Consider the following 72,089-nt stretch of genomic DNA (forward strand, 5'->3'; position numbering starts at 1 on the left):
TGGAACCAACGGCGCGCCGTTCAAACACCAGCTAGTAAATTTTATGACTGGCGAAAGGATGAGTCGTCGCGACAATTGAAGAATTCAAGTCAGGCCGTCGATATATACAGACCCACAAAATCTACCTCTCTAATTTCAAACAAAGCATCGTGCCAACAATTTTGTTAGCTATAAGGGTTCCGAGCGGGTAAAAACACACACTTCTCGTATTATTTATACACTGCTAACGTTGCACTGCAAACAATCGCTGGCACCACATTTCAAAATTCTTCGGGGAACTTAGGTCTGCGTACTTGCTTTGAACGCGATTGTATTAAATACCTCCCCTGGAGATACTTATTTCTAAAGCACGCGCTACGGAGCCATGAGAGGCACGCGCTTCTTTCGTCTTTTATTTTTCACCTTGCACAGTATAGTTCATATTTGAACTACCGGGAAAACGGTGGTGCGTGCGGTGCCGTCGTAGAGAAGTGGGTGAGCAACTTACCAGTTATCGCGAGTCTCTGTGTTCCATTCCCGTCGCAGCCGCATGTCATAGTGGTATTAGGTGAAGGCGCTCGGTATTTTGCTACCACCCGCCACGGACTGTCAACAACGCCGACATTTTTCGACTGATGAGGCATGCAACGTTTCCGCGTGAAACCCACTTTTTGTCCTGTAGTGAAAATATTACTGGAGCATGCTAGTTTCAAACTTCAGGAGCCACGCTTTCGGGTGATTTAAAGTGAGGCTTCCCGTTGGGAAATGTATGTATTTATTCTACAATAGAAAGAAAGGAAGGTCCACCAACAGGCGTAAATTGTCTCGCCTAGGGGTGGACACCAGAACCCCTGCTGGTGTAGGAAAGGTGGGATAGGGAGGAACGAGTACATAGGAATAGGGGGATAGGGTAGAGGGTGTACATAAATATATGACACGTGGGCAAGAATAAGAAAAGACATACTATATACAACGTTAGGTGAAAAAAAACGAAACACCAGACATATAAATAAATATCAAAATACAGGACACGAAGGTGTAGCAAAAAGGACACCTGCACACCTACACACGCACACACACACATATACACACACAGGAAAGCTACACTAGCAGCTACAGTCCACTGCATCCCGGGCAGTTATGTGAAGTTTAGCGTAGTGCGCTGTGGAGCCCCGAGGCACCCAGTTATGCTCCCGCTCCCAGGGCCTCGAGCACTTTGTCCCGCTCCCTGGCACTGCCCGGGAGCCAAGGCAGTTCCTCGAGTGGCCGCACCCCTCGGAGCACGGCCAGAAGCTCTGCCCGCCCTGCCGAAAACTTGGGGCACTCGTACAGTACATGCGGCAGGGACTGACTGCACGGGCGCTCGGCAGTACTGGCCACCCGCCCCAGGCGGTACTGGCCACCCGCACCAGTCGGTGTTTCCGCTCTACCGTCCACGCGGCTTCCACGCGGAGGCACAGGAGGGCCGAGCGCAGTCGACGAGGAAGTCGTGATGCCCGCACAAGCGGCAGACCCCCTCCTACTCGCAGCCGCGGGTCTGGATGCCTGGTGCGGAGGTGTCGTTGGATGAGCAGGCGGGCGTCGTCCGCTGCAGCCACCATGTCCGAGGGAGGCAGCGCGTGTGCCCTGGCGGCCAGCTCGTCCGCCCGCTCATTTCCGTCCAGCCCGATGTGGGCGGGGACCCATTGCAGGCACAGCCGAGTGCGCCGGTTCCCCAGCTGCGCCGCTTTCTCCTGGATGCCCCGCACCAACAGGGAATGCGAGTCGCCGTCTCGTAGACGCGCCAGGGCCACCCGGGAGTTGCACAGTAGGGCACAGCGCTCGGTCAAGGGCTCCACCTCCAGCAGCAGGTCTAGGCCCAGTCCGACACCCACAAGCTCAGCTGTGGCCGAAGATGAGGCATAGGGCACCCGCGCCTGCCGGGTGGCCTCTCCCAGCACGGTGGCCGCTGCGACCGACCCCTGCGGCTGCCGCACCTAGCCGTCCGGGTAAACAAGAGCGTGGCTTTATAGGTCGCACCAGACGACGCCCCGTGTCAGCTGCAGTTGTCCGCAGGCGGTTGTCCGCCGCTTGCTGCGCAGACCTGGGATGTCCAGCCTCACGTCAGCTGTCAGAGCAGGAGCTGGGCAACCAGATCGCGCATCCACGGGGGCTACCACCTCTTCGTAGCATGCGAGCATGCGCCCCATGCGCGAGCGGTGGTGGCCCCTCAGCCGCTGCAGCAGCGGGCTGCCCCCGTGGGCGCGCCGCAGCTGGTCAATTTGACCAAGCACCCGCTGGTCAGCCGTCATCTCGAGGGTCCACGGCCCCGCCCCGGCCAGCGTCCTCTCGCACGGCGAGCTCTGCGGCAGGCCGAGGTAAGCGCAGACCCCCTTGCGGTGATCCCTTTCCAGCTGCCGCCAGGTCGGTTTCCGCACGCTCACCAGCGCCAGCGCATACATGAGGAGACCCACAGCAGAGGAATTGTACAGCCGGAGAGCCGTCCGCTGTGAGCAACCACTGTCCCGGGCCACCATCTTGTGCACTGCCATGGCAGCCAGCTGCGCCCTGGCTCGGATCTCCTTGGCTGCCTCCGGAAGTTCAGTCGGTGGTCCAGGGTGAGCCCCAGGTACCGCACCCTGGCCTTCCACTGGAGCTCCTCACCATCGATGGTCAGGCGCCAGGTCCATCCACGGGCGGCGGCGTCTGGATGCACCAGCCAGGCGTCCGTCTTCGTCGCCGACCGGTGTAGGCCACCGCCCGCCAGCTTGGCCCGGACTCCATCCATGCCCGCCTGCAGTTGCCGCACAATGGGTCGGCCCTGACCCTTGGGCCCCAGCACCCACAGGGCGATGTCGTCGGCGTACACCGAAATGTACACTCGGTGGCCCCCTCCTCTGGGCAAGCAGCTTGGCAGGGCGGCCATCACCAGGTCGAAGAGGAACAGACTGATGACGGAGCCCTGTGGGGTGCCCACGTTCAACGGGTGGGGGGGGGGCGACAGGGCATCCCCCACCTGCACCTGCGCCATGCGGCCCATTGGGAACACCTCGACGAAGCCCCGCAGCTTGCCCGCAATGCCAGCCTCCTCCATGGCCAGGCAGATGGCACGACGCTGCAGGTTGTCGAAGGCGCTCTTCACGTCCAGCAGCACCAGGGCCGCCACCTGCTTGGAGGCCCTGGCGTGTTCAAGGGCCGCCACGACGTTGGCGATGGAGTCAGTGGCTGCCCGGTGCCTCCGGAAGCCCGTTAGCTGCTTGGGGATGGCCTCTTCCTCCGCTGCGATGGCCTCCATCCTCCGCAGTGCCACCCGTTCGAGGAGCTTGCAGCCGCAGGATGTGAGGGCCACAGGCTGGTACGCCGTGACTGCCACAACGCCCTGTCCTGGCTTTGGGATGGGCCGCAAGATGGCTAGCAGCCACTCAGGTGGAAGCCGGCCCATGTCCCATATGACGTTGTAGGCGGCCAGGAGCCGGCCAAACCCCACCTCATTCAGATTGCGCATCATCTGGTTGGTGAGGCCGTGCGCTCCTGGCGCCTACTTACGCTTGTAGCTGCGGAGGGCACTCCAGAGCATAGTCTCCGTGATAGGGGCGTTGTTGAGGGGGTGATGCCCCTCCCCCGTCCCAGTAACAGACGCCGCTGGGCCCGGTTTCGCATGGTGTGGCGGCAGGAAGTGTGCTGCGAAGAGGTTGGCCAAATCCGAAAAGCTTACCTGCTTGCGGATAGCCATGGCAGCTAGGAGGTTGCGATTTCTCTGGGGCTTCAGGATGGCGTTGAAGATGCTGTAGCGAAAGAAGACCAGCGTCCGGCTTCCGATGTGGTGCTAGAGTCGATTAGCAAGGCAGTGCCTCTGATCCTCCTCTTGCTTTCCTCCTACTGTAGCCCCCTGCCTGCCCATCTTTATTTCTTAACATACTCCCGCCGCCGCCAAGTTGGTTAGGAGCTAGCTAGCAGCGGCACGGTCAGTGGCGAAGTTCGGGCCCCACTAAGACCAGTTTTTTGATTTCCATAGCGGCGCATGATTTCACAACAGCGATGCTTCCAGGCTGGCTCGTGGGTCCAGTGGAGCCTTTGGCTGGGCATCTCGGTGCCGTCGATTTCTGTGAACAGCTTTGTCAAGGCGGCCACCGGGATCGAATGGGAACAGCTGATGCGGTTGGTCAAATTGACAAAGATCATGCGGCGAGTGTGAGGACATTGTCGTTGCGTCCACGTCTGATACGCCTTCCGTGACGGAATCGGTGTGCTCCAGCAGCACATCCGGTTTCTCGGCGAACCACGGGACTTCGCTGTCTTCGAACCTATAAACACTATAGAAAGGGGCGTCCAGCATCGACTTGCTCTTGTTGAAGAAGGGGTAGTCACCATCGAAGCTTTTGTTCAGGATGCCTCCCCACCGGGCCTGGACTAGTGCGGCCGAAGCTCGCTTCCGGCGTTGAAACTTGTTCACGGAGCGTCGGAGGAGCCGGCGCTTTGTTATCCCCTGAAGCGAGTTCACCTTCTGCACGAATAGCCTTTTCGTTCCGCGACCCAATGAAAATATCTTCGACTTGAAACCTGGTTTCTGAACTGCTTGCGAAACGAGAGATGCATCGCCGACATAATGGTCGCCACAGGGAACCTCGGATATATCTAAAACAAGAGTTGCATCATCGACGCTAGCGCCGAGGCAGAACGGGTCAGACGTCTCCAGAGCGGTAGTCAAGGCGTCGAAGCGAGGTTTGCGGAAGGGCTGTAGCGACGCCTCTGACGTGAGAGCCGTGTCGGCGACGCCAGCGCTGCGGCAAGGCCGGTCAGACATCTCGTAAACGATAGTCGTGTCAGCGACGGTGAGGTCTCGGCAGGGTCCCTGAGATTTCTCCACCACGGCAATCACGGCAACACCAGGGTTGGGAGGCCGCTGGAGCCGCTCTCCCTGGCTGAGCCCCTCGGGGTCTTGCTTGGTGTCCTGAAAGGCTGCAGCGCCTCCGTTGTCATTGTTCTGTTCTTCTACCACCACACCAGTCATTTCCCGGACGGGCGGCACGTCACCCGGAACCATTGTCCGCCGGGCCTCCTTCGGGATCGAGCAAATGGTCGAGGTTGCGGTGCGAGTAGTAAACAGGGCCGCCTGAGGTTGAAGGACGGGGCTTGCGTTAAAGTCTTGGCTCGCAAAGAAGCGTACGCGCGTTCGAAGGGCGCAGATACGCTCGTCGTAATCGATCGCTTCCAAAACGTCGGCATCAAATTCTTCATCCTTCAGGTTCTCCTGAAGTTGAGCGTCCAGTTTGTGAAGGCTCACCTGGTCATGCAAGATGAGGTCGAGGACATCTTGTCTTTCAAGGGCCGTTGCTGCTTGGCTCCGCAGCAAAGCGTCGAGGACTGTCATGGTCCCGGAGACGGTCGCTCGCAGGACATCTCGGCGAATACGAAGAGCGTCCATGGCACCAGTCGATGAAGCAAGACGCCGGGGTTGCGAATACCAAGGGGACAAGGGCGGGCTTGGGCACGAGCCGAAAGGGGTGGCGGCCGAGGGCAAGGCTTCCAGGATAAAGCAGTACGAAGGTATCCAAGCCTCTCGTGCCTCGGAGCCGCTGCGTCGTCGATCGTAGATTCGCTCGTGCGCCGGTTCCCGGGTTTCGGCACCAGAAAATGTGTAGCGAAAGAAGACCAGCGTCTGGCTTCCGATGTGGTGTTCAAGTCGATTAGCAAGGCAGTGCCTCCGATCCTCCTCTTCCTTTCCTCCTACTGGCGCCCCCTGCCTGCCCATCTTTATTTCTTAACAGATGCCCCAGAGGCGTCGGCAGCGTGGCTGGGCCTCCGAGCTGACGCATAGCTCGGTCCAGCGCTGCCGGCTTAGGCGGTTGGCGTGACAGCAGCAAGCCGCATCCACTCGCCGGTACGCCGTTCAGTCCGCCCGCTACACCGAGCGCTGGGCCTTCCTCTCCGCACGGTCGCGCACCGCCCGCAGCGGCAGCAGCTTCAGGTCCGGCGTGGTTGCCATATCGCTGCGTTTACAGACATGTTCAGTACCACCTGGTCAAAACTTGGAGTCTTGTAGCCGGACGACATTTCTACTGTTGTATGAAGCCATTCCCCGGAAGATGTGGGCGGGAAAGTGTGAGCATGATCGTTTCCTCTTTGCGTCTTTTTCTCTCGTCCGTTATTATGACAAGGTGCCTCAGCCGATCACTCCTGTTTGTCCTGTGGTTAGTCTTCTTAACGTTGTTCTTAATGCCCTGCCACGCACCAACGAAGTCATTCATTTTCCGTCGTGCTGCGGGTGCCGGTTGATGACGTTACGCTTCAAAGCATAACGTTAGGTCTAGAATCAGGCTGGCGCATACCCGCGTCCCCACCTCCGGCTGCACCGCTAGCGTTTCGATTAGCTTCTTAGCAACTGTGATGGCGTTGTTAAGGTGCAGCCCCACAAATAGGCACAGTCGAACAGTACGAAAAGGACCCATTTCTTATTGCTGGCCTTGGGGCGCCACTGCCTCAAGTTCGAGGCCTGAGCGCGAGCCTTTTTCGCATTTTTTTGTTAAAATATTGTTTCTAACGTGTTTTGTATTTGGTATCCCAAAAATGAAGCTTACGCCTGCTTTTAATTAACAAACACTAGTAGTACTAGTTATGTATTTACTTCTGGTCTTAATCTCCAGATTTCGTACTTTGAAAAGTTTTTGCCTCCTTATACTTCTTCAAGAAGAATTTTACCTGTTGGCCGAGTGTCCGAATCGGGGTTCAGACTTCAGACAGACGGACGGACAGACAGACAGACAGACAGACAGGCGGACGGTCTGGCAGGCGGACAGACAGACAGACAGACAGACCTTTTCCCGTTTAAGTAGCCCAAGAAAGACTATTTTCCTAAAATATTACGCACCCCTCCCGTCGCGGGAACCCTAGTGTGATGCGACGCTGAAGGGGGTTACATTGTGCATTTCCGTTGGGTCGATTACTCGAATTGCGTGAGCAATCGTCGGGTAATGCGAGAGAGAGAGAGAGAGAGCAAGCGTAGCGCGGACGACCGTCGTCTGAGAGACCGGCTGGAGCGCGGTACTCCGCTTAATGCGCAGCGCGCCCGAAGGAGCGGAGACCGCGGAGAGAGAGGGCGCTGCACATGCGCACAGCGCGCTTGCGCCGCGCGCAGCGCCGCCCACCGGCGGAGTGAGAGAGCGCACCGCACTGCGCGCGCCACAGATGTTGGGGGAGAGGGCGCGCTATCACGGCGATAGGAGAGGGGTAAGCAGAGGAGAGACGCAGCTGTGTGGACGCGGACGACGACGACGACGGACGCAGGACAGGGCCGCCGGCAAGAGGGGCTTCTCTCAGCGTCGCATCTAAAAAGCGTTGGGGTTTAGGAATAAGACGTCGTCTAGAATCTTTTTTGTGTGCACTGATACAAAGTGGAGTTTCCATCGAATAAATCGTCGAAGCGATGCCGGCAGCTGGGACAAAACCTGCTAATGACGCTAGAGCATCTCTCTGAACGAGGAAGAAGTATGACGTCCCGGAACAATTTAAATTACTCGGGAAGAACGAACCCATTTGAGGCCCGCAATCTCTCCTTTATTGTAGAAGGACCGTTCTGGCAGCACCTGCTCAGCCATTATCAGTGATCCGCAACTCAATTGCATTTAGCCACCCAGATCCGGTCAACTTCGCAATGATGGCCTTTAAGCGAATAAAAAAAATGGCTCCAATCCACACTTTGAAGGGGGTTGGAAAGCCACAATAACTGCCCGTGCGACGTCTCACGAATTCACACATGTGCATGGCTCTACAAAGATTGAAACCAGAGATTCTGCCAGCCGTTACTTGGAATTCGGGGGGGGGGGGGGGGGGGCGTCCCGAACGCCACACCAGCGTCGTCCACGGCCGGGCTAGATCGGTGGTGGACGCCGCCGCCGTAGCCCGGCCGTGTGTCGGCAGAAAGAAAACGGAGAGGAGCGTCTCTCGAAGGGTAAGACAGCGGAACCTAGCTATCCTTTGTGCTAGCTCGGGGCTACACCATCGCGCGACAAAAGCGTACACACCGAAACAATTCTTTATTCTTTATGCAAAAAAACCTTACAGGCCCCAGAACAGGGCATTGGGTAAGGGGGGAAATCGGGAAAGTACAGGACAGATACCATACAGTTTACAGGCAGGGTCAGTGCGCAACAACAAAAAATATAAATGAAATCACATATATCGTGGTACAGGGTGAGGTAAATTTGAAGATACACCATTTGCTGACTTGAACATGGCGAAAGAGGGATACATTTTCAACAAATAAAGGACAAGGAAAATATAAATCGCCGTAATACGCAATGCACTCAGAATTCAGGAACATGGTCACATGGTGAAGAGAGTGAGGAGCTGACGGCGAAATGTATCGGGATTAGATATGGAGGCTACGCAATCAGGGAGGTCATTCCAAAGACGAACGGCCCGAGGCAGTGGTGATGAATTGAATGCATTAGTTGTACCGTATATGCGCATGAAGCTGAACTGATTATACAATCTGCGCGAAAAGGAGTGAGGTGTTTGAAGCTGAAGCCGCGATCGTTTATTAGAGGTAATATATTTCTGGAACAGACAGAGAAGAGCAATATCGCGGCGGTTATCTAATGGCGGCAGTTGAAGGTCTAAATTAATTTGTGTTATGCTTGAGCTGATGTCGTAGTTACGTGATATGAAGCGGGCAGCTCTATTTTGAATCTTTTCTGCCATTATGATTAAGTAGTTTTGATGAGGGGACCAAATTACTGAGGCGAATTCCAGTATTGGCAGAATAAAGGTAAGGAAGGCTAGTTTTCGAATGTTAGTAGAAGAATTTCGCATGTTGCGGCGTAGGTAGCCCAGTGAACGTGATGCTTTGGCACAGGTAGACACGATGTGTGAGGCCCATGAAAGATTCTCTGTGAGAAGAACACCAAGGTATTTGTACGAAGAAGTGTGGGAAATCATAGTGTTGTTCAAGTAATAGGAAAATTCAGAGTTTACGTGTTTACTGCAGAAGGACATTACCTCGCATTTTGTAAAGTTCAATTTCATCAGCCATTTGTCACACCAGTTACAACTATGATTAAGATCTGCTTGAATGGTTAAGTGGTCGGCATGTGAACTTAGTGATTTCCATTTATACAGATTTAAACTAGTGAATTTGGTAAGTTTGAGAATTGCGATAAAGCTAAGGGAACTTTTACAATCACTATTTATCGGAACTAGTTGCGCCTTTCACCTTTTGTAATACCTCTTAAAACACAACCGAAATGGTATTCACCAATTTAGAAAATGGAGTCCCATTCGTGGCAAGCAGTGCGCAAAAGGGAGCGCTTCTCTAGCGGCCAGATGTCTGTATGTCGCCTCAAATTTTGTTTTCCAGTCCTTCAATTCAATCCTCAGCGTATCTTTGCCGTACGACCATTTAATTTCGTCGGGTCCGAGTTACCCAGGAGGTGCTGTCGAACAAGTTTATCAAGCCGTTCGAAGGAAGCGCGCAGTGGACGCGAATATGTACCAAAACAGGCCGAAAACAACCGTCGCTCTCCTTTAGCAGACGACAAAGCCGTACCGCCGACGCACCCGCCGGTTAACAGGCACCTCCGCACGGGGAACGCTGGGTTAGAGTTCCTGTATATGCTCCCTACGGGAGCAGAGTTGCGCATAGGTCCGCCATCTTGACCGCCGAGCATCCAAAGCAGCGTGGGAAAGCCAACCGTCGGGCTTGAAGGAGTCGTGCGCACCGCGCGAGGGGAGCGTGAGCGCGCCCCGACGTCGCTGCTTTTTTTTTTTTTTGTAACGCGCCCTTTGCTTTATTATTAGGGGTGTTTTCCTATAACGCATATCTTAATATCGGGAAGATATGGCTGTGCAAACTGTTCCGAAATGTCCCTACAGGTCTTAACAAACCTATATGTGTTACTATAAATTTAACGAAGACGTGACTCGTTTTGCTCAATAAACCTCCATACTTGTTAGATGCCTGGTATAGAATCAGCACGCGCGTATATACACACTGGGTTATTTGGAACTCAACCTACAGTTTTTACAGTCTATAGTGCATGTCGGCAAACTCTCATGCCTTGACAACGTAAAGTGATGTGACCAGGCATCTAACCAGTATGGAGGTTTATTGAGCAAAACGAGTCACGTCTTCGTTAAATTTATAGTAACACATATATGTTTGTTAAGACCTGGAGGGATATTTCGGAACATTTTGCACAGCCATCCGATATTCGGATATGCGTTATAGGAAAACTGCACTCAAGAGGAGGAGGAGGAGTAAGGGGAGGATGGGAAAACTTTGTTTAACAATTAAATCGATCTGGTTAGCCTGGGGAGGGGCGAACCATGCAGTGTATAAGGGTATTCAAAAATTGCAGGTCTCTCTCTTGCCACACGGCGTGTTTCAACCCTTCTAGGCGCGAAGAACAAATCCTATTCTACTCGGGATGGCGTTCTATGATTTTAAGAAAATTACCTTTACTCTCTTGTCCTGGACTGAGGACCCGGCCCACTAACCAGATCGATTTAATTGTTAAACAAAGTTTTCCCCTCCTCCCCTTACTCCTCCCCCTCCTCTTGAGTGCAGTTTTCCTATAACGCATATCCGAATATCGGGAAGATATGGCTGTGCAAAATAGAGCTAGGCGTCAGCTTCGCATGTAAGCATTCGAACAAAAGGAACAGTCAGCTGCTAATAACCGACAACAGCGAAAATGGAAGACCAAAACAAATTCTAGGCCTTCAGGGCTGTCGGCTTGACCGCGTACTGAAGTTGTGCAAAAAAGATACTCTTCATGTACTAGCGTGTTGCGGCTTGTCGCTCTCGCGCTACGAACTACGAATGCGACATGGCAGCTGCGCTAAATGTACGAAAGTCGCCGACAGCAGAGGGCAGCAGCGACGTTGCAGCCGCATCGCCGGCTTCTCTGCGGTGCGTGGATGCTTTTTGTGCACGTGACGGCGATCAGCGAATAGGGTTGTGAGCGGCGAATGGAAATCAAAGGCGCAACTCTGCTCCCGTAGGGAGCATATACAGGAACTGTACGCTGGGTAAATTCGCCGCGCCATCTACAGTGCACTCCGTGAATGAAACCCTCCGCCCCCCCTTCCCCCGCCGCCACCTCCGACGCGTTGGGAGTTTATTGTCCCTCACGCCGCGAAAGAACCGTTGGTTGGTAGAGGTAGAAAGCTTTGATTTAGAACATTCCCCCACCTACTGCTCAATAAGCCGTGGTAGCACGTATGCCGTGGAAATACATCCCAGAATACGCAGAGTATATATCCTTAAGGAAGCCGCTGCTGAGATGTTTTGCTATAAATAATAGCTGTTCTTGCCCTAATTCATGCGGAAAAAATGTCAAAGCCTCTTACAAAAAGCCCCTTAATATTAAGAAAAAGAGGAAAATGGTTACAACGCGAAACTTTCTCACATTCAGCCAGAGTCAAAGTCAAAGCCGTAAATCCAAACTGCTCCGAGAGTGTCGGACTGGCGTAGTTGAGCAGACGTCGGCTTCATAACGCGAGGAACCCTGGTTCGATTCCGACCACAGGAAGCGTTTTGCTCTTGTGTCATTATTAACATCATCATCATCATCATCATGTGCCCTCCTATTGGGTAAACCTTTCTTTCCTGAAGTGCGTTTCCGCGTTTCGACGCCATCAGGGAGGCAAAACCCGCTTCGCTTTAAACAGCCCCCCCACCCCTTCCGCCCTTCCTGCTGCCGATAACCCCTAGAACAAGTTCACTCCCCATTCCTGAGGATATTTTGTCGCACCTTCTTGAAAATTAAGGCACAAGGTGCCGCGAAAACTGCGATAGACTCCCTCCGTTTTGTAAAGTTCCTAGCCATTGTTGCAACACGATTGGGCACATAACTGAACAAGAAAACAAAAATACGAAATGCTTTGCTGTTTTTTATGTCGGTGAAAGAAAACAGCGAGAAATATCCTTTATTCCCGTTCAGGAACCCCCCGGTTAAGGGTCCTCGGGTGACGCAAGGCAATGTCCATCCACGCAGGTTCCTAGCTTGCCTGTATCAGAGCCAGCATGCAGCTGAAAATATGGGAACAAAGAAGAAGTGAGAAATAAAAAAAGCTCGCCTGCCGGGCATGGCTACTACACAAACAGGATGTCTACCGTAGCACTCCCTTTCGGCCGAGAACTGCAGTGCTGACGCATTAAATTACATTCGCCACCGCTAAGTTTTCACTTCGCACGAAAGTCTCATAGGCGCTCGCGTATTTTGGTTTGTAAGTGGTAAAATCAAATTTCCCGGAATTGTTTTTTTTACCAGAGGCCAGTTCTTCTTGCGTAGTCTTGCAAACGTTTCTGCGAAATCTCTACCATCGTTAGTTTTCTCTTTTTTGTCACCTTTTATATTGTGAGCTCAGAGCTGTGTATATTCAAAAAATTAACTGAAGAAAAAAAGAACAATAAATCTTGTATTAACTCATGATAAACCGACAAGCCATTAACAGTACAAACTTTGGCCTCCACATTCTGAATGGAAGATTAAACAAAATTATAACCTTTGGTGTATCACTGTGTTTTTAACATCTCCGAGCAACCTACTGAGTGGTTCATTTTTCTCAAAAAGAAAGTTGAATTCACGAGTGATGTTGCCTTTAACATTTCTCCCGCGCGAACTTTCGCGGAGTGGCTTTTGACACACGGCAAGAACCCACATGATACAGCTTATGCTCTCTCTAAAGAGTGCGAACTGGATAATACTGGTAACACTGACCAACGATAATATTGAGGATACTTCGATAGAATTAAATCTACCTAAATATGTAAATGGTAAATCTGGGCCATTTAGGAGCCAGCTCTGAAGGTTGCTAGTGCTGTTAAACCTGCCTGCGCTTTCAAAATGATGAAAGGCCTGGACCTAAACTTTGTGAAAAAAAAGACAATGCTAGTAGAACTACGCACTACAACACCAAAGAAGAAGTTAACAAATCAACTGCGGTATTTTGAGGCCGACGCGTAAATTAGGACGAAATATTTACTCGCCGGGAGTAGTTAGCTCTGTTGTTAGGTTTATGTGGTTTTTATGGCGCGCTCCTATATGTAGTTGATTCTTAGCATACGCAATGGCCCGAAAAAGCAGGTACTATATAAGAAGTTAACTTTGTGGGCGTCTTATAATAAGTTTATTTTATTTATTTTTCAGAATGCCCTAAACGCCCTCTCGCAGGAAGGTATTAGGCAGCGGTGCGCTACCTCTAAATAAAAAGTAGAAAAACTGAAGTACCTATAAGCTATTGAATAAGATATAAGCAATTTGCATGAATTTTTCTTATATCAGCTTACAATTTACATCATTTTTAACACTTCCCGCAAGACGTTGCATATAATTCCAGGTTTTATGGACGACTAATCAATCAAGAGTGATAACCTCAATGGGCGCTTATAATAGTAATTAGGCCCAATAAACCGTGCTTGGAGTCTCATACAACTGAACAGAAGCACATTCATCGTCAGGACTCATACACGTGATTGACGTACACTGTCCTGTACACAAGATCATAGAAGGGATGCTAACAAAATTAAGGTGTGGTCAAATATTAAGTAACAAAAGTATTGAATTTGATATCTATTGCGTCACTACAGTTCGTCAGCCACCATAGCCTCGCAATTCTATGTTCTCGTTTGCTCGTACTTATACATACTATACAAGGAGGAAGACAAAGGAAATATATCAGATGGTGCACCTCAGGGAAGCGCGCTGCCTCCTGTAGTTAACATTGTAGTCATGAAAGAACTAAAAATTGTCGGAAGTGTGGACTAGTGGGTCGCCAGTCTTTCCCTTGTGTTACTGTTGTGAGTTACTCGTGTTTCTCTTCTGTTTATTTGTGTTGTGCTTTGGTTTTTCTGTGGTTTCTCTTCTTTTTTGTGTTTTGATTTTTTTTCTGTATTTAGGTTTCCTTTTCGGTGTTTTGCTTTTGTTTATCGGTGTTAACTAACTCGGGCGCAAGCACCCCTCAAATTGCCCAATTTCTTGTTATTCTCCTCCATGGGTATGCGCCACCAAGCGAGGAACAACAGCAATCACCGGAGAAGGCTGCTGGAGACTGGCCTGCGACGCCTACGACTGCCATTGCCTCTTCCAGTGCTTTTTTCGTCTTTCGGGGGCACAAAGAATCTTAGCCACTGCCGTAGGCGTGTGTGTCACGCCGCCCGCTCAATCGTTGCAGAGGCAGCTCGTCTGCCGTGCTATAACTATTCGGATCAGGTTGACTTTTATTTCCTTTTCCCACTGTTCTTTTTTTTTTAATTCTTTCTCTCTCTTTTACGTACTGACTAAATAATTTCTTCTGCTCCCCTATTTTTTTCTCTCCTAATTTGTTTTCACGACTAAGCCAAGTTCTTGGCAAATCCCCCTAACTGAGTATGCGTCATTTGACTTGCGTGGCGCCCAGCGACATTAGACATTCCACATATCAGGCCCCTGAAGTGCTGCGCGCTTTAAAAATTTGGGGCTTTTGCGCAAGTGCGCCGTAGTGGGGGGGCTCCGGATTGATTCAACCTTCTACGCGCAAACGTTCTCTTTCCTCGCCTCCTTCAGAAAAACGGCCGGCATGGCCTGAATCGTATCCGCATCCTCGGATCAATAGCACAACGGCTTAGCCATTGGGCCACCGCGAAGGCTGTCTTCATTGAACTCCAGGGATGCTAAAAACGGCAAGCAGGCCGGTTTACGCAGAAATGTATTGTGAGGGCTTGCGTATATATTTTTTCATTATCAACACAGGCGGATGTAAGTGGCAACCAGAGGTCTGTTACCTCCATCCTAGCATATATATTTGACCTCTGCAATATTACATTTCGTTCGGTTCCTTAGAGTGTGCCAGAATTGACCGGGTGGGCAACATAATGTTAATGCTTTCATACCGGAAGTTTGTCGCGGTCACCAAAAAAAAAAGGGGGGAAAGGAAAACGAAAATAATTAACATTAAGAACGAAAGAACAACAAATTAAAATAGAAAGTCGTGAAACGTAATCAAGTAAACATTAAAAGTAAACTAGGTTATCATGGTCGTACCGTACTTGACCTTCCGACTGTAATGTGTATTTTTCTCTTTCGGAGAAATCGCGGCTGATCTTCGTAATTCGAACCGTACGCTGAAGCCGCATGTCGTTGCAGTTACTTAGCTCCCTGAATTAAAAATGATCGGTAGCCGGCATTTGATGATATACAACGGTTGGTTCCCTCATTCCTTGTCTTTGCCCAAGGTTCAGTAATTGCAAGGGGACGAAGTACGCCAGTGGGCCCACCTTATGAGTCCTAACTTGGGGTGGCGTACCGGACAACGGGAGACGTCTCCGCAATGCAGTGTAAAATAACCGGACCGCCAAACCTCACACTGTGTTAGTCACAAGCCTCCACGTCGCAAGAAAACTACTTGTTCTTTTTATTCGCGCTCTCTAGAGTGTGCGAAAACATTGCTATCAACACCCTATTTTCAATGTATGTCACTAAATCAATTTGTACGGATGCTTTATACAGCCCGTTTCAAATATTGTAAATCCTCGTAATAACGAAATCTCTTTATTCGAGAACTCGGTTTATTCGCATGGCTTCGCGGTCTCCCACAACAGTGTATAGAGAGTGCATCATATCTGCCTTGAACGAAATACTGCTTATAACGCAGGCATTTTCTTGTTCCGAGGACTTCTTTATAACGAGGTATTACTGCATATAGCTTTGAATGACCATCGATGTCAGTCTCTTACAACCTTGCATCAGTCTATGGAATGTGAAGTGCAGCGTCTGTGATGCCTTGTATATTCGGAAATTGAAGCCAGTGCTTGTGTCGTTGTCATTATTTGCTGTACGCTAGATGCCCACTTTTTGACACCTAAGTTGTTAACGGCTATCATAGAAGTTTGGAAACCACAGTGCTATCGATAGAATGATAATGGTGAAGTAGCCTTGTGAATGCGACGGGGAGGTAATTTTTCGTCAGCCATGACGACCGTGTGAAAAATGTTCGAAACAGCTCCAGATGAATCTCTGCTGCAAGAAGATTACTCTTGACAGTAACGGCAGAGGAATGAAGCTTTGTATTCAGGGCTTACCTTAAGGGGAATACGGAGTTTGGGGGGCTCTACTTCCTGACTAGGAAGAATAGTGAGTGAAACACTTTATTTAAGTGAGAGGTCACGAACATTCTGGGGAAATTAAGAATGAAGCGAAGGGCAAGGTGGCAAGTCACTCAATGGCACATTTCCAGTCTTGTCATACTATTTGCTAAGTGCGCACCGTTCAGTTATTCACTGCTACTAAAGGCTGTTTGCAAGAGCATACTGGGTGATCGGTATCACAGCAGCGGGATCGGCATGGACCAGTGTTATATCCTCCGACTCTGTTGGCGATACGGCACTTGGAGTTTAAAGGCGACGGCGGTTGCGGACAAATACAGGACAAAGCCAAACCAAGTGTAGCCGGTTTGTCATGTCGCCACGATCACAGTGCGCGGTCGAATTTGGTGCCTGGGGCCATCCTTTTTGTAGCAAAAGCTCCCCTACGCTACCTCTGGCGCTCTTCCCGGGGTGACCAGTTTTGACCTTGAGAGATAGAGGTCAAACCACATCCCATTCCGCAAGCGCCCAGCACGGAGCAGCTGCCTCATGGCAGGGAGAGATAGGCGAGGATGGAACGGAGACGTGTGCGGAACCCGTGTCGCCACCAGGCGGAGGAAGGCGAGCGGGCCGCAGCCGCAAGGATAAGCGCGTGCCACAAAGGAAGGCCAGGAGGCCACGTGCGGCGCGGAGCCGTGTGCGATGGAAGTAGACGAACATCCAGATGTGGTCGCCCATCCAGGAGGGATGCTTAAACAACGCCGCGAGTGGAAAAATGATGATGAATGGGCAGTGTATTCAATGCAAACATGTCTGTATATTACTGCAAAACCACACCTCGATCCCACCTTGACAATGGGCCTAACCAGGGCAGTGAAGCTTTCGCTATCAACTAGGGTTAACCAAAGCTAAACCACAGCAATTATTTTATATGAGATTTAGGGGAGGCAGTGTCTGTCGCCCCCTTTGCAACTGGCACCGTTGTATTTAGCTGGTCTCACAGCATGGTCAAGGCGGGAGAAAAACACCTTGAGGGCGTGGTTCGTTCTCGCAGGAAATAATAAGCGGAAGTGCAAATATGTCAGAAAAGATAGGCAAGAAAATATACTCACCTTGCATCTCGTACCGCTTGGAGGCCATATTACCTCATCCCCTTCACATAAAAACTCGCAGCGGCGATAAACATAGTTCTGAAATGCGAAACCGCAATATTTACCCTCCTGCAATGTTCCGCCTATACGGAATTAAGGGAATGCAAAATTTTTACCTTTGCTGGCACATCGCCAGAATAAAAACACGGACATCTGCCCGAAAAACGTGATAATAAAGTACAGTATTGCGTTAAAAACATTTGGCAGCAATTTTACATCTTTACGGCCGCCAGAAATGCCAAATCATGTTTCGTATGAATTACGAATGAACGGAGTATACGGAAATTATACGGAAAACATATGGGGTCGTAGTTTGCGATTTGATTAATACAAACACGAAAACTGCGTCGAACGTTTCCATTCTGGAAGTTTCACTGTTTTTTGGGAAAGATTACATACATTAGTTACGCCTGGGAGCGCAATACTCCATCTGAATTCCGCATTTCCATAATTACGTGCACCGTTTCGGTAGGGTACAATCATTAAAAATTGAAACGCTCGCAGCACCAAGACAGGGTGATGCACCCTAAATATAAAAATAGGGTGTGCACATTTTACGGTATGTTTTTATACTTCGGCGGGCTATTTAGGGTGTCGTTGTCCTCGCACAGATTTTGTGCAGGTCCTCAATAAATTACAATTTTTATTTTGCCTTTATTGCTGGTTACACATTAAGGGACAAGAAGGGAGCGGAGTGGGTCAGGGGAAAAACATGTGTTAAAGATATATTAGTAGAAATTAAGGAGGAGGAGAAATCGACGTTGGCACGGCATGTAATGCGAAGGCAAGATAGCCGTTCGTCATTAAGTGTAACAGAGTGGATACCTGGAGAAGGCAAGCGTGGCAGAGGGCGGTAGAAAGTTAGATGGGCAGATGAGATGAAGAAGTTTGCGGCCTTAAATTGGTGGCAGTTAGCACAGGACCAGGATAATGGGAGATTAATGGGAGAGGCCTTTGCCCTGAAGTAGGCGTAGATATGATGATGATGATGGTGGTGGTGGTGGTACATAATCATCCGTGGATTACAATTGTTGCAAGCCTAAATAGCACAAACCCGAATTGGAAACTGAAAGAGAACTGTGCACTGTAAAAGCAGTGAAACAAATAGTGGAAGCACGACTTAGTAGAGATAACAACACTTCACGTCGCGTCGGTGTACAGCGTAGGTACACCAAGGAAGGTATGGGAAGGGAAGGACCAAGAAGGATCCATACTTTTTTTGTATTTTGCTAGAGGTTGCCCTATGGCGTAATAATACCCTTAAGTCTTTTTAAATTCAGCCCCGGGTCCCCAGAATGAGAAGGCAGTTCAAAAAATTAAAACCGTTCCACACAATGAGAATGCGCTCGGAAGCGCAGAGCAGTGATTCGCCATAATGGGCTATACCGCCGTTGTCCGCTTACTGCTACCACCCCATGCAGTTCAAATTTCCCGCCTTCGCAGTGCTAGTGCTCCCCCTGCCTTAAACTACGCCTGCGGGAGTTCTGTTCGTTTCGTGCTTGCTTTTATTTCGTATGCTGGATCTGTTTTGCGTCATTTCGAATGCGCAATTTTTTTTATATTTTTTTTTTGGGGGGGGGGGCGGCTGGAGCCTTTCTGCGTCATTTCGAACGCGCCATTTTTCTTCCACGGCTGGAGCCTTTCCGCGGCATTTCAAACGCGCCATTTTCTTCTTGCGGGTGGTGCCTTTATTGCGTCATTTGAAACGCGCCATTTTTTTCTGGCGCGGCCGCTTTTTTTGCTTCTATCGTAAAAACCGACCCAACTGACTGAACTAAATGAACGCGTTCCCAACTAAATGAACGCGGGCGCTGATGGTTAATTACGTATATTATTTTGCCTCAAACGTACCTACAGTTTTCTTAGCGCTAAACAATGGGAGGATGTAGGACAAGCGCCAGCGGTTCACGAGTTTCCAACGCTTATCACTATATAAACCACTTGGCTTTCGGAGCCTCTGGGGTACACCGCGACGACAGCGCTACAACGGAACGCCCTGGTGCTGTACTTGGATCCAGCGAGAGAGCTACGACGACAGGGCGAGCGCCTAAAGTGCTCTGCACTTCAAAAGTCCCCAGTTCGTAAGGTAGAGTAGTGCACCAGTTTTGTGCCGAAATGCGAGCATAGACCTGTCCAAGAGGCCCCATATCCATGGCTGGAAACCTGATGTCCTCTAGAGCGTTGCTTTCCTTTTTTCGGTTCTCTCAGTCATCAGTGCAACGCAATTAGCGAGGCATCACACCGCATAGGCTTCACGATGCGTTCCGTCTTACCAAGACTGACATGCGTTGAATCCCATGTTACGTGAATTATGATTGGACAACGACAACACGCAAGGTCGCATTCAAAGTAGAGTGGTCGCCACGGCTGAACTACCTGACACCACAGGTTTTCCAACTATCCCATGATAAACTCGTTCATAAAGTTGGGACTGTTTCGGCGATTATCTTTTACGCCCGAGAAGAGAGGTCCTCCTAGCCCCCACGATTCGAAAATAAAGCCTCCCTGACGAACTTCTGACTACCTCCCTGACGACAATTCTCAAAACGGTGTTGATTAACGGATTCAAGACGTTGTTGATACAATGAAAAGACCAGACCTTCAGTATCAGTCATTTCCGACCAGGCCACCGTAGTTGCGTGTATATATAGCACGCTCCTGAGGCGACGAAACGTTCCTTGGCCAACAACGACGGAAAGACATTTTACGCAATAGACCTAATGTTTCGTACAATCGGGAAGCTAGCTATTTTTAAGTGTGCATCGAAAACCATTCGCATATTTCGAAGCTCGCCGCTTAGAAGCCAGTTCTATGCGATGTTGTCCAAGGTGAAGCGGAATGGCACATGGCCTTTGGGTGTCATGTGCAACCACGGTGCTTACTTCTGCTCAATGGGAACTAGGGGACCGTGTTCGCAGCAATATTTTTTAGTTCACCTCACCGCCTGCGTGTTTCACTATGCTGGTTTAAACTCTTTGGGATCCCTTTTTTTTGTTCTGTTCAGACCTGGGCGCCCATGTTCGTAGCGCTGTTTGGTAACCTTCCCGGTTGTTCGCCGCCACATTTGGAAGGAGGCCGTGGTTGATGGTTTTTGGCCCTTGCTTAAAGAGGCAGGTCTGCTGAAATTTACTGCGGGCAAATTCAACGTACTTTGCGAGTTGTATTTTTCCTGGTTTGTCTGCGACGGTGTCTCTTAATATGCAACAATCTTTCCACCGAAGCCTTTCTCGAGCTGCTGTTAAGGCAGCCATAATTTTTTAAGATATATCGGCTTAACATTTTTGGCGCCACGCTTTTGCCTCTCGCCGTAGACGACACAAGGGTGTTCTACGCGAATATTTTATTTTCGTGCCGAGAATATTTTATTTCCTTGCCCAGCGGCGCACACAAGCCATGCGGCTTATGCAGGCTGGATAATGTTCCGTATTTTGAAGTGTGAATAAACATTTTTATCATTATTATTATGAGACACCAGGTTTCGCGTTCCCTTGTTCATGCCGCAAGCTCTTTTGCGTCCCACTGATCGACCCACTGCGTCCCACTGATCCTGGACGTCTGCATGCTTCAACACGCCGCTAAAAGAGTCTGCAGTCGCAGCAGGTGTGCAGTAACATCAGTGAGGATTGCGCATTGAGATCTGTAGTCTCCACTCTACGGTCGAGAAACGGAAGCATCAAATTTACTGGCCGTATTCATGTCTGCCACTCAATCGCTGCCAACTAGCGAGGCACCTAAGAAAAGAAGAGGAGGGAAGGGGGACAAGAAATTCTATCTTTACGCACAGGAGGGTGGTGGGAGTGGATGTCTGGGGGGTGGGAGGGGGGCGACTGGAAAATGTCTAGCGGGCGGCTCACGACACAAATCCCTCAGGTAATCAGAAGGATAGTTCCACTCCATCGGCAGTCGGTATAGATGGCGTGTGCCTGAATATTGTTATAATTGCTCGCGTACTTACAAAAATATTCACCCCATTGCAGTCAGGATCATCAGCAAGACGCGGTGTTATGTATGGCCGACAAAGGCTAACTGCAAACAGAGCTAAAAAGTACAGCGCAATTGTCAAAAAGAATATACTGAATAAAACATTAAATCTGTAATACTTATTATTGGTAAGTAAGTAAAAATTACATTACTCTAACATTATATGTACCTTTGAAGCAAACAAGTTGATGCACCATCCCGACCAGCGAAAGTGGCTGTCCAATCAGTTACAAAACCAATATAGATTCTGATTGGGATATGTAATGCTATATTGTTTTAGAGTAATAGACCTGACAATCACTTCGTAGCCGAGACCAAATACATACCTGATACGTATCACGTAGGTGTGTGATTCAGATCGTTCTGGCATGCGAGTACAAGGTTGTCCAAGGCTAAAGCCATGAACCAGTCGTTCTTGCCGTGTTTCTCAATGTCATCATTAAAGTCGCTAGCAATAAGCACTGGTATCTCTCGTCCATGTCTCAGCCGTACAAAGTGCTTATGTGTGAATGTGGGAATGTTGTTTTGTTTTTTTAAAGCGTGGTGTAGATTTTGAAGGTCTGAGTTTTGTCATTTGTGTTCCTAGGGCATCTGACTCCAGCGTCAGGAAGTGTATATACTGAGTGTTATGTTGGCCACATTGCATCAGTGTTGGGACTCACACGAAACCAGTGTCACGAAGAAAGAATTGGCCGATATGCATCTGTGGGTATGAAAGACGTGAGCACTGGCACTCACCAGAAATGAAAAATTCGTTGATAAACGCCAATCAACACTCCTATGCGGTTACATGGCGATCATTGGATATGCAACACTGTGTGAGAAGTGAAACTTGCATGTAACAAAAAATTCCGTAGATAAGCGCTGGCAGTACATCTCTGCGGGTATGTGTAAGGGAACGTGTCCAGTCCATCGAATATTAGGTACATCGAACGTCGATCCTAACAACAAGCAAAGCAACGACCAACTCGTTGAACGTTAGTCCTTGTATACCTGTTAGCGTCGTTAGATCTAAAGAGCAGTGTTAGGCCTAACGTCAGAGCGTTGACTGATACACCAATGGGTGTTGTGCTGCTATTCGCATATGTAACACCGTAAATTATTGCAGACAAGTGAAGGACACAGAAAATACCGATCAACAATACTGTATCTGCCTTAAAACTGCGGCGCCCACTTGGTTTAGCACTTCATTCCGCCGTTGTGTGGTATGTTTAAGAACTGTAATCACTGTCCTCACGACCAGTCATGTGGTGACGGCGAATTTTTCTGCCTCTATCTAATCTGATGAACGTTTTCAGGGTGTATCCACCTTTAAAGGTAGACACACTTCGTGGATGTTCATCTTTGAAGAGCACACCGTATATCAGAAACAATTTTAAGAACGGCTATAGATGCACTAAATTGTAATTGTGAACCGCCGCCCGCAATGAACGCCTCCAGGGTACCTTGCGCATGTACGTCTTTATACACAGAGGAATTTGATGGTTTCGTGCGGCATATATGGCGTACGACGCCCCTTCAAGGTACAAAATAGAAAAAAAGACTGATTTTTAGATGTCTTTCTAGAGTGACAAATTTAATGGCATCGCCTCTATTCACTCCTGCCTGGTATAAAAATACCTGTAGTTCGGGGAAGCCAACTTCCACAGTGTTATTTTGGTGCATTATTTGCCTCCTTAACCAACTTTTTGTATATTAGGTTGGCTGGTAATGAGACTATCTAACTACTTGCGCCAAACATCTATCACCGACATGCCGGTAAAGAGTGCCTCACAGCAGCAAAAGTGTAATGGCGGTAAGCTAACGTAAGCATCAATTTAAAGAATACACATTACTCCTAATACCCGAACTATTCTCCCGCGGCATACTCGTATTACACGACTTCTTTCCGGTACAGGTCTAAATATCCTGATCTATGGATACCCCTAAGGTAATACCGAGCAATTCTCTCAAAATAATGAACGCTCCGCATTTCAAGACAGTCATCGAGGATGAATTCCCCCTGAGAATCTTCATTATAGCTTCCTATCTCTCGCTAGTTCTAGTTCCATCGGCATAGACATTTGGATGAGACGTGCGGAGGAACGACTTATTGCGTCGCCTTATGCGACAATACAAGCTTAGTCTAGCAAATAAACTCCATGGGACGGCCATACTTCATGAAATTTATAGGAGTGCGTCTATGGATTTCTTCATAACAACCGGGCGGAATATACGTGTTCCAATGAAAGACGCCTTTGTCGTGCATGCTGGTTTCGGTTAATGGTTCGGCACAGGGAAAAAAAGCTCCATACTACACGGTCATGCATCTGTCGCATTTGTTTTCACTGTTTCTGGTCTTACACGGCAAAATTAGCAAAAATTGCATTCTTTAAATTGAAGCTTTTTCTGGCTCCTCTGCGGGGTTCACGGGGAGTTGCTGCTGCTGGGGTGGTCTTGCAGCTGCTACTTTCTGGCCGGATGCGCCAGATAACGCTGATGCATGTGTAGCGCGCCCGCTGGACCCCGAAAACCTCTTGTGGCGGGCGTTCAGGGAAGTGAGACGGGATAACGCGGGCCTCCCGTATACATGGCTCGATGGGATGGCTAGGGAGCGACTTGCGAAGGGGAGGGGGGGGGGAGCCTGGCGAAGATCCAGTTTCTGCATGGATCATACTCTATGTGCATGGAACCTGTAGCGTACTCGACAGGCAGAAGGAGACGTTGAAGGTTTCTCGTTACTTCTCGTATTTCTCGGCGCACTGGCAACAGCTCACCGTTGTGAAAAAAAAACTACGCTAGCATAATAACACCCTCAAAAATTCCACGCGCCACTTCAACCTAATTATGCTGCTATGAAAGCTTCGTGTTACGTCGGTTTCCACCTATGCGTTCGATCCACCAATTTTTTTTTTCTGAGAGCCCTCCCATGACGCAATCACAACTCCCCAAATTGCAATCAGAAACAAGCGTTGTCCGCCACGCATGACAGAACAACCGGACTCGTTCATTAACCAGTCTCGTTCTAGACTCTCTAGAAGCGCTTAAATAAAGTGGCGAATATTCACAACTCCATGCAACTGACTCTATGATAGCACCCCTTACCTGTAATAATGGTTGCAAGCACAAAAACCTTGGACACCATTTGGTCGAAATGCAAAAAATTGGGAGCGGTGTTTTAATGGTGTACGGCAAGCTCGCGTTTGGGCAGCTTGAAAGCAAAGTGCACCACTGGTTGAATAAATGTCCCAACAACTGTTTTAACACTTTTGGTTGGACGTTCACCAAGAAACACACGGCCCATGTGACGCTGATGGTGCCGTATAACTTTAAACTGTCGTCAGCCTTGACTTGGACTTTTCACGGCGTCGGGGTAACAAGCGACAGGCGCCCAGTGAATTGAGTAGGGATCATGAAAACATCTAAAGCGAGCATTTTCAACCTGCAAACATCTGCGTAAGGAACTTTCTTGTCGTAAACGTAAACAGATAGCCCCGCAAGTGCTGTCCGGGCTCCTAAAGTGAACGCTAAAAATGATGACCGTTGGGCTACTATTTTTAAAAACACCCTTTGGGACTTTCTTGTTCTTTTTAATAAGTGAAGTCCCTATATAGCAAAATCTGGTGAAAGGTAAAACCTGCTGCCTAGTCGAGAAACTGGCAAATGTAATTTAAATTTCCCTAATTTAAAGGGTTGTCCTTTATCTGGTGAACCATTTGCCTGCTTGCAAATCGGCCGAATCACTGGCGTTTTTATGAAATTTCACGTTTTATGCACTGAATGCGCTTCTGGGTATGAAGCGCTTTTATAATAACGCCGGAAGTCCTCAAATTTAACCGCAGTTACGTGCATGCCTGCATTATAGTTTTCAGCATTATAGAGAAGCAACAAAAATCACTGTCCCGCAACGCATTCATGTCAACGCGTACAGCGGCTCAATTGCTTAACCAGTGAGCCACTATACTGAATGTATAATTGCACTGGTTGAACAAAAAAATCATAGTAGCACATGAACAAGTGTCCTGGTTTTAAAGATTTCGTAAATGGGGCTCGGCCTTTATTTGTATCCATTGCCGGCAAAACTAATTCTACCACTATTTAACAGCAACAGCACCCACAAAAGAATGACCACAGGTACGCTTAAAACACTCCGAACTTTAGAAGAAGGCTTTCATATTCTTTAGGCGTGGAGGTGCCTCTTTTCAATGAAATCAGGGTTTATTTGTTTATAGGCGTTTGTATTAAATTGTTCGAGCTTCCACATAACGCGTAACATGACGCTTGCATTAGGGAAGCGCCAGGAAACATCTGGAGCTCGTGCTAAGACCAATTCGTAATCCGAAGGTCCTGATTTATGTACTGGTGTGCTTGGGTACGTAGAAAATCCACCCAGTAAGCCATCCTCTGTGCCTTCGGCCGGGCTGGCGGCAGCGCGAGTATCTGCAGGTTCCAGGAGGGTACTTCTTGTAAACCTGAAAAGAACAAAACAACAGACCCGTTCGGCTATTGCCCTTGGGGAACATGCGTGAGTAGGGCGGCTGCGTTGATAGATAACGCAAATAACGCAGCCCGTTCGAGGCCTGGTGTACTCACCGCAACCGACACGATTTTTGTATCCCTAATTTTAAAGATGGGGCTTGAGCAGCGATGGATTCATAAGGCGGGGGAGGGGGCCAGACGTTGTACGAGTGAGGTGATTACCTCTCCCCTAAAGCACGTTGTAAAATACCACTGCTTAGCATACCTGTCTTCTCCTGTCAACAGCATGGAAATTTGTGAAGTTCTACTGCCAAGTACACGTTCGCAAGTCCCCATTACTGAGCTTGACCGATGTCTGCAGACTGTAAATTGCGCTTTTTGTAAATAGACATTTCTTTCTCTCTTTTTTTGTGATCGGTCTTGAAAGTTCTGTGCTGCAGTTCGCTAAGGCTATCATCACCAGGATGTTAAGGCTAGTTGTCAGCTTATGTGCTCGCATAGGCAGTATGCTGAAAAGAAAGAAAAATGCCCGCGGCGACTAAATATGCCCCAATAAAACCGGCTGGATGTAAAACAGGCGTCAAAATCTTTGGGCTATGAGAAAAAAGTGTCGCATCCTTAGCGTCCCGATTTTTTGCGCCATTTTTTTTGCATTGCCACAAAAGACAAAAGCCCAACTTCCTGCATTTGGCCTGATTTCGACGATACAGAAAAAATTGCCTATTTATTTAAGAAAAAATGTGTTGCTCGAACATGCTTTTTCCTCGACGAGAGCTATTTTTTTACTGGGCACTAGCTTTCCCATGCGATGCAGGAACTAGGTCAAAGCTGAGTTTCATCTTCAGCCTCTCCTAGCAAAAATTATCAGCTTTCTTTTCCGCCCCCTGCCCTTCCCTCAACGCCTCCTTCCGAGATAATAAGTGTTTTTGAAGCTTGCGTTACAGCAAGTTCAGCGAACATGCATTTTTACCCTGCAGGGTGTTCCATTTTTCTCTGGCAACCGGTAGACCCTGTAGGCCTCAGCGTTGAAGCAGTAGTACCAGCACCTGTTGTTTGGTGATTCTTTCGTCGACTGCGAAGAAAAGATAATAAAAATCAACATGCGACCTATATTCCAAGACAACATTTCTACAGCAGTACAAGAGTTGAACACGCATTGGCACTTGTAATGTTCTGTTTTTTCGTTTCAGCCCTATCTACGACACAGAGGAACATCCTTTTTCTCCTGGCGTCGCGTCATTCAAAAGAAGTTCTCAGAAGAGGGAGCATCGGCACTGGGCCCGATAAAGATATGAGTTTTAAATGCAGAAAGAAATAGGTACTGCTAAAAGACACAAATATTGGTCAAAACCTAAGAATACCTAAAAAACAAAATAAAACATCAACCAAGTTAGCTAAACTTTGTTCGAAAATTTATTGTTTTCGAACTCTCTCGTGTATCATATTAAGCATTTCCCTTCAAAACAGACCGCGATAAACGCGTTCGTTTACTCATTCAATGATTTTGTTCCTCAGCCATGTTTCCATCATTGCCGTTTTTGCCTAGACGTATACCCTTTAAATTGTATTATCTGTACTATTGGCGCTTACATCCGTGTGTACAGATTTTCTACTGTGGAAGTTGACCGGAAATACGTATTCTACGCTTTCCGCGGTTCATAGAAACAGCCACCGCGTGTTTGTTCAGAGAACTTGTATTCTGGGAATATCTTAGCTGCTCTTCTAAAATTTTTTCTCTTCAGGGCACGTTGAAGATGGCCCAAGTAGCCAAAAGAATGTATAGCGTCTAGAATGTAACTTACTTTTAAAGAGAAATCTAAAGCACAATTCTTTTTCTTGTGGATCTATGGGAAGGACATGAAGGGCATAACGACAGCTACGGAGGCGCTTATTTGGGCACTCCGGAGACGGATGACCAATGAAAGAAAGATTACTGCACGTATACGTGCATTCATAACTCGGGAATTCAAAATAACAAACGCAAGGGCGTAGCATAAACAATTTGTAGGCACGGAACCTAACAAATAGCGGGTATTCTTACTTTCAGATGCGTGTAACAGCCTTTAAACTCACAAATTACTGGAAGCATTAAACGCAGTTAGGATGGATAGAAGGAATGGCAGAGCAGGACTGCATTGTCCTGCTCTGTTAAGCACGAAAACCGCTTTTTAGAGTATGTTGAAGGCGTCGTGTATTCAATTCCGCTGTCCTGTGGGTAAACGTACGTAGGCCAAACAAGACGATGCCTTAAAGGAGTAGTGACACGAAATTTCAAAGCTGAGATAACTATGTAAAATGCTTCCTTTAAATTAGGAGCTGTCTCCCAGCAAGTTTCAACAGAAGCCGTTCAGTATTACATATTTTAAATCCATTTTAATATCTGCCCGCGCGAGAAAGCCCAGAGCGGGCCACATGACATCATCTGCTACTTGCCCCAACTTGCGACGTCGGGGCTCCCGTGACGTAGCCGACGCCTTGGCTGCGGTTGGCGCGCGGGGCTACCCCGTGTGTACACGTCATGGTTTTGGGAATGACATCATGCTGCACGCGGGGATGGTGAATACCTCGGCCAGTGTGGGTGAGCGTGTGCGCTCGCTAGCGCACGTGTCCAGACCGGCGCCGGTGCGACAACAATCGTGCTACCTCCTGACAGGTGCTACCTCCTGTCAGGTGCTACCTCCTGCCCTGTCAGGGGCTAGCTCCTGTCATGGCGGCCGCTCGGCGTTCATTTTGTCGAAACCAAAACTGACACGAATATACGACGCCGTAACTGATTGTTTACTCTGTGATCGACCGTAAAATGCGCCATCGCATGATTAGTGGGCTAACAGGCACCCATAGCAGCGAGAAAAGCCTAACACAAAAATTTCTTGCCATTACTCTTTTAATGAAATATTAAAAGAACATAACTATAGTCTACACAAGGTGATTAGTGGCCACTTAGGTGTCCACTGTAGAGATTGCCGAGGCTACGCCCCAATCTTTCAGAAAACACAGGTCACTGAAAAACACAAAGATAAATTAACCAGAGTAATAATTGAAGCAACAGAAATAGAGCCCTGAAAAGAAAACTGTGTGAGCGTACCCTCGTTGTCTCTCTCCCAAAAAGAGATTAATTTTCTTTCCCATAGAGAGCTCAGCAGGTGTTTGTGGCCCATGGCCTTAGTGCAGCGAGATGACTGCTTGGGTTATCTCCAGCATTCATGGTATTTCTGCTTTCCTGTATTTTTTTTTTACTGTCAGCGTATATATGTGGCACGCCGAAAAATTAAAAAAAAATGGAGTTGCAAGTCAGCGCTCCTGGGTGTCGCTTTCTTCTTGTGTTTCATCGAGGTGGCGCTGTTCCCGTCTTTGTAACTATGCACCAACTCGCCCAAGACTTAACCATTGCAAGCCGTTTCTGACGTCACCAGACTTCGCCCAAAAAGGGGGCCCTGCCACCCGAAGGACGACGGAGAATACGTCGCCGGCCTAGTTGCCCGGATGTGGAAAACTCATTTCTCCCTGTCCATCTTGGGCTAATAAGAGCATAGTGTATTCGTGTTGTTGAGGTTTTATTGGTGGGGGAAAAACACGTGAAAAATGGCCGCGTATCTGCTCGTTTCGTTTGCAAATGCCTACGAAAGACGATAGTCGACTGGTGCCCCTGGCAAGTAAATGCCTCCCTTCTCTTTCGCGTTCACTTTTCATGATGTTCCTCTCCCGTCTCGTTCCTCCCAATATAACACGCTAGGGGTTTGCTGAAGTAAATTTACATTTACCGTGTTCCACTGCTCCTAGTCGGCTACGGCGATGCCAGCGCTCCCGTACGACGAAGACGCGCCTGAATCGAGGCGCCCTACTACAACGTTTATAGAACCACGTTGCCCTACTCCATGAGCGCTCCAAGCCGAGCGTGAAATCAATGTAGTGGGACCTTTCGTGGCTCTTGAAATTTGATTTTTTAAATGCGGCCACGTAGCGCGGGCAACAGCAGGCGACGGTTTTCTGCAGTTGACGCAGTATTTCATTTGCTATCGCAAAAACCAAGCATCGATGAATTTTTTTAATAAAGGAACACTGCAACTATCACTTATGTACTGATTTTCTGCCTTATATTTGCGCAATGTCTTGTCATTGTTCAACAATGTTGACAAGTATGAACATTAACACCGGACTTAGACGTGTAGATTTGGCTGTGGGTATATAAGATTATTGCGCAGTTTGTTTCACTTTGTCCGGGTGGCTGAATCGAGCTACAGACAGACAGACAGACAGACAGACAGACAGACAGACAGACAGACCAAAATTTCTGCGTTTGAGTAGCCCAACAAATACTACCGTCTTTAAAACGTTACTTTCCCACTTCCGTACCCCGTTGAGCATACTGGAGCCTTCCAGAATGTACGCACACGGTGTTGCTCGTGGCTACACTCAGAACAGAGCCTCGGGAGTGTTTTCAGGCTCTGGCTGAGACTGCGACCATTACCATATGGCAACTTGGCATTGAGCTGTCGGTTATTTTAAGAAAAATGAGGAGGAGGTCTTAAGCCCTGCGTGCACGATCCAGCAAAAAGGGGCCGAATGTGGGCATTCTACCATCTACCACGATTCGCCCCCCCCCCCCCTAGGAAATACCGGAAGCAGTTCACGTTACAATAATATCCTCTACGCAATTTTTACATCGCGGTATTTCAAAATCGTTTACGCTTTCGTCAAAACTGTTCGTGACAAGTCTCCGTACGGGCCCTGACGACACTTATCAGACTTTTCTCCCTGCCGTAGCCTGGTTAAATCTTTTTCTTCGTTTTTGCTTTTTTTATCTCCATTGTGTACGGGACCGCAGATCATCCAAAATTTCGTACTCAGAAGCTAAGAGTATCATTATGGCAGCTTCGTGGAAACAGCATGATACACATGCAATGTGGGAGTGAAGATTTCCTATTGCCATATTTATTTTAGAGGTGCCATGAATATACCCTAGTAAACTCGCCACTGTGTAACTGAATTGTATTTTTTATATTCTTTTATAAAAAGTGTTTTATTGCTGTTTAATTACAAACAGTGCATCTGTAGTGAATCTGTTGTTGTTGTTTTTTTGTTCTAACCCCTCTCCTCTATAACGTATATATGCTAAGGGTAAAACGAATGAAATGAAATGAAAGTATCGCCAGGGAGTGCCTTTGTTCAACGTAGACTTACCTCGCTTGATTTTCTATTAATACAAAGGCACTCTAAGGACACACATTTATTCAGCGCTGCTTCGTAGCAAAATATTGTACGCGCCGTTTCATTGACAGGTTTCTTTCCAGCTGTCTCGTTCTCACAGAACTTGCTCGAGCCTAAAGCAGAACTGCTGACTCATAGTTTCAAATTTCTTTTCTGATACCACTTTTCACAGCCTTGTGTATGTTAAACGACTTTTATTTCATTTCGGAAGGAAATGGGAACTGTCGTACGCCACTTCTGTAGAATGTTGTCAGTTCTGACTTAATCACGTAACCGGCGCTCTCGTGAGCGATCTTTCATTTTTCTTGGTTGAAATACTCCGATATTTCATTTAAAATATTCTGAATCCGAAAATATGTACTTACAACTCTTCCGAGCCTCGTACATTTCCATCGCCTGTGAAGCTCCGGGGTCGGTGGTGTGGTGGCTCCTTTCGATGTAACTGCAACTGCATGCACGTCGTTCTCAGCCTGCGCGGTCTTCGTGTGAGCCCCTCCTTTTACGGAGTTAGCTGTTACAGTGCCTAATACAGAACAAAAAGGAGCATAATTCGCCCACTGTATCAGTGAAATTGATTGACTGATTCATTATTCAGTAAATGGAATCAAACTATTCATCACACAGAGTGTTCAAAAATTCAACCAAAATATAAATTTTGTGTCTTTTTCTCCCCAAGTTTGCGCTCCATGCCAAATCAAGACATAAGCATACGCGTGGAAGTTCCCCATAACAAATATTTGTTATCGCAATTCATCAATCAGATTAAAATGCCTACTTCTAAATGAAACTGTACTTTCACGGTGTTCCAAGATTGTTACATTTAGTAAAATTATCGTTGGCGGCCTTTGTACCCAAATACCCCGATTCGAAGTGGCTGCTCAGCCTCATCAATCAGTACTCAAAAGGGGCTCACCCTCCCACCTCAACACTGCCATGCGGTACCTACCGCCAGCGAAACCTCTCGCCAACATAAAGACAAAGGGAAATTGATTTCAGATACAACCCATTGGCATCCGGACGGCTTATACAACAGCTTGTGTCCTAGTGGAAAAGTTTACGCCGACCTTGAAACCTCTGATACGTAATTAGTCAGATTAATCGAATTTCTTAAATCGGAAACGAATATGCCGATGTAGCGCTCATGATGATACTCCAGCACGACGGAATACTCTAAGCATACGGGAGCCATGATGTCCAGTCGTAATTTAAGTAACAAAAAGAGAGGCCCTCCAGCCGGCTAAATTCAATGATGTGAAAATGCTACACCGTCTCACCAAATGTAAGCACATGTGAGTTAATTTAAATGGTTCATGCCTTCAACGGCGAAACAAAAGATTTTGTTAATTATGCACAAGAATTACAGGGCGTTGAATCGGAGCGACGCAGTATGATCTGCGCGATCGTTGAAACGCTGGTGTGGGGGCCCCGTGCGCTTACACCAGCTGTTTAATTTTGCCCTATCAATGACATTTTCAATACTCAGATATAGAGCCGTGCATTTTATCAAGCCCGCATCTAGCGAGGAGCCTACAAAGCAAAGCGTGCTAACCACCCCTCCTTGTACAAATGGCAGGCATTCCGCAGGGTTGCGTCGTAACCAGGCGAACCTGTTGCCACACCCGCGCGGAGGAAAGTTTGCGCCTATACTCGGACAATAGTGAAGACCATTAATAGCTGATGTAGTGCATCCGTCCGCCAAAGCGACAGATCCAGATGTCAGCGCGCGCGCGCGTGTTTTGAAAAGAGATTGCGCTCAATGCGTAACATCGTCTTCTTTTTTACACCTAGTTTTTCTATCCTCGATGGAAGAACTTAGAAGCAGCTTTAGCGCGAGAAATTACGGAAAAGACTCGTGCCACTTTCAAAATACTCGCAGTGAGGGCGTAACAGCCAGCTGTGGTTAATGGACGCAGGGGCAACTTCCGTTTTCTTTGTTAAGTTGCCCCTTGTAGAGGAATTCAGCTACAATGTTGGTTGCAGAAAGGAAATTTCCCGATGGCAGCCAAACCTTAACGCTAGTAGGAGTAGTATGTGTTTTCAAGAAAAAAGGAATGGAAAGGCCACCAGCAGGAGTGGTTTGTTAACCTAGGTTGGTTACAGCGACGCCTGCTGGTGCAGGGATGGATAATGATGAATTTGGGTTGCGAAAAAAAATCAGTTCATAAACATATAAAAAATTGAGTTCACGATTGCGTAAGCATAAAGGACTCGGACGGTGTTAAGCGTCGAAATGGTAATTACAATATGAGCATGGAGGTATTCTTAAGCTCTAGTTTAAAGACGGTCGTGCACGAGCGCTCTTTATTGCGAGAGGTTGATTTCTTCATTGTATGTCGTAATGGCGAGACGGTTTCTTTCTGACGAAGTATGTGTACCATGGCTAGCTTAGCACTGCTTTTAGATTGAAGGTTTAAGTATCCTTTGGCCTTTAGATGCTTCGAAGAAACCTTGTAATGCCCCACCGCAGTCATGCCCGCTGATCGAATACACTACCGAAATTACGTAGAATAAACGTCTTGATGTCCACGGTTTTATCTGCACAAGGTCAACAATCCAAAATTATTATAGCCCGCATGCGGCGCCTCTGCTCTTGTGCCCTGCCGCCGTGGGTAGTAGACGCCCCTCAGACATTTGCATTGACTAGCAAACGGATGGTCGAATGGTATTGATTGTTAAACGGAGTTTAGCGAGCTTGGTCGGTGTCACTGTGTTTGAAATAGCCCGACAAGTGGGTTCTCTGGTCAAACAAAACGCGAAAGGCGTGGATTTGTTTATTTTTTTATGTCCCGTAAAAATCACAGCGAGGTCCTGCGCACGCCGTTGTCGCGCGGGTAGGTAGTGGAATGTACATTGGCTCGGTGCTTCTAAACCTCTCCTTCTTCATGTAGCTGGCCATAGAATATTTCAAGTAGAATGCAATCTTGCTGTCACCCTTCCGGTAGCTGGAAACAGGTGCTTTGGCGGCGGTCGATGCCAGAAGCTGAAGTGAATACTACAGAAGTAGCCTAGCTTATAAATCGCGGTAATCATGGCACTGTTGGCGTTGTTCGCTCCCTTCACAGGGAGGCTTGCATTGTGCCCTGATACTTCGAACTCAGATTGTTGCTTTGTGCGATTTATTTTTGCTGAGAACAGTCGTCGCAGTTTAATTTCAGAGACAGCGGAATACCTGGCGTGTTGCCAAAACAGCCGAACATGTCAAGTTTCTGTATCGGTATTCCCTTTTTCCGCAGCAGTTTAATTATGCACAAGCTTCTTTGCACAGAGTAGCCCTCATTATTGCCCATTCATAAAGAAGAACTCAGACCCACGTGTACGGGCAAGCCCATGAAGGGACAACAAGTGTTCATAGAAATGTTTTCGAAGCGGAAAGTGGATGAGTATTTTTAAGGACACACTCATAAGTCGTCAAACTAATTCTTTAGAACGATGCACAGCAGCTATAAATCGCTGTACCCATAAGGTATCACGCAGTGGCTGAAAAAGCTGGCGAAATAAGTACAGTTAATCTACGCGCTCTTTAGACCCCAAATGATTGATTATGCATCGAACGTGCGTGACCTGTGGCGCTGAAAATACTACGGGTATGTTAAAAGTGGTTTGTGATGCAAAATACAAATTATCTGAAGGTGTCGGGGGGGGGGGAATAAACGGGGTGCTTTTTTTCAATTTTACGCATGTGTGTATGTACCAATCGATGCAAATTTACGGGAGTATGAAATCGGAAGATCTAGGCTGATCTATGGATTGGTGTGGGGGCATGCACAAGATTTTAAAATCTCGGCACTGAAAATTAGTTGTAGAATTTGTTGTTAGTGTTCTAGTATGTTTCTGGAGTAGTTGAGTTTCTGTTAAAACATATATTAGTGACCACAAACTCCGGAAACGACGTACGTACTGTTTTTCACGGATTCAAGAAATAATATCCCCACACGGCTTACACCTGTCATGGCCTGGTGGAGCAAGCAATGGCAATCTGCATGTGCTTTGCCATCTTGACATTTACGCGCGCAGAAAGGGGCACCACAAACCTATGCAATGCGAGGAGCACGGGTGAATATCTTTATAGCCCTGAAAACGACGATATTCCTACAAACTAGATCTAGCATCGCCAATGCAGGCCAGAAAAAAATGCACGTTCAGGTATTCCGTGAACCAAAGCTCAAAGGACCTTGTCGTTTGCTTGTCTTACACTGTACGAACCAAGTGTGCGATGTTCAAAATTAGGATGCAAAAGCAGTTGGCAGGAATGCCCTGAACGAGGATGAGATTTTCCCGCAATGTAAAAAAAATTAAACAATTTGGTTGTACGTTAAGATTAGCTAAAACACAATAAAATTTACTCTGAAGAGTACATTTTTTTCTTAAAATACAAGTTCATTTTAGGAGATCAAGGGGGAATAATTCATGTGAACAAGAACCTAGGCGACGTGAGAGGGCCAAATAGAAAAGGTATACATTCAGCTATCACTCGCCGCTTCTTACCACTGAACCGTACAGAAAGCAAATGGCAGCTACTGCTACATCACGTCACACATTCAATTTTATGGTAATGATAGAAAAGGAATAAAATCATATGGTGTGCAGTCTTCGCGACCAGCGCCGAATTCATCGCGCTTCGCGGACCCCTCAATGCACGAATCGTACATAATTGCTTAGTCCACTCTCTTTCTTTTTTTTGGGATGGGTGCTAGTGGATACTTGGATGTCACAAAGCTTACTAAATTACGGGGAAAGCGCGCAGCTCAAACTGTGCTTCGACAATATGACCACCGGCGCATTTTAGAGTGGGAAAGCTCCGACACAGCACCTCCCGTTTTCTCGACGCTGTAAGCTGATTTGTGCGCCAAAATATTTTATTTTCTGCCAAATGGAGTTGCTAGGAATGTATTTCGCCTTAGTAATGGGCTAAAGTCCGTGCCGTAAGAATATCGAAAGCGCCGTCCTAATGACCGTTGGTCAGCAATGCAAACGCATGGAAAACACAGATGGATGTACTACTCAAGGCCTCTTTCCCTGTGGCGCCATCTCGGAAGCGCATGAGGCGTATGACGAACGACCTCACACTGTAAAACCATGAAGTGACACAAGGTAATATGTTGCGTCAGCCGCTGTCAGACACAAGATATACTTCCTAAAACTTCCTACTACTGTTACGGCTACTACTACTACTACTACTACTCCTTCTACTACCACTACTTCTAGTAGTAGTAGTATAGTACTACTACTACTACTACTACTACTACTACTACTACTACTACTACTACTACTCTACTACCATTACTGTTACTAATGCTGTTACTACTATTACTGTTTCTACTACTGTAACTACTACTGCTACTGTTACAACTACTACTGTTACTACTACTGTTTAGGGAATAACTTCGGTCAAATTACTAATCCATATATGCGCAGAAATCACAATTACCTTTCGCAGAACGGCCTAAATGTACGTCACTCGCGCTTTGTTAAAAATATATCGTTTTGCGTTATGCGGCTGCACGTGTATGAGCAGGCTTTGGCCGCGTATGCATTCGCATGCTGCTATATAAACAGTGCCTTATTGTTCAGATATGTTCCTCGCGGCAGCCGCTATTATATACATCACAAACAACAGTTTTGAAATTATATAAACATCGAATGAAAATAACCCCAAACAAACACCTCCTATTACGTCGTGAGAAGTCCTTCCGTTTGTGAACAATTCCATGTCATGTACGCATTACCGCGCATCGAGAGCAATAACAACAGAAAACTCTTCACACTGATCGTTCTATGGCTCACAGTGGTTCCGGAATATAGATACAATATAATGACCCAACGTTTGCCCTCTCTCTGTTCTTCAATTCGCTATTTCAAATGGACATTGCTGCTTAAAAGGTAGTCTGCAAAAATTTTTCCAACTTTTTTTCTAAATCTTCAATGCTTGAAGAACGTAGTCAACAAACATATCCAGTACTTTGATTAGGGGGGACAAAGTTCCTCAACCAAAAATTGCTGCTTTATGCCCATCAAGTAAATTGGAGAGCTGTTCAAAACACTGTCTTATCTTTCCATGTCTTTGCATTCTTCGACCGCTGGAATTACGAAACTACAGCGGTGTAGCGGCTATTGGCGGGCTTTTCTTCAGTTGCAGCATGAACGCATTTTGTAGCAACTTTAAAAAGACAGCCACAAAGGCAAAGCATAAGCGGAAGACATATCCGCTGCGGCGAGAATCACGCATTGCCGCTCCGTGCAGGCGATAACTGAATGCAGCCATATGGCTGCATTCAGGTGGACGTCAAACTTTCCTTCGCGATAACTATACTTTTCGCAATGCTTCCACACGCCACGGAACGAGTGAAAGCTTTCATTGGAAGTGTTGCAGAGTTCCTTTAAGCTCTCCACGTTTCATGCGGCCCCCGGAATTGTGTTTTAAAGCGGGTGACATCAACGCACCAACTGATCATGGTCATTATGGTCGTCGTTTCTGTGGATGCCGGATTGGACAAAAAGCTAGATGGACTCTTCTTGTCGAAACCAGTTGTCAGCTTAAATGCTAAAAAGTGAATCCTGTGGTGAAGTGTCATCGCTGGCAAGTGTTGTTTGTCAACAGAACACTCCAATTCCTCTTGTCATTGGAGGCCACGTAGCTGGCTAGCAAATAATTGTGCCTCATTTCGATTAAGCCCAGTATTTCTCGTGCGCCAAAATTATAATTGATTTCCCAGCCAATCGTTTGTAAGAAGCTAATGTGTCCAACTTGGCTCTGCTAGCCGCCGTTCCTACACTGAAGGCACGCAATCTAGGACTATAGAACAATAAAGTCGTTTTTCAGTAACACTTCACGTGACGTATTGTTTTGTTCATAAATAAGCCAATTCCATAACAGTGTTTCTGGTACAACTGGGTAAATGCTGCTTATTTAGCAGCCCCTCCTGTGGTGCAGCGAAATGAGGGAATTCGCTTTCAGAGCATGATTAGTAATATCATTCAAAGAGATTGGATTCGAAATAAATGTACAGTTTTAAGGTGACATGAATCACTTAAAGTGCATCTCCTAGAAATATTATTTTAAAAACCCATAAAACAAAAAGCAATACTGCTACGGCCCACCCCTCGACTTTTTTGCACCAAATTCCGTATCTCCTTATACTGCTCTGCAAAAGGTTCTGAACGCAATTTCCGTCAGGCGCATCTGTCTGCCTTGTATGCGCCAAGTGCCGCAGTCGAGCCCCGCACAGTGTTAGTCATCGACACTTAGGAGTTTTTAAAGGATGTTAAAGACATCTCTAAACATTGTCGAAGCACTTAATCAGACTGGGACGCGTACGTCATGTAGCATATATTTTGATTCTTATTTACAAGCAATTCAGCATAAGTAAGGACGGCCAGAACTTGCCTCCAATTTATACCAAACTGTGAAGCTGACTTAAGTACATCCGTTGTGACAAAACGCTCGTAAGTATGCATGGTTATATGTAAAACGGTGCGAGGAACACTCGTCAGTTTGTGTGGTTATTTGTTACAAACTGTGGAAATGTTTTATCTGTACAGGGTCCGCATGTGCAAAAAGTTAATGGCAACCATAAAATGTTCGGAAAGCACAACATTTAGTCCCACAAACGCAAACCATAACAAAGCCCAGGGTGATGTTACCGCGGTACTTCATGAGGTAGCAGATAAGTGCTCATGATGTTTCTTTTGATACAGGTTTTACCAGTAAAATAAGGATTTAGACCTCCTCTCAGATCTGATATACTTCAATACATTATTTATAATACACTTTGCAGCCGCAGATAAGGTGGATTTAACAAACATTTTTGTCCCTTTTATTGCAGTCTTTTTTCCGATCGTTGACACAACAGAAACAATTTTCGTGTCTTGCATTTCAACACGAAATTGCAGTCACAGGCAAAAAACAATACCAGAAGCTCCCTGTCAAGCAACAAGGAGAAGTGTAAATGACAGGGACATGAGAAGCTCAGCAAGCAATAAGGTAATTTTTTAAGACCATTTCTCTGAAATTGGTCGCTACAAACCACACTAGGTCATGGGGAGGTCAAAACATAGGGACAGATCCCGACAGGCGGCTACAAACCACGTCATCATGCCACGCCACTGAAAACCTCGTTTCACCCTCATGAAAAGTATGCACTGAATGTTAAAGACGGCATCTGCCAATATTCAACGTGATTGGCATTTTGTAAAAAAAAGATGCATTAGGAGGTTTCCTATATTCTACCAAGCGCCTTCGCATTGCGCGCTTAACTATTTTGTGCAGCTTCCGCACCTTCATTTCTGCAAAACATAAGGTATTCGCATGCAGTGACGAAATATGCATGACTGATCTGAGGTGTGGTGTAAGTTGCTCTAATTTTCTCTTTCTCTTCACCTAGAATCCTGGATGAAATCAAAGGGCACATATTGCCAATCGTTTTACCTCCCTAAGACTTTTCTAATAAAGAAAATTGCCCCGAACGTATTTTATATTTTTTGGCACCGCATTGCACTATTCCCTAAATTTTCCACTTCAGCGCCGTGCTAAATAAAGTGCTTCTCAGTGATGCCTTTCGCTCATCTAGTACCAACCATTCTCTTGAGGAATTAGCGTCTCGACTGGGGCCAGTTGGTTCATTCTGATCTTAAACAACAGCGCAAAAGACAAGGACTAGGAAAGAAGCACAGACAAGCGCACAGCGCAGCGAAAGAAGCACAGCGCTTGTCTGTGCTTCTTTCCTAGTCCTTGTCTTTTGCGCTGTTGTTTAAGATCACTTGAGGAAGGCGTGCCGTCCTGCTGCCAGAACATATCACTCATTAATTTCTCCAATCAAGGGCAACCTAAACCACCTGCCCGTTCCGGCCATAGCAGTTCAGGAAACTACTCTTTCGTACAACAGTATTCTGCAATATCTCGCTTGGTCTGACACCAACTAGTCACATTTTTGTTTGCATCCAGCTCTCCTTTGCAAAGCCAGTGGCCCAGGGCGGAAGAAACCGATAACGAAACATTTTGTCAACAAAACCATTTCTATTTTAAGGAAAAGTGGTCTACGAGAGTAGACTCCTTTACTATTCCTAAAAAGATAATCAACCGTTAGGGATTAAGAAGTGTAGCTATAGTTCCTCTTACCTATTACTGCAAGAAAGAGCAACCACAACCAAAGCAGCTTTCTTTTCTTCATCTTCTTTTGCAGAACCAATGGCGATATTTGTTCACTGACCGTTCCTTGCTCGTGGCCAGAGTGGGGCTGCCAAATATGGGCTTTGTGTTCGCTCTCTACAGCTCTCCTTTGTCTCCTTTCGGGGGAGTTGGAAGAGAAGACAATGACAGAACAGACAACCTTGAACGATCTCGAAATAAGCTAGTGCAGCCTGCCACTTGGGTAGGCAAATTCGCTCGCGTATAGTGTGTTGAATCTTCATTCGGAAAGTTTCGCGCTTTGGCAAGGGGTGCGGTAAAAAACGGCAAAAACATGAGGATGGTTAAAATCCTGAAAGAATCAAACTACGCACAAAACACTGTGGTTTGAAATATGTGTGTACAAAATGGGGTTTATTTTAATGTTCATGAAAAGCTTTTATGATGGCGGCTTTGACTGCAATTTCCGAGTCAAATGTGTCACCAAGTGGGATAAATCCGTGGCTACAGGGAAATATGTTTCCTTACAGACTTACATTACAAGGCCCTAATCGCCGCAGCCATCTTCCTATATGATATTCCCTGTGGTGGCGTAGGAGTCAACGGAGTGTTAATTTGATTCCTAAAAATTCTTATTTCCCATTCCTCCGTGTCCGATCTCATCAACCTTAGTACAGTAACAGATTACAAAGGTGTATAAGTGATAAATTCGAGGTGGCTAACTGGTAAACTAAACAGTATGCTCGCAAAGGCGCCTTCCTCCCAAGTGATTTCTTTGCGGTTATTAAAACACGTTCTAAAAAACTCGTGTTTCTGATCCATTTGTTTAAATGTTCGTCTCCTGCTAGTTTAATCTTATTTCGATCGCTGAAAAGAGCTGGTGGTAGCACCTTTGCATATAAGTATGGCACCTTGTTCCACGAGTGTGCTGGGTACCCTTATTCTCCGGAGAGCTTTTCATGTAATACAACTGGTTTCTTGTAATGCCACTGGTTTCTTGTTTCTTGAGCGTTTCTTGTAATACCACTGGTTTTTGTTGCTCGAGCTTTTCTTGTGATACCACTGGTTTCTTGTCCGAGTACAGTGGCCTCCATGTTGTTAATGAACCTGGTTTGCGTTCTTGTTTCTTGTATAAACAAATACAATAAAATTTGGCACTCACTGTAGGACACGGTTCTTTCTTAAGAAACAAAACAACTAAAATGTGTCAATTTTAAAACACCTGCTACTTCACATTACGACCAGAAGACGACCTACACACGGCAGAGTAGTGGGTGCTGAACTAATCTTCACCATACGCCAACTAAAGCGCAATATTGCATCGAAGAAACAACCTAATATAGCACTGAATCGCACGTGGACCCTTAAAAGTGATTTTACAAGACATCTTGCCTAATAGGTAGTATTACATGTAGCGTTTCATTGTAAATAGAAAAAGCGCGAAACTCAAATGTGAGTACAAAACCAGAAAATCCTTCTAAATGCTTTGCGTCATTTCCTTCCACCGCGCCACTAGAAAATAAAAATCGACGGGGTCCTGCTGGTATGGCTCGGATACAAGTATTCAACAAACATTTGCCAACGTGCTAACAACGAACTTTTTGTTATTTTGCAAACAAATGTGCCTTCACCAGTCAAGAAACACTTAAAATATCTGAAATAAACACACGCAAGGAAAACTTTGAACTAGATGGGAAGGGTATCAAAATAAACTTGCAAATGAATGCGGAGCTGACAATCACCACTGCTATTATCTAGTACTGCTGACATTCAAAACAAGTGACCTTCTTGATGTAGTGCATTAACGGAATAAATCCCAGAAAAATTAGGATGTAAAAAAATGTCTCTGATTCAAAGTTCCGTGAAACTGAGGACTCTGGAGTCCAAATAGTGTAAGCCATCATGGTGACAACGCCAAAATTTCTGCAGTCGTTCCAATGCTGCTTGTTTAGTAATGAGAGCTTCGTTATCGAGATATTATTCGTAAGGCCTATGGAACGTCCGAAGTTCACTTTCTTTGAATATTTTAATTTGTCAATCATTTTTATTGCTCAGACTCATATTTTCTTTGTAAATCTATTCTGATCACAGAATTTTATTGGCAAATAGACGGAGTTAAACACAGGATAAGATTTTGGTAACTAAACTAGGCGTCATTGAAAACAGGAAACAAAAAGGAACGTAAAGGTAAAGAAAGATGAAAATAAATTTATGTAAGGTTGCAAAGGGCGAACTGTGGGGGCAAAAGAAGACAGCACATGTGACCGGAGACACATTTTTAGCAGAATTATGTCTTTCAGATCACAAACCAAATTTCGGGTAGTGTTTCATGCAAATGAATACGTTGATTTTTAAGTTTTACGGGGTCTGTGTAAGTCTGGGTAGCCTCAGAAAATTCGCGATGAGAACGGTATGTCAACGGCTTTTCAAAAGTGCATGCCATCATTCGCTGTTTGTATTCTGAAGATGTATTATAGTTACCATACAAATAACTCGAGCAGTACATTTTTTGTGTGCCAGTACTGCACCAGTACTGGGCTAGTACATGGTTTCAGTTTACTATATGCCGTGGTAGGTTTATTATTCGGTGTATGAGTGTTTAGCTGCGTTTTGTTCCGTTTTATATCGAACATTAATGCGAGGCTTGAACTTTAAGCACAATAGGCTACGTGGCTACAAAGCTATAACAACGAATTATCGTGACTGCGAGGAGCGCAAAGGAAAGCGAGAGGCAGAAGGTGGTTTATTGAAAGTAAGAGAGGTCATCTTTAGTCTGTTACACCTGAAAGAAATTACGCGTAGGCCCATTCTGTTACACATTAATAGTTGGTCTTTTAGGTATAGGTTCATGATGGGTACTGTGCAAACAAAACTTGGACCAGAAAGAAAACAGGACGGAGCACTACTATCAACTGAAAAGTTTAATAGTAACACACACGTACACGTACACACACAATCAAAGCCACCGTCATCACATTACAATCTGCCACCCGGCCAGATCGCGGGGAAATAATTTTGTTACACAGTTGTGTTATTTAGAATTTACAATTAAATTGGAGTCTGGAGTTACACCTAGATTCATGAATTCATATAATAGTAGTAGAATAGCAGTAGAATTTGTATTCTAATTCATATAGAAGGAGTAGTAGAACTTCAAAGTAGACCACCGGTAACGATGGGAACAATGGAGGGCGATGGTCGGAAAGGGAAGATATGAAAGGCCGGAAGTTTTAAAGGCTGGGTTCGTTGAATGCAGGATGAATACGCCAGTTCCAGTGGAGCTGCCAGGAGAGCTCGATAGTTGATGATAATGGTAACGTGTACTTCTTCGATAAAGGTATATCCTGCAGAGGTCCAACTGAATTATCTGTGCTAGACTGCTTTTAATCAATCAAATTTGGTCGACTGTGTTGGACTCAATGTTAAATACCAAAATTGAATAATTAGCGCTTAAGATGCACGAAGCTAGTTAGCCATTGGTCGTTACCATTATTGGTCCTGCTCTTATATCCTATTAGAGCTCACAATAAATTTCATGCATTATTACGGTATAGAATTCCTCCGAAGATGCAATAAAATGGTATTTGACCTTGTACCTGACCTATTTTCACCCAGCCCGTACCATACTGTGGGCTACGACATTGTACTCAGTTTTTACAAAATAATTTTTATCGCCTAATTAGTGCCAAGGTACGGTAAAATAGTCCGCTTAACATGTGACAATCTATTTGTATAAAATGTAATAGTGGATGACCGAATCGACGGTTTCTTTACAATAGCAGAAATGACCATTACACGCTAAATATTTGTGAACGAAATGTTCTAATGCTGCCTCTAACGCCATACTACTGTAGCCGTGGGGGGTGGAGGGTATAGATGATTTTGTAACGGTACATTTTGTCCACTGTGGGGCGCAGTGCATTGTAAAGCTGCACTACAGAGTAAGCCATCTGGTTACTTTGATGTGCAGAGAAAATAAAACAAACACCTTCTTTCAAGCTCGCCTTAGCGTTTGAATTATAGTTCATTTTTAAAGGAAGAATGACTATGCTAGCCAGTTCTGAGACCCCTTTTGTTTTAACAAGCACATCACTTTAGCCTTCAGGACGAATCCCCAGTGCCGATTTGAATTTAACAGCTCTAAGCTAACACAGCCCCGATACGGGATGTCTTTAGCCTCATTCTCTCGAGAATACTGGCAAAACACATAATTATATAGGCGTGGACAGTCTTTACACTTTTTGCGACCTAAAACACAGGGACTCGACGTTTTTCTTTAGACTCATTTTTCCTACGGTCGTTATGTTTCGTGCCCCCCGAAGTTAACAAAGAAATGAAAGCTGTAAAGGTCATTCATCCGTACTTTTCTGTGTAAGTAACGTTCGCGTTGTGACTAAGGCTCGCCTTGGACCCATCTTGCCTATTTTTAAAGATCCGACGCCTATGACGCAGGTCGGCCATCGTCTGCACTTTCCTTGTTCTATTGTTCGGATGCACGAGAAACACGTATGTGGTTTCTTCAAAGCAGTTGTCGAGCGGTCAGCGCTACAAGCCCAGAAACGCCATCCTATGACATATAGTCCATGTTCTCGCTCCGAGAAATGGCATTGTTTTCGTTCGTCTTCGCTGGGCCGTTTCTACGTGGCCTAGAAAGAAAATTGAATCCCAAACCAAGACCTCCCAGAAAGGTGCCTGTAAGCACACGGAGGCCAAAACAAGGGAACTGTTCCTATAATTCGCGATAGCCGTGTTGCCTACTTCTGCACTCAAGTCATTTGAATAACGGTAAAAATTAGGCAATGGCGGGTTCGCGTGGTTATTAAAGGAGAATAAGAGGGAGCAAGCTTTCCATGCGAAAGATTGAAATTAGCGTTAAAAGCATTTGGAAGAGGATGAGTCCCGTAGTTTAGTACTGTCTCTCATGAACTGCCTACCCACGCCTTATTGATTGCCGTCTTGTACCATTTCGCTGTTGAGGCATGTTCAGGTACTAGGTGGTTATACTGCTTTTTACTTAAGATGTCACCGTCTGTCGAAGACTTGTATTTGCCTTCTAGCTCCGTGACCCACTCGTATGGTAGCAATGGTGCTGTTTGCTGTTCGATGTCGAAGTCGCGAAGAGAAACAGATCTTTAGCGGCGTGATTGCTCATTATAGTGCCTGGATAGCGCCTATAACCTTAAGAACGAGTGTATGCGTCGTCGCGATAAGTATGTGATATAGACGAAACGGGACAATGAACCGTCTGACCGAACTAGGCAGAAGGCATATCAGCAAGAAGCCAACAAGCACATCAATGATCGGCTGGATGAGGTCACGTTTACCGCAGGTAGGGCACAACCAATTCAGCAATTAACAAGTTGTCAAGGTACTCATTTTTGTGGAGAATATCGTCGAGAAATAAAGAGAACAAGGGAAAGAAGGTGTTCGATTCGACTGACTGGTCGCCACATATACAGCCATTGAGGTGCGTAGCAAGGCTTACACCACAAATACAAAAATGTCTCGAAGTGAAATAACCGCAGCATATTTGAGAATCATAGATGCGACGGAATATAAGTACAGGATGCGCGCCCCTCCGCCAACATGCCCCAAGGAAATTATGCGAAAGCAGACAATTGGTCCGCCGGGTGAAAAAAAAAGTGTACCATACAAATAAATCTCATTTGAATCTTAAATATTTCGATACATGTCCATGTAGGGCCAGGTATGACCTCGCCGATTCTGTGGATCAGATAACAGGGTAAAGTCCAGTTTTATTATGTCGGCCATACCACGGTCCAGTTGAGCCTTAATTACCCAAAGGTAAAAATATCCCCCTTATTTGCAGAAATAATGCGTGGAATTGACATAAGAGAACATTTTACAGAAAAAGTGACTTCGGGGGAAAAAGCTCTAGCTGGTGCTCACGCCCAGGCTGTTAGCCTCAAAACCCGAGACCCTACCCCTGCACCATGGAATCCGACGAACGGACCCCTTTTTCTAGTCGCTCGAAGCAGAACATCACCCTGTGGTCTCGTGCACAAAGTTAACCTGACGTTATTCTATGGTCTGGACTACAGAATAGGCAGTGCGGACAGGTTTTGGATTTGAAGGGGTCCGGTTTGCTAGCGGGAGGGCTTCCTATTTGCGACGATCTAAAGAGTAATTAAAAATCTGGAGGCAACATTAAGAGAAACGAATAAGAGGAGTAAGATATCTAGGTGAAAGGCACCCGCCGCGGTGGCTCAGTGGCTAAGGCGTTGCGCTGCTGAGCACGAGGTCGCGGGTTCGTTTCCCGGACGCGGCGGCCGCTTTTCTGATGGAGGCGAAAAGCAAAAACGCCCGTGTGTACGAGATTTCGGCGCGCGTTAAAGATCCCCAGGTGGTCAAAATTAATCCGGAGCCCTCCACTACGGCGCGCCTCATCGCCTGCGTTGCGTCGGCGCGTTAAACCCCACAATCAATCAAATCAATCAAATCAATCAATCTAGGTGAAAGGCGCCCTTTTTACGCGTTCACGCACGCGCAGACGTAGATACAGGGTTTCCGAATAAAGCACATGAGGACTTCTGTACCCATGGCAGCGCCATTGCGACTTACCCATGAACCAACGTAGCATGTGTGTGTGAATCGCTCTCGTTTACCAGTGAGCGCGCTACTGCGCTGACGCAAAGGATTGCACGTGCAGAATAAATGATTCGCGTCATCAAACACGCCGCGTGCAGCGATCAGGGGCAGGTCTGCAATTCCGAAATGCTCAAAATACACATTTTAACTCAAGAAACCGGCTGGAATCTCAGCGAATAGCTAAATTTCCTCTCCCTTTATTTGCATGCGGATCAGTAAGGACGCCATTACAATGGGTCGCTGACTAGCAACGTTATTGGCCGTTTTCATTGACATAACTTGATCCTACAGCTTATTTAGTACGAAGGTGACAGCATTAACGAACTTAAGCCAAACAATATGCAAAGGCAAACCTACCAGTAACTTACCTGTCAATGATGCAGTTCCCGAAACTTCTTCGCGTACATCCGTTCTGCCACGTGTAACGTCATGAGCTTCTGGTTGAAAGCATCATTTGTCTGCTAGTCCGAATGCCATGGAAATATACAAGAAATAAATGGCGGGTTCAGAGGACTTTGCAGAGGAACGATGTTTTGTTGCGTCAAAGCTACCTTTTTGGCGACAAAAAAAAGCGTAAAGCTACGATGAAGTCGGCGCAATCACACAATTGATTTACAATTTCACGCGTGCGGGCAGCCCAGCATAGTCATAGCGCAGTGGCTACTGTTGTTCACTGGTGCAGTAAACAATGCATGCCGTAAGAAATGGATTGCCTCTAGGCCGACCAATAAACCTCTTTTTTTCTGGAATTTCTTCCCGGCAGGCCTACCGGCCACAGGTAGGAACAAAAAAAAAAGAATTTGATACTACATAGATCGCTTTTAAGCCACTCCTGATCTGTCTTGTTGTCGGATATAAGGAAAGGCTGAGGGGAAACGAAAGTTGCGAAATGTAGAAGCGAAGCATAATTTCAGCGGCGTTAGCAATACAAGCTACTGCCGCAAGTCAGAGAGATCAAGAGAAAAGATTTTACATTTTTGAACATGGGCCTGGTTAGCGTTCAATTGCAATGATTTTCTGATGGCGCGCCAGTTTTTTAACTGTTCACACTTGTACTTGCTGCGGTCAGCCATCCTTAGTGGGGTAGAATTCCGCTGTCGTTCGTGCAAATAAGGATCTCCCTCCGCCATGCATTTTGAAAGAAGTCCGCCCTTCGGCATAACGCCGATGTCGCCTTCCACCTGCAAAAAATCAAGAATAGAAAAAAGAACGCTATGAAACACCGCTCAATCGGATGTTGAATATCCTTTGTTTAAACAAAGAGAAAGAGGCGTCAACTTTATTTACCAGAAGGTTTAACTAAAATTATCTTATAATCTTCTCCACCGTTTTTGCGGCCTTTTTGTTGAGGATCCCTTGAAGCGGCCATTCAGATAAAACACAAGTTTGCTTCATTCGAAAGATTACCGCGCTAGAATCATACGGATACCACTTTAAACGCCCACTTCGCCATAATAAGCCATATAATTAGGAAAAAAGGGAATGGCCATGCTTCCTACTAGCTCATTTCCCGCAACAGAACCTATGATGTCATAACAGCCAGTTCTGCTATTGGGTGTAGCCGGAGAAAGCAAACACAAATTAGGCAGCCAGCATCAGAACCAGCTATTTGCGCCTAAATTTAGGGCACATTCTATTTATATCAGCAAGAATGGTGGGACAAACAGTGGAAGTCACGAAAGCGCACGTAAAGATAGAAGTACCAACGCGTTCTGCTGTTTGTATTGGGCGCACTATGCTTGTTTTAACTTCAGAGCAGTCCGTCGCTTTGGGGTTGTCGTACACGACACTAGCCCATTGGCGTAAGCGATGGTGTCTTACGTGACCCTGTTTGTCGAGCATACCTCATGTTTCACGAAACGATTACTTTCTATCGTAACAAAAGCGAGGACATGCAGTGCAAGGGAGGGAGGACATGCAGTGCAAGTTCTTATACCTTTACGAACCTCGGCAGGTGTGTTGGAGTAATATTCCGGTGCCGTTTGGGTAAGGGGGGGGGGGGTAAGGGGGGGCTGGGCGGGGGGGGCGAGGAGGGGTCAATTGTTGTTAGGAATCGCACTTTAGAAGCCAACATCTCTTCACAGCACCGTGTACAGTTGTTTCAAATAGAACTTTACCACTGCAAGGCAATTGTTAAAGGAGCCATGAAGAGAAAACAAAAGTTTGTTTTATTCGAAAGATTAGGTGTTTCATAGTACCCCAAGCGCTTTCCCGGAAGCAAATGATGCTTTATTCACTGAGAAATAAGGCAATTTAAGCCAAAATTTTAAATCTCCCGCTAAAATTGAACATTCCGTGACGTGTACAATGGCGTCATAGAGCCGGTCCATGAAACAGATACTTAGTATGTCGACTCCATATAGCACCCACACGCGGGAGTCGATCGAGACGGCGGCCATTTTAAAAATACTAGTAAAACCTAGTGCACCCGCAGCCCTAGTCATGGAATCGCCTGATCCGGAGAATAAAACTCTCGCCGAGGAGCTCCGGCTTGCATTTAACAACCTCACACCACAAAAACGCTCAATGCTTCTAAGTGCACGAGCGGCAAGAGTTGTGGGATACGCGGTGGACGGGAAAGCGACCATTCCGCGATAGCCACAACAGACGAACGCCCAGCCGTCGGCACCGCTGCCTCGCCAGCCCCGTCGCGACGGACGAATATAGACTGGTACGTATGTGCCGTATTTTGATTACGGTTAATAATAGCTCAATGTCAGTAGCAGTATCACTTATGCCAGTTGGCCGGTGTCGTGTATGGAAAGCCGTTCGCGCGAGCTCTCTGCTTCGACCAGAAAGATACGAGCGTCAATGCGCGGTGTTTACGGCATTTTTTTTCCCCAAGGTCAGAGCGATTTGACGAAGTCGGCGACGAGAGCCAGCATGTCCCAGGAGTAAGCTAACGTAAGGGTCGCTGCCGTAATCACTTCCTCGGAAATGAAGCGAGCACACTCGTACTTCCTTTAGCTCTCTTTCTCCTCCGTTTGCAAAGTTCACAAAACGTAGCCACTTGCTTCACCTAGGTTCGTCGTTGGGCAGCACATGAAAGGAGATCTCCTCACCGGCGGGGATGTCGCACTCCCTCGACGATTTGCCCGTACTACATGGGCATTTCAAAACGCAGCAAGGAAATTTTATTGTAAAGTACTCGAACAAACTGAAGTTTTCAGTGGTTGTAAACTGGAAACGAGCTCGTAACGACAGCAGCAAGCCAACACCATTCGAAACTTACGCGACGACTGGCACTATCTCGTCGCTTCTTGCTGTTCCTTACTCCCCTCGTTTCTATTTTTACCTTTGCTGGTTGGCGATATGACGGCCAACCTCCTGTGAAGGGATTACGATACGAAGCAGGGTCGCGGCTGGGCGTGCAGAAACGGTTCGTTGGCCCCGAAGAGCCTCGAACCCGAAAATTCGTCTGCGCGACGGCGAGATGTCGAGCTCGGCCGGCGCTAGTTTCGTACGCATTGGCGCACACGCTTGCGAGTTCGTTCGGACCTTCAACCGTTTACTCCACCGTTCTTTGTCATAAAAAGAATGTGCAGTATGTTTCACGGGCATTTAGCTCGCTATGCAAACTGTAAGCCCTGCCTAACATGCGTTTGCTTTTGCCGGCCTCCGCCAATCGCAGAGCATTCCCAAGTGACATCACAGGTTCTGTTGCGGAAAATGAGCTGGTGGGTCGCATGGTCATTTCCTTTTTTCCTAATTATGTAGCTTATTTGAGCGAAGTTTGCGTTATAAGTGGCGTCGTTATGGTTCTAACGAGGCAATCTTTCGAATGAACCAAACTTGTGTTTTCTCTTCATGGCTCCTTTAAGCATCGCATTTTAAAAGCGAATATCTCTTCCCAGGAGCGTAACTGTTGTTTTAAATAGAACACTACCACCGCAAAAACACGCTGACATATTGCCGCGAACCATACATTGGGTTTGTTTATTTGTGTTTTGCTTTTACCGCCCGGCTGCGCCGGTCTGCGTTATCTCTGCGCCAAGTGAAGCGCGTGTTCCATTCTTTCTTTCTGTGCTGCATGTGTTATCTGTTGTGATATAGAGAGCATTCCGATCTTACGTGAAGAGCCCAGAATAATCTTCTTGGATCTACTATGTTCTCGATGCGAATCGACGTTTCGAGAACCACGCGCGGCGAAAGATAAAAAGCCTGCAGTGCGGACGCCGAGGCATTTGATTCGACGACACTCGCCTGTGCAAGTCACTTTGTTGACCGCTGCTTCGCCGCCTCTGTATTCTTTTGAGTTGTTAGGGGAGCACAAGTTCGCTCCAATAAACGTATTTCTCATTCAAGAGAACTGCTTCGTCCTTGTCTTCGTGACAATATATTATCGCTCTGTAATTATCATTGGCTAATCCCATTTAACGGATATGTGAGGCGTCGCTGCCAAATAGGAATGCGCGAGACATCCATGGGCTACTGAAGGAAGTTGTCATAGTCCCTAGCCAAGCCACCTGTGCCGCAATGTGGTTAGGCCTACATTCAGCTCCGACATAAATTACCTGAACTTTAAGCCTAACCACATTCCAAGCACCGTCAGGCGAGCTCCGTGTTCTGGACATCGACGCTCTCCAAGTCGAAGTGAGCAACGTTTCGTTGGTCGGAAATGTTTGCTAAATTAGCATTCAGTATACCTTGAGTACCATTCCTATTCGGTTCAAGTAGTAGTAGTAATAAACATTTATTGAATTGAAATGGGGATAAAGGGGGTGAGTTGAGCCTTCCCGGTCCAGAAGACCGCGATCCCCCGCTGCTTCCAAGGCTCTAAGCACGATGACTTGCTGTTTCTCTCTTTACAACTCAACTGCTCTACTTTTATTCGCCTTGTGCCATCAGCCATTTCAGGAGCCGTGTCTCTGCTACCGTAGAGAGGGTGTTCCGCTGAATGTTCCCCTTAATGCTTTCGTCATAAAATAAAAAAGGTGTACGGCCTTTAATGTTTCTGTAATTCTGCGCCCGAGCTTTGCGAATACCTCTTCTGGATAACTTCTTGCAGGTATTCTTCGGAATCATTGAACGAGGCGCCGTGATGTCCATAATTAGATTGGATCAAATACTCTCCATTTATTTGCAACCCGTCATTTGCAACCAACCGTCTTACGTACTCTCTTTTGGCAGGTTATAAATAATTTTGTGGTCCCCTTGAATGTCGCTATTCCCATTACATGATTTATCCCTCTCCTTAGACGAATATCTTTACTCCATCGGGCAAACGTATTGTTTGCCTTCCTTAAGCAATCCTCGAAGAACTCTCTTCTAAATCTTAAATCTCAAAAGTAATTCTGAATGATCCTATGGGTCCATGTTATAGTTCAGCTTCCTCCTCTTCCTATAGCCAGCATAACGACCGGCTACAAAAATGCTGAGAATGCGGGTTGCCCTGGCATAGGAGGAAGGCACGTGCTGCAGTGGAGTTCATTACGCGGAAAACTCCGATGTAGCATAAGAGAAGAAGAGCAGTGCCGCCAAACCTGTGCGATTAAAATGTTCTTTCTACTTCAGTCGGGAATAAGGTTGCGGCGTTTATCTGTGGCGGTACACTGTCCGCAGTTAATTTTATGGTGCTATTTTTCTAAATATCTTCTACTATGCATTCAAGTTACGCATGACCCCACTTGCTGGTGTTGAGTTCGGAAAAGCTGTTCTTTTATGAACGAATTGAGGCAGCTGCGCTCAAGGCATCCAGAGTTGCCTTGTCTCTGGTACCAGCCAATCTGGCAGCACACGTACCACACAAAGGAAAATACTTGCAAAAGCAGCGAATGAGACAAAATGTGCAGTAGCTGCACGCTCGGACATGCTCAATATCGCAGTAGTTTGCGAGAATAAGCCTAACCTATTCATTTTTATTTGGCAGTGATTTGCATATCAAAGATACGTAAGTGCATTTATTCCCTCCTGGTTATTTTCTTTTATAAACACCGGCACAATAACTGAAACAGGCTTATGTAGTGTATTGTGCTGTAAAGTTGCCTCTTCAAAATTGAATGATCAAGGAAATGGCGTGAAATATCTAAAAAGAGTTTTCTTCTCGAAAATTGTCATTGGTTAAGTAAGGGTAGTAATTTTAGGGTTGCTCAGAAAATTGGACATTGGGGATTAATTTTTATTCCCCTTGCGCAAATAATTGTCGCTCAATTACAAAGCAGGCTTACCACGTAGGCCGCATGGATGACATTTGTCCGCCAACGCGGTTTCGGTCATCCCTCTCAAAGAAAACTACCAGTAAAGTTTTCGCCAGGTGTTAGTGTCGTCAAACACACAGACGTGCGCGATCATTTCGCCCGTCGAGAAACGTAATCCATGGCGTCTAAATGAGTTCGTAGCTGCTGGCGAAGTGTCTTTTCTATTTATACATAGTGACGCATTCAATAAGAGTATAACATCTCCCTAAATAGCAGTGTTTTGTTAAGCTTAATCCACAAAGACAAACACAATTGCGATCAAAGGTAACTTTTATTTTTTTTTTTCAGGGCTCGTTAGGAGCGCCAGGTGTGTTCCAATGGTATAATGTGTACATAAGTTTAGTTCTGGATACAGAATAAATATACAATCGAACCTCGTTAACTCGAACTCAAAGGGGCCAGAAAATTTGTTCGAATTAGCAGAAGTTCAAATTCACGAGAGCTATTTAAATACACGTAACTTTGCCCGGACCACAGCGTCACTTCGAAAAACCAGAAGTTTGAATTAAGCCAGCTCGAATTAACGAGCCCCGACTGTTTATAAAAATGTGGGAACCCATCTACTGTGAGGCTAAAAAATGATACAGACATAATGAGGTAAAAACAAAAGCATTCTGCGGAAATTCCTTGTCTGCACGAATTTCGGTGGGGATATACAGTTAAAACTCACTACTGCAACCTCTTCCATTCGGATCTTCGGTTGATTCAGAAGCACCATCTGGTCCCTCCCAGAATGTGCATTGTTCTATCAGTAAAAACTCCCTTTAATTCGCACGGATTCGACCACGCTTCGGTTAATCCGAACTGCCGCCTTAAGTCGGGTCGCGACAGGGAAGCAGCAGTGAATTCAGCCGGGGTCGCGCTTCGGATATAAATTCGGATTCGCCGCCAAAATCGACTGTGCACCTAAACAACTTCGACATCGAATCTTGGACGTGGAGATTTAAAACGAGGTACGAATGAGCTTTGAATCTCGGAGGCACACACAAAAAAAGAAACACATAGCGCTGGTGTACGTAGAGTAACAGAAAGCGATATCCTCGCCGAGGTCTTGGATGGCGAATGGGAATCCGCTGACAAGGACCCAAGCGATTCAGACAAACATCCACGCCACACAATCACCGAGGCTGCGCGTACGTTGCCGTTTGGAAGAAATCTGCATGGTTTCCTCGGGCATTGTGCGCGGACTAAGCCACCTACAGGAACTTCGCAAAATTGGGATTTCTTCGCACATTTCTTCCGCGAAGCAAACCGCGATCACTGATTACAATAAGAAAGGAAAATCCCATGGTCTCAGAAACATTTCCAAGTGTCTTGATCGTACTCGCGATAATTCGGACCCTCGGTTAATTCGGACATTCTCCCGGTCCCGTGAAGTCCGAATTCAAGAGGTTTTCCTGTAAACGTTTTTGTTCATTTAAGGCAATGCAATCCATGTTCAGATATAAGACAAACTGACACAGTAACAACCTGGAAGAGAAGTTTCCCATATTAGACCGACCACATACTACTGGAATGAAATAGAGATGCATAGTAAGATAGGTTTGTTCAGAGATCGAGACATGGAAAACGAGTTTAAATAAAAATTATAGCGCTCTAGCGAAGTGACAGCTGACTGGAAACTTGTAAGAGAAGATGTCCAGATAACGCATGAAGTGCTTGTTGTATTACCGCTGACACCTACACACTGGAGATAGGTTGTCAACGGCTTCGATGGGAAACATTTTTTTTTGGATAAAGATATGTTTATTCCATTAGGTGGCTGACAGATTTGGTAGTTTGCAGTCCATCATCGACATCTTTGGAAGTTTTGTGTTTTATAGAGCTTACAAGCTGGGCTAACTTTAGCTTGCTGGGATCAAATTAGCAACACCTTTAAGGCGCTGGCATCCCTTGCGTAACAAACTACTCTCAAGAGACGCGAATGACCGGAGGAAGTGTATTTTGCCATTTGAGAAAATCGACGCGCGCATTCAATGGAGCCTGCTCTCGGAGACTCACAATAAAGGAGAGGAACATCAGAGCAAACAAGACGTCATTCCTGGCTGTATACACCTTTCAACAAAACTCAGCAATTTTAACACCCACCCGTTTACATTAAAGACTGCTTTTGGTCACAAACTCTGCCCCAGGTGTCTCTACAAAAGCCGTTGCTTGGCTGTCTGAAGGCCCAGGTTTGTGTGAACGTTTATAGGCATCTAGTTCGTGGGCATATCATATCCGTAATCCTTGACATTAGTATGAAGGAATACAATAGAATAGAATAGAATAACGCGGCGTCGCTATTCTCATGGCTGTCACGCAGCCCCGAGCTGCCCTGCCGAGAGACTCTGCTTACAACGGGTTCGAGAGCGAGCCACGACTCTCGCCGCGCGTGTACGTCGTCAGTTACTTCACATGGAAGCGATAGCTTCCATAGTACAGGGGTTTATTACGCGGACAATCGACTCTCCCTATCTCCCCTGCCTCGTCCACGCAAGGCCGAGCCGGATCGCGGTGGCGACACGAAACGAGGGGCTGAGGGAATGCAGAGTACAAAGTTGCCCAAGCAACTAGGCCATCACCCTCTCTAACCCAACGTTACTGCTCTAACCCGCGTCTCCCTACCACGGAGAAAACCAAAACAAAATACAAACTAAACCACCCTCGGAATTTCCAAGAACCACAGGAGGGGACACAGGCGGGCTAGCAACAGTGCGGAGATCCCCCTCTACGGCCAATGAAACAGCCATGCCTCGTCCCTTTTTTTTTCGTTTTCAAAACTAATGTTTTACACTACTCTGCACAGGGTATTCGTGACTATAGACAAAAAATGGACAATTCCTAAAACAAATGTACGAACGGCAATACGAACAGCTTCACGCGTGTACACAACCGCAAACTTTAACAAAACCGAGCAAAGAATTCACAATAAGAAACATGCGTTCTCTCACTCACATAGCGGGCTCAACAAAGGGTAAATTGGCTAACCAGTAATCGCCTCGGGAGGATTATTGAGAGGCTGGTGTGTGCCTGCGGGGTCATCTATCGGCTATGACAGTTATATGGCCAGGCGACTCCAAAAAGGTGATGCTCTGGGGGAGTCTCCTGCTCGCATCCCCCGTTCCCTCGTAGGGAAAGGAGGGAGGCGCGCGAGGATTGCCCTCTCCCCACTAGGAGGACGTAGCTGGCGCCTCCTCGCCTTGGTTGGAGCTTTGCCCCCACAAGTTCAAAACAAATACATACTATAGGGAATCCTGACGTTATTGTCAATGCAAGAAGCATTTCAACGATCTTGGCATAGTAGACCACAGAGGAGTGTTCCATTTCTACTTGTCCTGGTTGATAACCGAATCTAAAAGTTGCGTGCTACTGCGAAAACAATAGTTTTGTTAAAACACCAAGTTTTCTATAAGCGTGAAACTTCATTTTCTTAGGCATTTTTTAACTTATGCACTTCATACCTAAATTTATCCCGTACATATTGCCAACCTTGGTGAAAGAAACCACCTGAGCGCTTTGGTCTGTTTCTCCTGCATTTCTTCTCATCTTACCCGGCTTGCCCTTTTAAGCTGTTCACTAAACATTGGAATGCGTCGTGATTAAACTGACGCCTCTAAAATTCAATTCCGTACAATTCTGTTTCTATTTCGCGATAAAACTGCTGGCTTTCCGGGGTAAAAGCTGCATAAAGAGCTTGGCGGCACCCAAGAAACCACTACAAGGCTGAGCAAGGAGCATATATAATAGCAAAAATACAAGTTTACACTTGAACATAGCAAAATAGCATTACACATTAAAACAAAGAAATTGTTAACACATTTTCCAAAATTAACAATACTTTACAAAAGGTGCACAAAAGACAGACAACAAGATGAGAATAACATTTTCTGGAGGTCATTCAAAACACAACTGCCAAACTTTATTCACCACAGATCTCAAATTATGTAAATAGAAGTAATCAAAAGGGTGTTACACTAAAATCTGAAAAATACTGTCGGAATTGTTTCTGTGAGAGTTTGGCTAGGCTTTGTTACTTATTCAAAACCGACAGAATGTTATGGGCCAAGGTAGTTACTAGTTTATAATTGGTACAGAAATAAGGTGTTTTCCAGACGTCATGACGTCTTGTGTTTATATTGGAAATTGTAAGCCAGCCAATAAGGTTAGGTAATTTCTGATACGTAGTGAAGAAAAATAGTAGGTGTGAATATGGCCAAATGTATAAGTGTGGTCTATTTTAATTGTATTATGTCATTTGAATGCATCCTGTGTTGTATGGAGTCGTTCAATATTTGCTATCAGCCAAACCATTTTTGTTTTCTGGGGGCGGCAAATTTTCGTGTTGCATTAGTTGTATTGCTGTACACTAAGCAACGGAAATTCTGTTGCGAGTGAAATCATGCGGAATAAAACTGAAGCTTAACCTTCACCGCAAGTAAAAAGCGTGATCTGGATGCTGCACCACAAACAACCAAAAGTTTTAACAACCAAGCTGTTTATCAAATTGCTATTTTTGGTGTCCGCAGATAAAAATAGCGAGAAAATGCCTAGCGTGCGTGTGTTCGTGCCTCGCGGCGACTGCCCAGCGCCCCCGGCGGCTGTTTTTCAAGCCAAGCATACCAACTTAGGCCGATTGGCGAGGTTTAGCCAAAAAAAAGCTCCAGCGTTCGCTGTAATCATGGGAACACTTGGTCGGAACGATAAAGACTCCAGAGTTATTACCAGCATATGTTACATAATTTGCGCCTTCACCAATATCAACTATGTCGTTGATGTACCTGATGAGCAACAATAGACCCAGGACACTTCCTTGGGTGCACCAGAACTTATTGGCTGAAAATTAGATTTCTGGTTACTAATGCAAACATATTGGCTTCTCTTACTTAAGTATGGCTCTAGTAATTATAACGGCATGCCACGAATTCCTTAAGAGGAGAGTTTGTTTAGAAAACTTTTGGGATTAAGACAATCAAACCCTTTGCTGAAATCAATAAAAACACTGATTGAGAACAAGTTGCTGTTGATACCATCTCAAATACGTTCTTCGATAACTAATAATGCAGCTTCGGTAGATCTGCTTCAAACTGGAAGTCGGATATGATATTATTTAAGATAAAATATTTTGCCACACGGAAACATATAATTTTTGCCAGTCCCTTTGAAAAAGCAGGAATCACCGATATGGTTCTGTAATTAGCAGCACAATTGTGGTCACCTCGTTCATAAATAACGGGGACCCTGGCAGTTTTCATTCCATTTGGAAATTTCCCTGCGGAGAGCACTAGATTAAAAATGTGATCCAGTGGATGAGCGGTGTGTCTCAAGACATATTTAATTGGCTTTATTTGGAAGTCGTCTGCATCCAACGGTTTGCTATTTTAAAGGCTGATGACTGTGTTAATAACTTCGCACTCATCCGTAGGAAGGAGAAATAACCTGTCGAAAGAACTATAACGCTGAGTAAGTGGGGCTGGGCTATTATCAGGAGGAATAATATTTAACAGGTACTGATTCAAATATATTTGTGAGCGCTGTGCCAGGGAGCTCATGAGAGTTCGCTTTTAATAGCTTGGGGGACGAGTTGCTTTTATTTCGACCCACGATACCGTCTATCAGTTTACATTCCGCGTCAAGGCCCTTTAGAGTGCTATCAATGAACAAGTGCTCGCCATACCCTATTTTAGCTCGTCTAAGTTGAGCATTGAGTCGATTGCACCTTTTCTCAAATTTCTTCAGCGTTAACTTTGAGTGTGTCCGCAGAAACGAATGATAGATCCTATTTTTATTCTTTTATCATGCGCATACGATCCCGGATAATCCAGGGTTTTCTGATTTTCCCTATTGGTTTATAGGCCTTGAATGGAACGTATTTTGCATAAAATGTCGCAGAAGTTTCTAAAAATTTTGTGGTAAGCCTTTCAGCATCAGTTTCAGTGAAATCGGCACGCCCTAAACAATTGGGTGATTCACTTCAATTTACTCAACTGAGTTATCGAGGCCGCCCACAAAGCAAGTTGGTAAAATTACAGCACCGTAGATACGACCTCAACGACCAGATATACGCTCTAGAACTCAGCCAAACAAGACGTCATGGTTGCGTTGCGTAACGCCACAGCGCAGACTGAAATCCCCAGCAAAATCATGTACTGGACATTCGTTTATTCGTGGCATAAACACAATATTCAACGATGCAAAAACACCCATAAACGTCCAAAAAAATATCGAACAAATTATGCCATACAACTTTATTTTCTCTTCTATTCGCAACCGACTGGCCTGCAACTTTTTGCGCACAGAACTTGGTATCAAGACAATATCAGCTATTATACACAATTTAGTGCGTTGTCAAACGGCTTTTTACAGGGTGATATCTGTCTATTTTGACCTAAATTTTCTACGAAGCACTTTATAAAGTTCATGTTTACTTCCTTCTGATACTCTAGTATGAAGTGGTAAAGATCTGTCACTTGTACGAAATTCGTTAGGTCATTTTGTGACGTCTGTTTCTCCTTTGCCTACTTTAGGGCTGTGCATATTATGGATTCCCAATACAGCAGGGTACCCATGGGAATAAATCTTTGTGCGCTATATTTAATCGTACATACGCACATGGTGTTTTTTCTGTTGATGTGACATCAAAACGTAAAAGCACTGAAAACACAATAACTGAAGCAAAAGGTACCATTATCTTTTCAACTGAATCTCGAAAACAAAGACGAAACAACCTTTCCTAAAGTAACGTTTTTATTGTACGTCATTTTTTCAAGCAGTTCATGAGTGAGTGACCGTTCAATGATCTTTATTTTTCGTTCGAGAAGCCTAGGGACAAATATTGTAACCTTCTGTTCATGGGAACGAGGATATTATATCTCAGTATACGTGTCGGGATCTGCACAAACACGAAGACGTGTAACCAAGCTTGCCTTTAAATGCATCGACATTTCAAAGTCTAAATGATCACCGCATGTTAATCATGCGCCACTCTCGGACAACACGTCTCTTACAAAAACCTAAAAATTGTTCCGGGGACGAAACTTGTTCGATCAAAGAAAGTGAAACACGTCGATTTCAACTGTGTTTAGTAAATTGTTGCTCGTGTATAAGTTATGTCCGTGTGTTTTGGGGTGGCACTGTGCAGAAATATCATACACATTTAAATATTTAGCAAACTAGTAGCTAGCTTGAAAGAGTTGGTACATGATTGGTGATGTCTAAAAGTACACTGTGTGTCTTTTTTATGTTTTGTACCTCGTCTTTTGCGGCGCTTTTGACCATCGCCAATTAAATATTCCGCTTTTCTGGCAAAACTGGTGGTTATTTATAATGCCAGTTTTGAAAAATGTCGACGAGGATGCTGTTCTGTTACAATTAGTTGCTATATTGGGCCGTAAGGCATGGGGAGAAATTCATTTTAGTGACCAAACAAATGGTTATAAAAGTTAAAAAAAGTTCAATGGCAGCAACAAGTGTCTTCAATTTTTGGAAAATCAACACAGTAGGAAACTCGCTGCTTGAGCTAGGAAAGAGCACTCGGGTGTGAACTTGACGAGAAAAAAAGACGCGTACGTTTTGCAAAACACAACTGAAGAACTGTTTTGATGGGAAGACACCAAAAGCAACATATGATAGTCGGAAATATTGCTTTTATTACACCGCTGAGGAGGCTAATGTTCAACATAAGCTTCACTGTACGAGTGCTTACGACGGAGGAATGCTATAAGCTTCTAGATTATTTCAAAATTATCACGTTTCGTTAGAAAGGTTAGAGTCGACCCGAAAATTAGTGAACGCAGCAGGCCATAACAACCTGCTTCCGTAGATTTTAGCACCATGCCTGTATTGTGGGTGTATATATATGTATATGACTATATTTTTAGAATTTGTCATTATATTTGTATCTGTAGCCTGTATTTTACTGGATTATTTGTGCATTATCTATGTGCATAGATTGTTCCCACATTTAGGCGTGCACAATGATGTAAGTGGTTTTACCCTTATATATTAAAACAAAGAGTTTGTAATCGCACCCTGCATCGGTCTCACCGGCCAACGGTATGATTAAAATCAATAGGCACCAAAAAATTAGATGTTTCCGACTTCGAAACGCCCGCGCGGGTTCGTTGGCTAAATCGTGTCATGACGGTACTCCGTGTTCATTTTGAGTGAACATCGCCGCCATTTTTTCAATATGATACACCCGCCGCGGTGGCTCAGTGGCTAAGGCGTTGCGCTGCTGAGCACGAGGTCGCGGGTTCAATTCCCGGCCGCGGCGGCCGCTTTTCTGATGGAGGCGAAAAGCAAAAACGCCCGTGTGTACGAGATTTCGGCGCACGTTAAAGATCCCCAGGTGGTCAAAATTAATCCGGAGCCCTCCACTACGGCGCGCCTCATCGCCTACGTTGCGTCGGCGCGTTAAACCCTGCAATCAATCAAATCAATCAATATGATACCTTACCGTTTCGATCACCAGGGGTGAACTTTTGAAAACTATTTCTGCCTTGCTTCAGTGTTACAAATTCACAATGGGATGTCGCTGAGGTGAAACAAATTCAAACTTTTGCCCTGCCTCTTAAAGACGGAAAAAGTAACACAACTTTGAAAATGAGCCGAAGTCGGAGTTCAACAGTAATTTACAAGCATTTCAAATTTATACTCATTACAGAACCGATGCATCTAGAATGCCATCCATAAATCAAAGTCGCTGTCGTGCCACAAATTCAAAGTGTTGCGCTGCCTCTTAAAGACTGAAAATGTAACGCTACTTTGAAAATGAATGAAGGTCGGAGTTCAGTAGAAAATTATAAGCACTTCAAATTCATATTCCTTACAAAACCGATGCCTTTAGAAATGCATCAATAAATAATATCAGGATAAAATGTTCTAGCCCGTAAAAGTCTTCATGAGCCCGCACAGCTGCCTCGTTCCCCCACCCCCCCGAGGTCTGTTTGAATGATGGAATATTTACTTTTTCCGTTACCTGCCATTGTTTCAAGAACTCCAGTTTACGCAAACCCACACGTGTATATTGATTCCCACACATGTGGAAATTATAATGCTGTAAATAACTCAGTACAGCCGTCAGAAAGTCAAACAAGATTTTGTATTTCATAAAATTCAAACTCTGGAGTACTCTGAGAGTGCTTGTGTGTGCAACACTCATAAAAAATATTTTCCTCTGTTGCATAAATCTCGGACCATGTGCATTTTGTACTATTAAGGTCAGCCACGTTAAAAATCTACGTGTCACTGCGGGTTGTCAGACTTTCCGCCATAGCCCACGCGACAAACCACAAGCTTTGTTCTTGTGAGGCCAAGCATAGCAGTACGATGAAAACGAGCTCCTCCCCTCTCCCCTCTGGATGATTGATGGTGTATATAAGGAGGGTTTTCAAAAAAGCTGTCACATGACGAAAACACCTGCGAACAAAGTGCGCCCTAAAGTACGGAAAGAAACGTGGGTCCCACGTGATACGTGATATTTTGAGTGTCCTTCTTACCTACCTTTACTTGCGCTTCGCCGCCGAAAAGTCTTTGTTGGGGAAAATGTCGTGTCACTCTGTCTCCCAGTTGATTTGTTGCTTCTTACGACGCCTCTTAAAGTGCATTGGGCTCAAGCAATAACATTAATTCATTTATTGCAGTCCACTTGGTCAGAAACTGGCGCGCATCTTTACTGTGCAGTCCGAGAAACATTTTCCCAAAACAGTATTTATTAAAAATTTCTACGCAGAGCTAAGAGATATTAGGCCAGCAAAGGCTCAAAATACAAGATAACCTGTGCAGTGAGGCTCAGATGTTTTATGCCAGTGAGCTGTCAACAGCGGCATTCTTCTGTCATAAAAAATTCAATCTCAATTAAATGTTAAGTTTTTGCTTCAAATCCTTTACGGCATCAAAAACTGTTGGCATGGTCTTCAAATGTTTTACAGTAACTGTATGTGTCTAGCATGATGGAAACGGTGATATGTTATCGATCCTGCGTCGAACAGAATGAAGGCACGTAACCAACGTTTGGGTGAAAAGAAACGATATAGTAAAAATGACGTCAGGCAGGCTCCAACTTTTTGTTGATACAAAAATTATGCATGACGACAAAAAACTGACAAGCAACCTAGCATGTTTTGTTGTGTTGATGCCCTAGCAGTGATAAGTTACATCCAGGGACTCGTATGTGCAAGTACGTCAATTATCTGTGGCGTCCCTTGAGGCCTTCGGCATGTCTGACTCTCATTTTCAACCTCCTTCGCCTCCCTCCAGTTAACCTACTCTACCTCATGCTAGTTGTTTTTGGTATAGGAGGGTGGTGAGCTTGTTTTTTATAATCTGCATAATCCGCATAATTTGCATGTAAACCACTCAAGATTCCATTTGTGCACATTTACATATATGTGATGTGCACGCCGCGTCACGTTAACAGTTAGTGGACACTGGAAAAGCCGACACTTGAGACAAAAATGTAAAGCTCGTCGGTAGCGTTAGTGCCAATGATTTGACTCGGCAATCGATTGAACCGATTCAATGCATAAACATTCTAATTCTCGAACACGCAGCATTGACAAAGCCGGCTCTGCGGCAAATAAAGACCACGACTCTAACAGACGCAAAGAGTCTGTGTAGGTACAAACGCGTTTACACAAATAAATTAAATCATGAAGTTGGTGGCGTGAGTGCAATACTGACACGTTGGCTTGGCTTAATAGTTGCAAGTAGTCATAAGGTGTCCAACGCAAGTGCCTTTACGCAAAATACGAAAGAATCTTCGCTGCATAACGTGAGTTGTATACGCCAGGACAATTCCAATGCTAATCACAAGTACTGAACACTGTTAGAACTTGCTAATAACAAGTGCTGAAACCTACTAATAAAACGCTAAGGGTCACTGGAATTACGTAATACAGTAGATAAATTTATGGGCAATGAACGATGTACTGAAATGTGGTTGACATATTCATTAATACATGCGAATTGTCTAAATAAGCCCCAAAATTATGAGTCGTTTTTAATTTGTCCTAGTTTGACCTAACACACTAATAAATTTTGAAATAGTGGCGCTTTCTAATAAGTAGCTTCAAAAGTGCTTTTTTCCAGATTTATAGATGCTCTATGGAAGAGACGCCGATTCGTGGAAGGTCAACTTCCCACCCGCAAGGCACAAAAACAGTCGATGGTAATAACTGGAACAAAAAGAATACTGTCGTCAGAAGACTGCAACGTCTTGAAGACTAGCCACAAAGTGGTTAATATTTATTCTCTTTGCCACGTGCGCTACGCAGGCGTGATCCACAGTAATGACAAGCGTGTTTATTTGTTTAAAAATGTGCTAAGAGTTTCCACACACACATCAAAAGTTGAAGATGGGTTCCAAATACTTCTAAAGCCACTCTAAAGCTAATATTTTGTGTGCACAGTATGGGCTGTTTGTGTACTTCTTTGTTTCTGAAGCGGTATCCATAAAAAATTGTCACCTTTTCTGAGCCAAGCTGTTCACATATCGGCCAAGCGCTCTCGTACTCGGTACGTGCCTGTTTTCAACGTCTACGCCGGTCATTCCAGAGGGAATAAAGATGTTGGTTGGAGCACAGTTCACTGTTCGTGACATTGAAAGTTCACTCTGTTCATAGTAATTTGCGATTAGTGTGAACGAAATGTGCAGGAAACCTTCTTTTTCCGCAGTAAATCAAAGGTCCTTCGTCGCACTCGAATTCAGCGTTGTTTTGTGCTGCAAGTTTTTCGCTGCGCCGGGTCATGCTCTGGCGAGCCGAGCGTGCGAGTTTACAAAATACGCTTGTTTTTTTTTTCCGAAGAAACCGCGTTTTAAACAAAAATGGATTTTATAGGCCAACTCGTCTTTCAGTTCTGAAGAGTGAGGCATTGCAGAGCGACCTTTATACAGTACTTGCTGAACCCAAAGTCTGTGTGGCTTCAAGCGTTAGTTCACGACCTCGCATTTGATCTACAGAGAACTCGCCAGCTGTTTCTCAATTTTCTGTTGTAATAAATACTCTCAAAGCAAGCCTGATAAACTAACCTTAAAGGGATCATGTAGACAAAACACAAGTTTCGTTTATTCGAAACATTTCCTCGTTAGAATCATAATGATTCCACTTTTCACGTAAAATTCGCTGAAATAAGTTACATAATTAGGAAAAAAGGCAATTGCCATGCGACCGACTATCTCATCTACCGCAACCGAACCGATGATGTCATATGGGCCAGCTCTGCGATTGGCTGAGGCCGGCAAAAGCAAACCCAAATTATGCAGGGGTTATATGCTTGGCCGACGAGCTATTTGCGCTTACATTTACGGCATGTCATTTTTATAACAGTAAGAATGGTGGCGTAAACAGTGGAAGGTACATACGTACACGTAAACATAGAAGTGCCGGTGCGTACTGCTGTTGGTACTGCGCGCACTATGCTTGTTTTAGCCGCACAGCGGTAGGGTGCTTTGAAGTTGCCTCAGACGACACTGGCCGGCCGACAGGCGTAAGCGACGGTGTCTTACGTGAGCATATTTGTCGAGCGAACACCAAATTTTCACGAAAAGATTATTTTCTACCTTAACAAAAACAAGCCAACTACAAATGCGATCAAAAACAAAGCAAAGGCAGAAAATGGCCCGCCGCGGTATGGTTGCGCCATGTAAATTGACTAAAAATAAACAAGGCTCCCCAGTACATATGATGTCATTGCACACGTCACGAAAACACATGATTTGGTGGCAGAATCAAACTTTTATCCTAAATTGATTAATTTGTCTGTGAAAAGAGCATCGTTTGCTTCCGGACAAAGGCTCAGGGCACAACAAAACACGGAATCTTTTGAATAAAGTGAACTTGTATTTTGTCTGCATGGCCCCTTTAAGCCAGAGAATTCTGTCAATTTATCCTATTTATAAAGCGGAGCTTTCTACGCATCACCGATGGCGTTAATGTCCGAGCAAAACGCACTGCAGGAAAGCCAACTTTACACAGTGGGTTTCACGAAACGATGATATTGATAATGGGTTTTCACAAAGTCACATCAAGTGCCTCAACGAAAAAACGCTTACCCTGGTAGGAATCGAACCTGGTTCCCTCTAGTTATGAAGCTTACGTCTATCCTATTGCGCATTCCGACGCGGTCGAAGCAGTTTGGATTCCGGACTTTGCATTTGACTTACGCTGCATGGGAGACAGAATTGCGTTCTATCCACCTTTCTCTGAAGAAAGTGGCTCTGATTTTTTTCTATTGTATCATAAAGGAAGTTTAATAATGCAAACAATATAGCCTCATTCTAGTTAATATGAACGCATTCAGGGATACACGTATAAAACAGTCAGCATTTGTGCCTGGGTGTCGACATTTCGCCCATGTGTTTTGATCAAAGCGAAAAATCTATCGTCCTAGAAACGCGGCAAAAAATGTTCAATTTGAAGTTTCGAATTCAAATTCAATTTCAATTTAAATTGCCATCGCACCTTCCTTGAAAATAAAACACAGAGCATGCCTCGTGGATCCACAGCCCGTGCCACAGAAATAAAATGCAAGAGAAAAAGCGTACAAGCCTGCAGCTGTGGCCAACGACAGCGGAACAGCGCCGAGAGAGGACGGCACGCAATGGAGTTTGAAGCCTCCACGGGCTCAGCCGTGGCAGCTACGACATCAACAAGTACGAAACATTCCCCACCCCTGCAGTTCACTGCTTAAGAATGGCGAGTCTGAACAACTAAGAGGAAACATGCTAAAAGAATGACAAAACGCACCAACAAAGAGGGCATCGTGAGCGACGCAAAGCTAGCCATGGACATCGCCGAACTGGCATGTTAAAATGAAGTTAAACTAAGCAATTTGGTCTGAATATCTTACGGTTATTACCGAGGTACAGGTGTAAAAGCAAACTTTATTCTCAGCAAAACGCTTTCAAGCACTCGACTATGCTTTCGCATTACGTACATCATACAAAATGGCTAGGTGGCTTCCTAGCATTCTTTCTTTGCTTGATTCAATTTGGATTAATCAAGTCTTGCTCAGTGGAGGAAATCTCACACCACCATTCGTGAAATAGTCTGAAAAGATGTTATTTATTTAGGGTGGGTAACAATATTGCTACACCTGCATAACATATGCAAAATTCACCTGACTAGTTATATACCACCAGCCCGGAAGTAACCTCTTCGTTTAATTTAACCTGAAACAGACACTTACAATTAAATTTGCTGTCTGTCTTTTCTGCTAACTCTGATTCTCCATCTATTCCATCATATCCTACTTTCCTCCCCTTCTTCGAAGCTTAGGGCATTGACAAAGGTGCTTTCTGAAGGAAGTTTTTATTCATCCGTAGCGCGACCATTCTATCAACTCGAAACGGGAGCCCATGTATATTTGTAAATAAGTTATTTTTATGCCAACAAGCATTCTATCGCAAAAAAAAAAAAGAAATCTGGAAAGCTTGCTTCTCCTTACGCTGCTGTGTACAGAGACGAAGCATCACCCATGCAGCATACTTAAGCAAAATCGAAGCTGTAAACACCAAACCACTAAAAAATTGACTCTACGTTTCAAAGCCGATGCCTAACCGACTATACCCTGCCGACAGCATGTTATGCATAATAACAAAGGTTGACGTTTTATTTGAGTTGCGCGCGTTAATACGGACGCTGCGACGCCTGGCGCATACTGAGGCACTAGAGGAAAAATTGAAATCGCTCAAACCCAAAGCCTTGACTTTGACTAAAATTGGCTTCAAGAAATGCGACCTAGCAGAACATACTTTGCTTGGCGCCGCCGACCCGGCTACCAGTTTTAAAATTCCATCTCACTCAAACTCACCGCTCCTGCGCTCAAATATGCGCATTTAGTCTCACTCACAACTCCCGAGGGCACAGAATTTGACCTTACGCTCACGACTTATAAAGACTCATTTGTTCTCATAACTGCCCATGGATCATGAATTATGAGAACTCACTTGGGTTCCGAACCCATTACGGCTCGGAACAGGTACTGCCAAATTACTCATTCGGACTCGCACATCTACGCTATGAACACATCCATGTGCGGTTGTGTTCTGTTTAGAGCTGACTCGCTGCTGTAAACCGCTCGCGCTAGACCACTTTATAGAGTAGTACGCAACAGTAGTCAGCGTGGAAGACTCCAATGTACGAGGGTCGATGTGTGAAAAGAAAGTATTTGGAGGAGGGTCGAAGGATCTGTAGCGAGGGAGTTTCGGAAAGTGTTATATTGTGTTGAAGATAGAGGGGGAAAACATGGGGAGCAACCACTTATGGGAAATCTCTTGGGTAAGGCTAGCGATTGCAAAGTATTTGTTGCTTAAAAAGAAGAAAATGCCAAAAGGCATGAAAATGGGAATTGCCACCCGTAATCTTGCCCACACTCACTTCGAGAGAGCCTGAATCTTGAATGATCAATCCCAGGATTGAAGAAACTTGCCTACCTAGGCGTTTCTCTTAAATAAACACTTAGACAGGAACATGGAAATATAAAATACATTAAGCGTCTTGAAAGGCAGGGTAGTCGACATACGTACGAAGTAAAGAAGACGACGTCGTGTATGTGTGTACAACGCGCCGTTTAAGATTCCTAACCAATACCAACGTGCCCGAATGTCGATCAGTTTGAAATATGAAACAAATATGTGCGGACATGTTCGCGCAGCACATGTGCTTCCAAAGGGCAATAACTGAAGCTCTTAAACAATATTAAAAATGAAGGAAGCTCACACTAACGCTTCATACTTAGAGATAGCGAAGCTGTACGCAACCTTCACGGCCATCAAGACATTTTAAGTGCATGATTGCAGTCGATTTGCTTCTTCGTCACTGCCACAACGACAGCCATTGTTGTATAGGTGGGAGCCTCCTTAATTTTTTTTTGAAGTGATAGCCATCGGACATCTCCTTAGAGGGGCGTACCTAGGACGCGTCTTTCTCGGTCCGAGCAAGTGTTGCCACGATTATTCTGAACGCTGGAGCTTTTTCTTTTTTTGGCCAATTTTGGCAAATCGCCGTAAGTGGGTGTGCTTGGCTTGAGAATCGTGCGCATGGGATGTTGGGCAGTGGCCACGGGGCTCGCACCCAAGCGCTTGGCATTTTCTTGTTTTTTTTTAAACTGCCGGGTGATCCCCGCAATCTTGGCCAGTCGCCCTAAGTAGGTATGCCTGGCTTGAGAAACGTGCGCCGGGGACGCTGTGCGGTCGCCTCGAGCACGCACACGCGAGCACTCAGCATTTTTGTTTTGTTTTTTTTTAACTGCCGAGCGCTCGCCGCGAGGCATGCTCTCACACGCGCGCGCTCACGTGCACTCTACATTTTCTTTGTATTGTTAACTGCGGACACCAATCTGTAACGATATGAATAACAGCTTCACTCTTAGAATATTTTCTACTACAGCCACAGGTAAAATTTGTTACGAATTCCATACAATTTTCACACAGTGAACGCATGAGTGGTTGCCCTTTTCCGTCCTTCGTGTTCATGCATAACCGCAAACCAGCTGCAAAACTCCTAGATTACTGGTGAATCACCGAAACGACATGACCGGCCAGGCGGCGCCGCGCTGCGTAATAGCGCGATTAGTTTCTATTACTCTTCCCCCTTGCCTAAAATGACCTCGTATGGAGTCTCTCTCCATCATATGTGACATGCTTTTGGCGTCACGAAAAAGTAAAAGTAGACGAAAAGAAAGAAATCGCAACTTTAATTATAAACGAACAAAGTATCGTTTGTCGTCGAACAAAACCCTAAATAGCTCTTGCAACAGCGGTATCTTTCAGTTCAAACAAAAGTATCAGCCTTTGCAGCTATGCAGCTATGCTTCTTAACGCCTTGTGTACCAGCGCCATCTACAAGGAAATGCAAGAATCTACAGGTTGCGAAAGACTTCTATGATGTGCGCGTCCTTTCAAACATTGTGCAATTATATATGTATCAGTACAAACAGTCTGCCCAGAATAAGACGGAACTGCAGTAATAAAACATGTACGCAGCAGTAATTAGACAACAATTCTACGCCGTAACAATTTCGGTTTCGCGAAAACTTGGCAGCGCGAAAGTAAGTCGCTCCCTTTCATTCCACAAACAAGAAAATAGTCCACGCCAGGGGTCGGAAACCTGACCTCGCGGGCCGCATGCGGCCCGCGAGGCAGTATTATACGACTCCCGCACGACGTCAGAACCCCCATTCCCCTTGTCACTTCCAATCTCAAGACCAACATGGCAATTTTGACCTCAAAAGGAGGTTAGACTTTACAACATGCATGCTGACAATGAACATGATTTCTATTACGTTTGTGTACATTATTGCCAATTCGCGGAATTTTTTCCCTTTGCCTAAGTAGCGCCGCCCCCCCCCCCCCCCTTCCGATTTGCCCTCCGGCCCCTCCGTTCTGCTTCCTGCTATTCGGTCCTCCACGCCTCAAAAGGTTGCTGACTCCTGGTCATCGCCGCTGGTGTACACAAGGGGGGCTGGTGAGGAAGCCGCGGTCACGGCCGGCCAATTTCTGATAAAGGCGGCGGGAGGCGCGGACGACGAAAATAACCGTTCTTGTCGACAAATAATGACTGCCGATAGTTATTTTTTGTGTGCATAAGCTACTCACCAACCAAATGGGGCTTCGGTTGATGTTCTAATCTTGAAGATCGAACATTTTGCAATTTCAGTGAGAAAAGTGAACAAAACTATAAAAATGTGTGGTGTACGAAGTCTTCTAGAAGTTTTTGTATTTAAAAAAAATGAAGGAAACTCACACTAACGCGCAGACTCGAAGGTTGGGAAGCTGTACGCAACCTTCACGACCATCGCGAAGGTTTAGGTCCATGATTGCATCTGATTTGCTTCTTCTTTGCTGCCGCAACGCCCATTCCTCCATCATTGTTGCTATAAGTGTGAGCTTCTTTCAATTTTGTGTTAGTGATAGTGATTAGAGATCACCACAGAGAGGCGTATACGCTATGACGTGTCTTTCTCATTCCGAGCAAGTGTTGCCAAGATTACGACGAACGCTGGAGATTTTTTTTTTTGGGGGGGGGGGGGGGGGGGATCTGGGCCAATCTGCCTAAGTGGGTATTCTTGGCTTAACAAGCAGGCGACGAGGACGCTGGGTGGTCGTTATGAGGTGCGTACACACAAGCGCTAAGCATTGTCTTGGTTTTCTTAAATGCCGAGCGGTCGAAGCGAGGCCTGAGCTAACATGCGCACGCTCGGCAATTTCTTGGTATTTTTAACAGCGGGCACGATAATTTAGGATTTGCTAAACATGTTTGCTGCCAATATTATAATATTCGTGTAAATTCCTTGCTTTGGATTTCTTTTTTTACGTTGTCCTCCTTTCATGGTTACCTTTTCTCTTTTTTGTTGGCAAGCCCCCGAAATAAAATCCTGCGTGCGCCGCTGGTCTGAACCATTGCGACTTGCATATTAAGGGCTATTCTCACGCATGCGGCTTATACAATACCACCGAGTTGAGCGGAACCGAAGCAGGCATAGAAAATGTCGTTCGTGTAGTTTTTGAATCCCTCAGGTATTATCCGAAAGCATGGCACGTCGTCCCAGCTCAGTGACGACACTGCAAAACGAAGTCGATATTTCCAAACGAACATTATTGACCAGAGGCAGTCGTGTTTTCCACCCGACAGCCTAAAATGTCACGTCATGACTCTTCTCGCGAATTGTGTTCGTTGCAGAACCAACAGATGTTTCCAATTCGTAGACATATTGTCAACACACCGGAAAGATGCAGTCTTTTTACGGGAGTGGTGCTGCCATCTGTTCTTGCCCGCTCCAAACTCGCGCAGCGATATTTGGGCGCGAACTACAAACAGGGGCACGTATGCACGAATAGTAATTACTCACGTCAGGGTGAACTTGAAGGCAAGAAATAATTTCTTCGAGCAATACTGAATTTCACTAAATATTTTCGAACCAGAGCGTATGCTTTATGACCGCCAATGTGTGATTGCTAGAAATGGCGATTAACAACTGCAAATAAACTTTGTTTTCGAAGGGTGACTTTAAGGCACCGAAACAAAATAGGCAAAGAAACTTTCTGAAGTTGTTATTAGCAGTTTTACGTGCTGTATGAGCCTTACTGTGTAACCTCATCACTGTTTTCAGTACATAAACAATTATGACATGACAGTACATGACAATTGTAAATTATCATTGCTGGTATTGACAGTTACGTAAAATAGTACGTGCCCGGCCAATCCCAGTGGTGTAGGGATGTTAAATTAGGTACAACGGTTTCTTGGCGTCATTTTCTAGGAAATTTAAAACGTTTGTCGTTCGCAGTAGGTATTTTAATTGCATGCTTTTTTTGTACCTGGTCGTTATCCTAAAAATTTTCACGAAGCTAGTAGCCT

The 72,089-nt window shown here is 45.6% G+C and overlaps 1 protein-coding gene across 5 annotated transcripts; it reads right to left on the bottom strand.

Moving 5' to 3' along the window:
• Positions 1-25,158: 25,158 nt before the first annotated feature.
• LOC144145848 (uncharacterized) lies at positions 25,159-47,215 on the bottom strand. Of its 5 annotated transcripts, none has more exons than XR_013317603.1 (6): positions 47,104-47,215; positions 46,921-47,010; positions 39,935-40,101; positions 31,185-31,342; positions 26,582-26,683; positions 25,171-25,604 (listed from the first exon to the last, which is right to left on the bottom strand). XR_013317603.1 is itself a non-coding variant. In XM_077677648.1 (5 exons), exons 2-5 carry the CDS (start codon positions 39,984-39,986, stop codon positions 25,485-25,487), a joined length of 432 nt encoding a protein of 143 aa, XP_077533774.1. In that variant the 5' UTR covers positions 39,987-40,101; positions 46,921-47,201; the 3' UTR covers positions 25,172-25,484. The 5 variants fall into 5 exon arrangements, 2 of the variants coding, with proteins under 2 accessions (XP_077533773.1, XP_077533774.1); XR_013317602.1 differs by having other exon boundaries at positions 46,921-47,013; positions 47,104-47,171; XR_013317604.1 differs by lacking the exon at positions 47,104-47,215 and having other exon boundaries at positions 25,172-25,604; positions 46,910-46,927.
• Between the last annotated feature and the right edge of the window lie 24,874 nt (positions 47,216-72,089).

Source organism: Haemaphysalis longicornis, unplaced genomic scaffold (genome assembly GCF_048455015.1).
Source record: "Haemaphysalis longicornis isolate Haplotype H1 unplaced genomic scaffold, Haemaphysalis longicornis Haplotype H1 scaffold_7, whole genome shotgun sequence".
NCBI classification, from domain to species: domain Eukaryota; kingdom Metazoa; phylum Arthropoda; class Arachnida; order Ixodida; family Ixodidae; genus Haemaphysalis; species Haemaphysalis longicornis.

Coding starts and splice junctions, on each gene's coding strand:
- LOC144145848 (XM_077677648.1), bottom strand. CDS start 39,986: ATGAAGAAAAGAAAGCTGCTTTGGTTGTGGTTGCTCTTTCTTGCAGTA. Junction 31,343..39,934: donor GCTCTTTCTTGCAGTAATAG/GTAAGAGGAACT, acceptor GTTCTGTATTAG/GCACTGTAACAGCTAACTCC. Junction 25,605..26,581: donor AAAATGGAACACCCTGCAGG/GTAAAAATGCAT, acceptor TGTTCTTTTCAG/GTTTACAAGAAGTACCCTCC.